At 42.7% G+C, this 69483-nt stretch overlaps 1 protein-coding gene across 3 annotated transcripts; it reads left to right on the top strand.

Annotated features, from left to right (window-relative positions):
- Nucleotides 1-40428: 40428 nt before the first annotated feature.
- SMAD5 (SMAD family member 5) lies at nt 40429-67286 on the top strand. 3 transcript variants are annotated; one of them, XM_032124719.1, is made up of 7 exons: nt 40429-40510; nt 58501-59031; nt 60260-60511; nt 61685-61804; nt 62430-62651; nt 64962-65218; nt 66120-67286. In XM_032124719.1, exons 2-7 carry the CDS (start codon nt 58629-58631, stop codon nt 66261-66263), a joined length of 1398 nt encoding a protein of 465 aa, XP_031980610.1. In that variant the 5' UTR covers nt 40429-40510; nt 58501-58628; the 3' UTR covers nt 66264-67286. The 3 variants fall into 3 exon arrangements, with proteins under 3 accessions (XP_031980610.1, XP_031980607.1, XP_031980608.1); XM_032124716.1 differs by lacking the exon at nt 40429-40510 and adding an exon at nt 48796-48916; XM_032124717.1 differs by lacking the exon at nt 40429-40510 and adding an exon at nt 48796-48916 and having other exon boundaries at nt 58418-59031.
- Nucleotides 67287-69483: the final 2197 nt, after the last annotated feature.

Here is a 69483-nt window from a genome sequence, read left to right as displayed (position 1 = left end):
GAAGCCCTGAAGTTAGGTGGTGGCTGCCTGAGGGGAAGTAACCTGCCTTTGGTTCAGCAGAGGTGAATGCTTCAGAAAGCCGTGGACAGACCCGCTTCAGAAATCAAAGGCTTGTCTTCATCTGGGCTCTTCCTTCTGCTCTTCACTCTGACTTGCTGATCTTTAACTCATATTAATGAAAATCGGGGGGAAACTGAGGTTGGTGTACCCAGGGAGAGGATGACACGCTGGGATGTAAGGAGCTGGCAGGCAGGGAGGGCTGCTTTGCTTGGAGGAGTTTCTGCACTGCATAACCTGGGGATGCCTGAGGGCACAGGGGGTGAAGGAAGCACAATGAGCAATGCTCAGAGTAGGTGGTCCCAGGCCTGCTGACCAAATGTTCCTCTCAAGCTACTATATTTGGATACCACAAGCAAGTGATTTCACTTTCCTGTTTGAAAACAGACCCCCTGAAGCTGGGTTGCTGGCTGCTAACACCCTCCTTGCAGCACACACAGCTCACCCAGCAGCAGCCCCTCTCCTCCCAGGGGTCACCTCGATCCTGCCTGGGAGTGAGGGACTGCACAGCCCCATCACTCACTGCTTAATTGTAACCAGATTTCCCTAGAAATGTCTGCTGAAATATTTATAAATATTATAGCCAGCAGCTGCTGATGCCAAACAGGAAATTTTAAGCTGAACAAACTTTTCCACGTTTCTAAGTGGGGAAAGTAAACTGTAGCTAAGATCAGTATTTAAAAAAAAAAAAAAAAAAAAAAAAGTCTAAATAGCAACAGGCTTCCAGTGTTCCATATCCTGAGGGAAGTTCATGATTTCTTGAAGTCTTGGTTCTTTCAGCCAGGCCATTTTCTATCTGCATATAAGCAGTGTGTCTGCACAGTGATATAGGAGGTGGCTTTAAAGAAGAAAATTAGGTTATATCTCAACACAGACATGGTTAATGTAATTTCAAGGGAAAAAAGTAAGAATACACAACTTAAAAGAAAACCAATGAGCTGGGTAATGAAGCTGGTGGGGGCAGCAGCCGCCTGAGGGAATGCAGCCCTGTTTTATCTTGCACTTCATGTTTTGGGCTTTCCCCTCTTTCCCCCATCCCCCCCCCTCAAGTTCTTTTCTAGGACTTTCTTATTCCTGCTCAATCAGGTTTTGGTGTTGAGACAATATTTTTGAGCACTAAAACATGGAAAAAATGTAACACTAAATCTTTGTGGAATTTTCTGTTTTAAACAACTTCTACCATTCATGAATTCATTAAACACAACTTCAGGCAAAAAGCATTATTAGGCTTTTAAAAACTTATTCATGTCATTTCCTAGTCAATGATACTGAAATAGAGATGGAATAAAGCAAATGTCCTCAGTGTGCATATAAAACCTGAAAATGTATCCTTCAGTTTGAGCATCTTCCAAATGAAGTGCAGATCAAAAACCTTGAGTCTTTTGAAGAATAAATTATCAAAGTAACTCAGTTGCTACCATCCCCATACAGTTGCTACCTCCATATACAGATATTTTTCATCTCTTTTTTTTCAATCAAATTCTGTTCACTGTAGTACCTTAGTGGAAAGAGAAGAGCTTTCTGATGCTGAGAATTTGTTTGGTTTTAACTTCTGGCTGTTGGTAGCAAATCCTTATCCACTTTCTCTTTTTGAGTTAATTTTCTATGAAGCAGGTCAGTGGTGCATGGTGAGCTGCAGAGTGCATAGGCTGGATTGCACTGCACCCTCTGGGTGGGTTTTGATGAGCAGAATCCATCTTAAGAGGCAAAAAGATTGTTCAAGGAAATGAAGTTTTAAGAATTCTTGTACATTTTAGAGACTAATAGTAGCAAGATCTCAGGAAGCTTTTATTGCAGTTTAAAGTGTGGAGTTCAGCAGCAAATTTATTCATAACTTTTCCACTTGAATGGATCTGTTTTAATTTTGGGTGGGAAATAAAGCACCCAGATGGGCAGCCCTGTGAGTACTTGGGTTTGTTATGAAACTGCGATAAAGGAGGGTCTCAGCCTGGTGTGGGATGAAGGGGAGCATTGCTGACTGAGCAGTCAGAGACATTGAAGGTGCTCAGAAGTCCCTGCCAGCTACATTGGGAATGTGGTGCGCTACATTGCCAGCTCACTGTCCAGAAATTCAGGACATGGGAAAACTGTGGGAGTTTCATCTCTAAAATCACACTTTCCTTTCTCCTGATCACCTTTCAGGTTTGTTCTTTCTCACTTGCTACCCAAGCACCCTGGAAGGATGCACATGGGGCCAAAGGAAGGGCTCAGTCTCCATCCTTCCAGGCAGGTGGTACTGGCAGTAATCCTGCCTGTGCTCTCTCCTGCATGACAGAAAACATCCCATTGCCACTACCTTTTCTTTTTCACACTGTCACTGCAGATACTACGTAGAAAACAAAGTAGAATTTTTCATCAGCTGGAGAGGTGGGGTTCTTTGGATAGTATCCCCATAAATGTTCTCAGTCACAAGGTTTTTAACAGGATACCTTGCTAGTTGTTTATCACCACAGAGTCAATCCTCAAGCTCCCTTGAATGCTGCGTCTCTCTCAGTGCACAGGTTTGCAAAGCCATAGTCTGTCATGCTTGAGTGACTTTTCCCTTGGGAATTGTCCAGAAGAGTGTTTGTCCTGTTGTGGAATGTATCCCTCTTAGACCTCAAGTCACCTGCAGCAGGGGCTTGACTTCTGCTCTCAAGTCGTGGCTGAGTACACATATGATGTACAGGTTCCTTAGCAGCTCCCTGTGTCTGCAGCACCCTCCTGCCATACCCTTTAAAGTATCATTGGGTTTTCCTTTCCCTGCTTGACAGGAGGGACCAGGCTCCCCAGGGCCAGGATAGGCATGACGGAGCATGAGTCACGAGTTCTCCATGCTTTGATATTTGGAACAAGTTCCTGAGTCTAATTTAAACCAGACACTTGGTGCAAAAGAAATGTGGCTCTGAGCCTCTGCAGATGTGTAGGCAGTCAGGAGGGGCGTCTCTTAGTGAAGGGAAATGTTTTGTCTCATTCCTAGTTAAAACTTAACTAGGAGTTAAGCAGGAGTTAACTGGGAGTTAAGCAGTAGGAGCCCCCAAAGAAACCAGGAGCCCCAAGTGTCACCAAGTGAGGCTTGAAAAGCAATTAAGGCATTTCCCTGCCCTCAGGTAAGTCATAAGTCTCTGAGCTCTTTGATGCACTCCTAGATACAGATCTAATAGTGTCAGCCTGCGGTACTCAGCTGGCTGCTCTTCTACATGTACCTTCCCTCCAGGTATGGCTTTTCATAATCCTCAGCAATGGCTTTACCCAAGGGCTGGTCAAAGCCTTGATGTGGATCTTGCATGTGAAAACACGAAAACACAGACCTGAGGTTGGCTCTGTGCTGTTGTGCATCAGCGCTGTTGGAACAGCCTCAGCTCTTCCCTGTCTGCTGTCCTGTGACTCCTGTTTAGACTCAGATGTCTCCATGGTCAAAGTCTTCCTCTGACCACAGGGATTCAGCAGCATCCTGAACACGCAGACACAAGACAAAGCAACCGAGCTGTGGTTGGATGCCATGGCTGTGACAAGGAGCTCTATTTACAATTCCAGTTCGGAAAGGTCAGCAATTAAATCCATTTTCTGCATAATTAATGAGAAAATTCTGGCTGCCTACCACTAAGTTCTAAATAAGAATGTGGTTTAGAAAGGACTTTACTCTTCCCGGAACAGGGTGCTCTATGGCTTTGGGCTGTAGTAAGTTCTCAGTCTGTGCCCATTAGCTTGGATGGGCATTACCTGATTCCTACCCATTTTTTGTAATTCTATCCTAACATAACTAGGTACAAAGGTGCTATTTTGACTTTCTTCTCCCAACCTCCATGGGATTCATGGGGAATGGTAGGAACAGAGCAATGCCAAAAGTCTCTTTTGCAGGGTTTCGTGGAGAACACCACATAGGAGTAGAATGCCATGGCCTGGAAGGCAAAGCTGACTCACTGCAGACCAAGGCAAACACTGAATCATGAATGTGTTGGTCTGCACCAGCCACAACTAAACACAGGATTACAGATAGTTCAGAGCAAGAGATCACCATGACAGCTTGAACAGCAAGACAGGGAAAAAAGGAGCAAGTTACAGATCTAACTGCAGCTGCCCTCTGCAAATTGGGTTGTTTAAGGTAAACTGGGAAGTTTCTAAAGAGCAAAAGGAAAACAGCTGGCCGAAGTGCTGTGTGCCAAGTCACTGCTGAGGTGGCATCATTCCTCCTTGCCTTGGGCACTGGAGCTGCAGCACTTGAGGATCTGGTCTGGAATTTTTATTACATTTAGGAGCAAATTAGATCTGGTTTAGGAATTTTCCAATGAAATCCTTCTTTGCTGGGAATTGTTGATTCACTGAATGTAAAACTTTGGCACTATGAAAGCTTTCTTGTTCTGACCTGGGGGGGACTTTTGGTAAGAGGTAGATAGAGACAATCACAGCATAGCTCACATTTGGGCTGGATAAACTGAGGTTGGTATTTTGGACTGGATTTAGGCAAGAGGAAACTCTCCCATCCCTCATGTGCAGCTTGGTGCTTTTCCCCACCTGAGAGATCCAGGAGATCATACAAGGCTCTGGGAGGACTCAGGCAGCGCTGTGAACTAATGCTGGGCAATTCTTGAGCTGGCTGGCTCCTCACAAAACTCAAAAGTAGTTTTTGGAGTTTGGAGGAGAGGATGTACCCTAAGCAGCCACCCAGTGCTCTGTGGGTCAGTCATGAGGCATCCCTTGAGGACATAGAACTTGCTGGGGGGTTAGGAGGAAGTTCACATTTGTTCTTGGCTCTGCAATGTAGAGAATTAACTTGTCAGGTTTAAGCATTTGACTCTTTCAGGCTGCAATAGTGGAACAGTTTGATTAAATCCTCCCATGCATTAAAATTTACCTCTCCTATTTGCACCCTGCTTCTGGTACTTCATCACAAAAGCAATGACTATTACTTCAAAATTTCTATTAGACCCTTAAAACTGGGTCTTTCAGATGGACTGAGGCTCTGCTGTATTGGAAGCTGTGGTTGAACCTACTTAGATCCATGCAACAACACACAGTGTCAGGCTCAGAGACAAGAGCATAGTGACCAGCAGCCTGAGCACCCACCTCTGAGTGATTCTGGGCTTTTTCACCCTATGGATTGGAGCATGTATGTCTTGCTGGGCTGACTTATCCCTTACAGTCCCACCTTTTGGTGACTCGTTTATGCCACACATTGATCCAAAAGGAAAGACTTGTATTAGTGTTCTAAAAGAGCTTCACCCACCAGGGATCTATTCATAGATGTACCCTTGAGTTATCAACTTCAGCCCACACCTTTCTGGAAACCTTCTGTTTCCCATGTTATTTTCAACCATGTCCAGAATTTAAATGTGAGATGGTGCAGCACCAGCTCACAGCCCTTTCTGTGATGGCCCTGGACACCTGTCTGCCTCATGTGGGTGTGAGACAGCTCCTGGTTTAGCCCCTCCCTACCCCCTTTGTTCTGGGAGGATCACAGAAGAGTTTGGTTTGGAAGGGACCTTTGAAGATCACCTAGTGCAAGCCCCATGGTGCTGCAGCTCAGCCCTAAGTGCTTCGGCTACTGCTGTCAGACCAGCAAATCACAGAATGGTTTGGGTTGGAAGGGATCTTAAAGATCACCTAGTTGCAACCCCCCTGGACGTCTTCCACTAGACCAGGTTTCTCACAGCCCTGTCCAACCTGCCGTTGAATTGCCTCCAGGGATGGGGCACCCACAGCTTCCCTGGGCAATCTGCTTTTCCACTCAAACACACTTTAAGTAAAGAGACACATCATCTACGTGCTTCAATAAATCACAGTTACAGCAGTACTGTAATACCACTGCTACCTGCAGCAGCAGCAGCAGCTCCATCCATGCAGTAAGTGCACGTTCACATTAGTGTGGCCTTTCAAAGCATGGCACAAGATCTGTTTGGGAGTGATTACCCATCCTTCTGTAGCCACGTGCTGATGGGATGCAGACATCTAGAAAGACTTGTTCTCCAGTGACTGCAATTGCTGCTAGCTCAATCTGGCAAAGACTCTGGAATTTGTTCTGTGTTTCATCTGTTGGATTTTAATGAGGATTTTTTCTCCATCACTCTACATTTTGCACAGACAGATGCCTTGCATTTTATGAGCCTTATGTAGAAAACCTTCCACCAATGTAAGGTTGTAGTGTAATGATGTTTACTATCAACTCCATCCATATTCTTCTGGTTCTAGTAATTTGTTTCTGGAGAATAGATATCTATGTCTCTGGCAGTCAGATATGTCCTAACTGTGTCACACCATTACTGTAGGAGCGGAATTGCTGTTACTTGCAGCAAGCCTGTGTTTTTATTTGTTCAAGGGTGACTATAATTGGAACCTCCTGCAGCCGCTGAAGCCAGGAGCCTTTTGGCTTTAACACAGTTTGCTGAAAAGGCAAATGCAATTACTTACATGAACTAATCTGTAAAGGATGTTTTTCTGTTGTCTCTGTCTTAATTGTTTCCAGCTCATGGCATGAAAATGATGTTGGCCCTGGGAGGCCAAGGGGAGAAGGGAAAGAAGGAATGTCAGAAGCAAATGGAAGGTTTGGATGAAAATAGGAGCTACTTGGAGTTTTTCCTGCTATTCCTGGATTCATTAAATCATGGGAACAAAGGTAAAGCTATTTAAGTCACACTTGGTAGAATAGGCCTTGGTCTGCCACAGGGCAGATGAGAACTGCTCTGTAGCCGCAAAACTTTCTTAAAACAGGTCATGCTGGTCTCCAGGTGTCTCCTGCTGCTTAGGAGCAGGTCCTCAGCCTCCCTTCTGTTCCTGGTGCAAAGAACTGGCTCTAGTAAAGGTGTCTGGGATTCCTCTCCCTCAAGAGAGCCCACAAACAGACTTGCCCAGGTGGCTGCTCTGGGATTCTGTGGGTTTCCTCAAGCTGATCTGCTGCTCTGCATCTGTGGGTGTTTTTAAGGAGAAAAAACTTGTGGAGAAGATTTGTCCATTTTCAGCACTTGTGCTACTTGAGTAAGAAGGCTCTTTAAGTGGAGCTTGGAGCATTGGAACTCCCTGTTCTTGAAGGGCATGTTGGAAACAGTGTCTGACTCTCCTGTGTCTCTGAAGACCTCAACCATGCATGTCAGTGCTCAGGTCTAAAGGCAGCTGTGCTGAAGAAATGTTCCCAGATCAGAATGACTCATTAGCAGAGGCTGGGCTGAGGCCATATGATTTTGAGTCAAGCTCTGCTTGTCTCATCTCCAACAGCCAGGCAGTTCCAGGGGCTGTAAGGGCTGGACGACCTTTGCTCATTAACTACCACACGAACATCTCTTCCAGCAGTAGCTTCCACATGCTGAATTACTCGCTTGACATCTAAATTTAAATGGAAAATGTCTTTTTAATACTGAAAGCTATTCCCTTCTTGCATTCATGTCCAAACTGTAGCCTTTTGAATAAGCTTCTGGCTGGTTTTTCCAGAGCAACCATCTCTTGCGAAGGGTAAGCAGCTAATGGAAAGAGAATGTTCTTTTGAAGCACTTGGAAAAAGAGGTCAGGAAGGTGCTTCACACAAAAGTGAAAATTTTAGTGACAGGTGAAGAAACTAGAATTCCTCATCGGAAATGCCTATTGCTTTGCACTGGCTGTTCTTTCTAGACATAAAGTTTCTCCTAGAGAAGCAGGGCAGGGGAGGTAGGTGTTACAGAACATTGCCTGTCAGGGTGTTTTGCACATTTTTGTGTTGTTTTCTTGGGATGGTCTCTCACACTACCTGTTCCTCTTTTCTGTTCCATTTTGAAAATGAAAACAACTTGCTGTGTCAATGCCCACAGCCATGAAAAGTGGCAGTTTTGCTAAAGAAAACACAAGCAAGTTATTTGCCTATTTACATAGGGTTCCTCCAAGCGTGTCAAGTATTTCAGTTGTGGAAAGAGCACAGTAGTTTTAATATGTTCAGACTGTACACAGACAGCCTAGGGATTTCAGAGATCATTTCCTTAAATTTATTGCCATTTCAAGCTTTCATTTTGTCTATAATACTGTGTGTCCAGGGTTTTCCTTTGCAGCCAACTCACCATCCACAAAATTGTTTTAGATACGCTACTGTACTGTGATCCACTTGTTCATTACCCAACGTTTCATAGTAAGTAGAAGTGCCTTTGCTTTGCCCTGTAGAATCAGGACTGATTTCACTGAGCCTCAGCCCAAGAGCTGTCAGTCCCCCCCTTTCAGATGTGGCTAATTATTAATTAAAAAGATGAATTGATGGTGCACTACTTGAATAGTAATTCATGGTCAAAACTCAAACTAGTATAGTACCATTAGGTACCAAAACCATTAGGATTCCTGACTGTTGCTCTACCATGTGCCATTTTTTCTCCTTGGTTGTAGTCAACATGTTAAATTCTCAGCGTGACCCTAAGGTCTTGAAGAAAGCATTCAACTCTGATTTTATTCAGAAAATATTTTGTTTCTGTTGCAACCAAAAAGCTCAGGTCTTTGGCTGGGTCCTGTGGTTTTCAAAGACTGTGGCTCTCTCTGTGGATGCATTATTCCACTATGCAATCTGGAATGCTGATGGAGATGGAGAGCCAGGCATGGGCCATGCAACCATCAGTTGGCTCCTGATTTAACATTTCTAGCAATTACTGGTAGTGATGTTAAGGCACACTGGAGCCTTAGTCTCTCTGGGACTGAACCTCTTCTGGAGTCAGCACTGACAGTCTCATCAAGGAATCCTTCAAAAATTGACTACGAATCTCAAGTTTCAATTTCTTTATCATCTGTTAAACATCAGCACAAATATGTGTCTGTTGCCACGTAATTAAGATTATTTCAATTTATTTAACAGTGCCAGGACTTGGTGCACTTTCTGTTACTCCATTGAAAAGTGGAACAACCTGGGTGTGGGCTAGTAAATGGAAAAAGTATTCTCTTAAATCCTTTGAATCCCTCCTCTGCTACCAGTTCAGCAGTACCATGTACACAAACTGTGGGGGAGAAATTGAGCTTTGGTGTGGACAGATGTAGGTCTCTGGGCATCACCCTCTCTGTCTTTTCTTGTGGAAAACAGCCCATAGGTATGAGGCTCCTCAAGTTTTTTGGAGTTTTTTTTGGGCTTCTGCTTCTCCTCTGGACCCTTTCACATTTTAACAATGGGCTTTTAGCTTTAAAGGCTGTTCTTGAACTTGTCTGTCCTGCCATTAGTGATTGCAGATTGAAAGTGCCTCTGTTCTTGTGTGATGGTAAAAGACTTATTTCTGTGTTCTCCTCTGTGTACTCAGTCTCTCCTACAACCTCTTGGGTTTTTTGCCCTGCAGATCCTCCAAATCACAATGCATTTCAGGGTTAAAGAAAGAAGGGCTCTTGACATCTGCTATTCCTTTGCTGTAATCTTCCACACAGACTGAGGAACTGTCTGTTGGCAGGACCTGGCCTTGTTGTCCCTAAACTTTCAAACAAGAGTTTATAGGAGGAGAAACCGAGGAGAGCGAGACAAACAAGTCTTCCTTAGAAATAAAAATAAAATGAATGGGATGCTGAGAGGATTTAAAGATAAATGCCTAATCTCCCAGCACTCTTGGAATTCCTGGGGGCTGCACAAGGTGAATAGAGAATTAAAGATAAATGTTGGCCTCCAGAATGGATTTCTCTCTTGAAGGTCTTCTGGCTTCTTCCTCAGTTCAACAAACCTCCTTGCAGACCTGTTTCATGCAGCAGTTATCTCTCCAGCTAAAAGTGATGCCAAAGCCTTCTCTAAGAGCTGAAAGAGATTCAAAATAACCTTATTTCTGCATACCTGTGCTGGTCCATATTCTGCTGAAATTAGAAGTATTTTACAGTGTTTCAGTGTTTTGTTTCTATGTATTTCTGTAGTTTTGTTCTCTGCCTTGTAGTAGAAATTAGAACTGTTAAAATATCAAGGGACTGGGATCCTCCAGTCCTCTCTTCTAGTAAAATGATCCCACCTTTTATATAACATTTGAATTGTCCAGCCTTTTCCTGTGATGTGAAAAACATGTTGACAATAATGAAATCTGCTTAGTTTCTGCAGGAATTATTGCTTTAGTTTGGTGCCACTGTAAATTTTGGCATGCTTTTACAAGGAAGAAGTCTGGAGTTTCATTTATAGAAGAAAATTAACAATAAGCATGGAAGACTGATAAGAAAAGCTCTGCTTGCTTTTGAGCCAAGCAATTAAAAAAGTGGAAGAATTGTAAACGAAAGGAAATCTCTCTAGCTATCTAGATTCTAATTTTGTTGCCATAAATTAATTTAATTTAATTATACAGAATTTTTCAAAGCTGAAAATTACATTTAAGGTGGATAAATGAAGTGTCATGCAACTGTTCTTTTAGAGGTAATATTACATTAATATTTATATTTTAATATGTTTTCCTTCTACCTGCAGAGAAATTCTGAGCTCTCATCTTTCACCAAGAAATGAGATGTAGAACAAAAGCACTGAGATGCTTTTGTAGATGAAGGGAAGCTGTTCCAGGAAGGTGATAGGAAGCAGCCATTGCACACCCAGTTCCCATAGCTTGAAAAAATTACTTTGACCATCTCTGACATTACTATTGAGCCTCTGGCTGTAGCCTATGAAAAATGTGGGAGTTCAACACCTTCTAGGATTACACTTGGTCAATCATGCCACTAAGTGGAATGGCAGAGTCACCACCCCTAGAAGTGTTCAAGAAACAAATGGACGTGGCACTCAGTGACATGGCTTAGTGAGCAGAGGGGAATTAGGTCAAAGATTGGACTTGATGATCTTGGAGGTCTTTTCCAACCTTAACAATTCTAGGGTTCTAAGCCAAGTAATGCAGGAATGCAATGCAGTCAGTGAAGTTTGGGCAGGTCCAAACAGGCAGGGTACGTGTTCCAGGCATGGCAGCCAGCCAGCCAAGCCCATCTCTCCTGGCTCCTGCAGGAAAAATACCCGCTAAGGAGATGAAGCTTTTTCATTTCTTCTGTTTTCTTAGTGTGATCCTGTTATACTGTCTAGAGGTACCACTGGCCATCCCTTGACAACATCCCATTCTGCATTGGATCTGTGAGTCTTGGAGGTCATGGGCCCTCTTGGAGGGAGGGGTGAGTCTGGTAAAAGCCTTGGCCTTGATGTGATGTGCTTGAGGTACAGGTCAGTGATACAGGTTGGCAAATGAGATGGTGGTATTTTCAGGGCACAAACTGCTTGCCCAGAAGAATCACCCAAAGTGGGGGTTGGCTGTGTCTTTCCAGAAAGCCCAGTTTCTGGCAGAAAACATTGTTTATTATAGAGAGCCAGTTTGGGAATATGGAGTTGCTGCTTGTCCTCAGGCTCGTCCTGTATTTATCTGCCTTTATTTTAATGGGATAATTCTTGGCTCTGGAAATTACTCCTTTGAGTAATTACAGCTTTCTTTTCTTCCTCTGTCTCAAACACATGGTCTGAGGGAGGCTTCATTGCTTCTCAAGGGCTTCTCTCTCTACTACATTACTTCTCCCTGCCAGTGTCTTCAGCAATCCCCTCTCAAAACACATCAGATGCTTCTAAATCCCTTTAAACTGACTTGAGTGGTAGTTTGGGGTAGCAGAAAAAGATTTACTTCCTATGATTGTTTTTCCAGGTGTTCTTGAAGAGCTGTCTTGGTCTCACTTTGCTTAAACCCTTTTAACAGACAAGGCTGCTTATTTCTTTCAAATATTTTGAAGCTCTCCAGCCACAGAATTTACTGGTTAATTTCTGGTGTCTGGCTCTACAAAGCTGGGGGTGTAGCTCCTTCCCCGCTCCCTTGCTGCTCATCAGATTTCAGGTAACAGCTGAGTGCTGTGTTATGGTTTTGAAAGCCATTTCCCAGCATGATTTCCAGACATCTTTTGCCAGACTCCATGCTCTTAGGTTGTTGGTTAGACAAAGTTATCAGTGAGGGAGGATGCAATGGATAGCTGGCAACTCCTGCAACTGGTACAACCACAGCACTGGTGAAGATGCCAGGGAGCACCACTCCTCCTGGGTGTGCTCCCTGGGACGTGAGCCTGGGCAAGCACTTGTTTTGATGCCATCTAACAAAATGCCTTTTCAAACCAGTGTGTTCTTCTGAAATCCTCTTTCTTTTTCATGGCAACGTGCTATTTCAAAGTGGAGGGAACACATTTTTATTGTAGAAGGTGATGTTCATAAGGAAATGATGACATCCGGAGGAACCTTATTGCTCTTTACAATTCCCTGAAAGGAAGTTATAGCCAGGTGGGGGTTGGTCTCTTCTCCCAGGTAACAAGTGACAGGATGAGAGGAAATGGTCTCAAGATGTGCTAGGGGAGGATTAGACTGGATATTAGGAAAAAAATTCTTCACTGAAAGTGTTGTCAAGCATTGGAACAGCCTGTCCAGGGCAGTGGTGGAGTCACCATCCCTGCAGGGATTTAAAGGACTTGTAGCACTTGGGGATGTGGTTTAGTGGTGAAATTGGCAGCGTTGGGTTGGACTTGATTAAGTTAAATGTCTTTTCCAACCAAAATAATTCTATGATTCTATGAAGGAAGAAATTAATTCATGTTCAGGCAGAAAGTTGGGAGGTGATGCTTCATGTTCTGCAGCCTACGGTCACCACCCTGTGTGTGATGCCAAGTGTCTGGTCATTAAAGTGTTGAGGTGACAGAAGGACAGAGCTCCTTACATAAACAGCAATGACAAGACAAAAGACCTAGTGGAGAAAGGAGCTAAATTTGGCTGTACATATAGATGACTCACACAGAAGTCTCATCCATTTGTAGGTTGTCTCCTGGATAGCGACTGGCCCTGGAGTGAATTCACCCTGGAGTCAGCGGAAACACTTACAGGGATTTCAGTGGGAGTTCAGCTTGGCCACAGGGAACATTTTCCCCTTTGTAGCTCTTCGGTTTTTATTGATCTGTTTCTTTCAAGCCTTGTGGAGTGCTAATGGGCAGCAGTGTGATGAGGCAGACACATAATCCTTAGAGCATCGCTGCTTCAGCTACTGATGAAACACAACTTTGTGCTGAAATCACATCTGGGGCACTGAGGAAACAGGGTTTGAAGCAGATGTTGGTGTGGTGCTGCCTGGAGATTGCTGCAGGGAGATGTTGCTCAATCACCCATCAAAACAGCATCTGCACCCGTGTGCCATTGAGTGAAAGCTGTGGGGCTGCAGAGGGACCTGGAGGGTGCTGAGGAGGAAAGGTAAAAGGCTGAACAGACAAGTGATGGACCATAGGATCATAGAATGCTTTGGCTTGGAAGGGACTTTGTAAAAGTCATCTTGTCCAACAACCTTGTAATGACCCAGGACACCTTTTAGACCAAACTGCTCAGAGCCTCATCCAATCTCACCTTGAATGTTTCCAGGGATGGTGCATCCACCACCTGTCTGGAGAGCCTGTGCCAGTGTTTTACCACCCTCATTGTAAAAATCTTCCTTACATCTAACCTAAATCGACCCTTTTTTAGGACAAAGGGTAATGATTTTTAAACTGTCAAAGGGCCAGGAAAGGATGGGGTGTTTCAAGGACACCAGGCACTGTTGGGGAGGAACACCCTTTGCCCAAAAAGAGAAAACTAAGACTAAACAGCACCTGAGATTTTTAGTGGAATGTTCAGGAGTTGGCTTGGGGCTGCAATGTTCACAGAACAGCAGCCCCCCAGTGACCCTCCTGTGTGGGCAGCAAACAAAGGGAGATCTTGGGGGATTTCCTCCTCTGCCACACAGCAGAGCATGGCTGGAGCATCTCACTGCTGAAGTTTTGACACCACACTATGAAACTTGGGGAGCAGAGAGCTGGGAGCAGGCCCCCCACTCCAAAAATACTATCTCCATGGCCAGTACAGTGCAGGCCTGCCCAACTGCAAAGGGATGGCTCCCTTCCAAGTTCAGCAGTTAAAGGAAATTATCATATCAGGAAAGGAAACCCCCTTAACATCAATACAAGAATTAATCTGCACATAATTCAGAGCCCTGGTGATTCTTGCTTGCAGCCATTGTTTCTCACTCATGGAAAGGCTGCTCGTTTGCGACCTTATCATTCAGGCAAGAAAGGACAAGATATTTGCAAAGGCTGGGGGCAATTTTGAGATTGGAGTTTTGCCATCTCACTGTTAAACAGTACAAAGTTTATTATTAAACAGGTGGAGTCATGTATGTGGGTGACTACCACTTTTTTGAGGTACCATTTAGAACAACCATTTCTATCACTACTGAAACTTGTTCCATGGCAAAATTTTATTTAAAAATCTATATCTGATTTGTGGTGCATTCAGAGCATGTTTGAATTGAGGTGCCATCAGATTTGGGCAAAAAACTCCCGACAAGTGGTGGGTGTTTTAACAGCAGAAATAAAATTTGAAACTGCCAAACATCTCTTTGGTGATGATATGAGGTGGAAGGGGCTTTTTAAACCAAATTTTGCAAAATTTGATGATATGGTTGGGAGATGCATCTTGGATGGAGGCACTAGGTGGTGCTGGGAATGCGGGTCTGGAAAGAAACCTCTGTGCTTTGAGCATTTCCAGATTAAAGTGTTCTTCCTGATAGCACCACATATGCTGTGATAGAGCAGCAATCCCAGAGCCTTTCCAAGGAAGCCATCTGGAAACTGCGCTTGATTGCAGACTTCTACTCATAAATGTTTGTGTGTGTTTACTCACCCCTGAACCTCTTCTGCAACTACCGTCAGCAATTAAACCCCATCCCAGCATTACTGCTCTGAGGCTGCCTTTGCCAAGCCAGGCTCAGGGGAAAGGGGAGGCAGTGCTGCTCTGGGTGCTCCTGGGTCACACGTTCCCTGTTACGTGACCTGCTGGGTGCTGTTTGTGAGGCTGGTTGGGGTTTGCTGCAGGTGTGTGCTGGCACAAACTGCAGCTCCATATCCTCTCCTTGTTCCTGTGGCTCTCCTGGGGATTTGGGCAGGCAATCTAACCTCTAATCCAATTGCTGCGGGAGCTTAATTATACTCAGATTCATGCTAGAGAGAAAAAAATCCCCCACCAGAGTGGCTAGGATTCACGGCTGCTTCCATGGGAGGCTCCTGCTGCCCCTGGGCACCCTGCCAGCTGAGCATCCTGTTAGGAGAGGGAGAAGGAAATTGCTCAGCCTTAAACAGACACTCTGATAATGTCCCCTTGGTCCATTCAGCCTCCAGTCTACCCATGGAGGGGTTAATTGTACATGGCTTCTTGGTTTTGGGCATTGATGGGTGTTCCATCTCTCCTCAAAGGTGTGGATGGGAAGATTTTTAATAGGTGATGAGGAATCCATTTACTTAAACCCTTGCATGCAAATGTACTGATTGAATTCCACTCTGCTTGAGAAATCCAAAAATCAGAATGAAATCACTACATAAATGTTATGGTGGGGAATGAAATGTTCTTTCTCTCCTTGGGTTTAAACTGCAAATACAAGATTCTGGTCTAAACAAGGTAGAAAATGAATGTGATTCCCAGTGAAGGTTATTGGATCTTGGTCTGTCTGATGGGCGTGTGCACTTGCTCACCAAGGTTTGAGTCGGAACGGGTGTGGAAGGGTAGAAGTGGCTGACATGTTTAAGTCCCCGTGCTCTGGCAGTGGGTACACGGTGGATCCTCAGCAGCTTTGCCAAGCTGTGAGGCCAAAAGCACCTCGTCACTCCTGCACCTGCTTCCTCACCTGCACTGGCGGCAGCTGATGCTGGAACAGGGAGCATGTGTCTTGTCTTTGAAAATGAGAACAGGGCTTTGCTCTCCTGGGAGCTTGGCAGTTGTATCCAAAGATATTCATCCGAGCCTGGGCTCAGAGTGAGGGCTGCTGCTCCTCGCCATCACTGCAGGGATTTGGCTTCAGCCAACAGTCACATTTCAGGGGAGCTGTGATGGCCTCGTGCTGAGGGGGCTCAGCCAAGGCGGGACTGCCCTTTTTCCCCGACCCCCGTGCTGCGGGAGACGGGATGCTGCCTGCATCAGCCGCCCACCCTCCCCAGAAAATCCTGGGCTCTCCTCTGGAGGAGCTGAACCCAGGCGCTGACCCAGGGAGAAGCAGGACAACACCGAGCTGCCTCTGGCCACCCGGAGCGGGGAGCTGGGCACGGGCCGGATGCCGCCCGGCCGGAGCCCGGCGCTCCCAGCTCTGAGCAAGAGGTCCCTCTGCTGGGGATCCCCGCTCCACAGCCGGCCCGGAGCGGCACCGGCACCGCTGCGTCCCTGGGCTCCCCACGGGCAGGCCCGGACGCCAGCGGGTTTGTCCATCTGACCCCACGGCAAGCGAGGGAAAGCCCTGCTCCGGGAAGGATTCCTGACACCCTTTCCTTCCCGGGTCCCTGAGCCGCTCGCTGGCCTTGGCTGGGTGGCACATCGCGGCTTCGCTTTCACAAACGCGCCGGGGATCTGCCCAAGAGCCCTGCCAGGCTGGCCCGGCATCTCCCAGGGAGGGATCCCGGCTCTGTCCGAGGGCGGTGGGGCTGGCAGCATCCCTCTCCCTTGCAGCACAGGGGCTGCCCCAGGAGCAGGGCATGGGCACTCGGCAGGGTGAAGGCAGCGGGGTACGCCCTGCGCCTCTACAGTTGCAGTTTCCTTAGTGCAAAAACAACCCAGGAGGAAAACCAGGACGCCTGGCTTGTTTGCCAGGAAGAAAGGAAGGGAGAAGTTTGCTTGCGCTGGAAGAAGCAGCTGTTGGTAGCACAGAAACGATCCCATGACAGAGGTCAGCAGGGAAGTTCATCCCTGCGTTTGCCGTGGGAGGGAGAAATCACCTCTCCCTCGCTTTGGACACGCTGCCGGTGGAGCCTTGAGCGCTGTGGCTTTGTTTATGATTTCTGTGATGTCCCCACCCTGCGTCCAAGGGCTGGGCAGCCCTGGGGAGGGCAGGGAGCGCAGGAGCGGGGTGGGAATGCTGAGGGACAATGCAGGCACGGGGTGCCCAAGAGCTCGCGCCGGGCCAAGGTCAGCTATTGTTCCAGGGAGTATAAATAGCTGTGCTGTAACAACGCAAAACCGAGCCTGGAAATGAAAACTTGATTTCTTCTTCAGCTCTGAAGAAGAAAGAGGAAAGTGGAACAAGTCACCAGGAGAGAAAGGAGCGCCTCCAGAAATGCCCTGTCCACAAAGCAGATCAATAAACATTGTTATAAAGTCCCGAATAAGTGCCTAAATTTCCTGTTTGTACCAATAATAAGATTTTTTCCTCCCTGCAAACTACAAGAGGTAAATCTGCTCTGAGCAGAGATGTAAAATAATTAGTGCTTTCCACTGTTATAAATAAATGTGATATTTGTATGCCACAAATACAAATGACACTTCAAAATCAGGTTCAGAAAAAAAGAATCAAGTTTCTCTTTGACAAATTTTCAGATACAAGAATTACATAGTGGTTTTTTTTGTTCAACAGTATGGCTAAACCTCAGCAAAATCCTCACTGTATTCATCCCTTGGGTGAAGTTATTGGTTTTGCTACCTTGGAGAAGGACTGGCTCTGCAGGGCAGCTGTCTTCACCAGTGCAGGTTCAAGGACATTACAAGTGAAAACATTATTGTTCAGTGGCTCCTGGTGCCCACTTGCAGCCTGTTCAATGTGGTCTGTGGTTTCAGTCTTATCCCCACTGACCTTGGCCAACAAGGTTAATCCCTCTCTGGCTCTGGGCTGTCCATGTTGTTGTCCAACATGGGGGGTTGGCTTTGGGACACTAGCAGAGCAGGATATCCCTTTTGATTAGTAGGGTTCTCCTTTCAGAGAAGAGACCTGAAATCTGTTTAATTGAAACAAAAGAACTTGTAAATCTAGTCATCCCCAGCCCTCATTTCTTCATTTGGGAATTTCACTTGAAAATGAGTATCACCCTAAACCCATCCATGCTTTGTAAATCATGTATGCATTGAGGGAAAAAGGAACCACGGATAAATTCAACTAGGTAAAGGGCAGACTGTATGTGGAGATCCTAAACCGGCTGAGAAAAAGGCAGTTTTAGAGAAGCTGTGTAAAATTAATGTCTGTTGTTGTGACAGTGTGAAGTACTTTTATGCTTCTCAGAGCTTTTATCCCCTTTCATTGTGCAGTTTTCTTTCTTCTATTAAAGCGTTTATTTTTTCTAGAAATTGACTGAAAGCCTGGACTTGCATGTCCACTCTTTTTGTGAACCAGAAGTTGTCATGGGTATTTAATTGTTTGTGCCTATCTAACTGGATTGTGGAGTGACGAGAGGAGATGGTCTGTGCCATTTAGCATTGATGCTGCTGGGATCACGCCTGTGACCAAACAGAAAGCTGTGCACTTCGGCTTCAAAACTCTGTTTGCAAGAAAAGTGCTCTGAATTGTGCTCTGGAGTGCTTTGATTGGATTAATGACAGCATTACTGCACCTTATAGCTCCAGTGCATGTGTTAGTGTATATCTCGTCTTCCTCTGTCTTGTGAGTCCAGAACAGATATAATTACAGCACATCTTTCCTTTTTAAGTTTCCTGCAAGGATATTTTCTGCTTGAAATCAATGCCTGCCAGTGTGCCTGTGAAATTTCCTGAGGAAGTAGTTTAAATGGTGCTGTAAAAACCAGGACTGATTTAGTAAACCAGAGCAATCCAACATCGTTTCCAGAAACTCATTGCACAGTGGGAAACAGAGGGCAGAGGGGCTGGGGAGTTCATGCCCATCAGCTGCTGGCTGCACTGCTCTACAAATACCTGCATGGGAAGGAAAATAAGTGGAGAAAAAGGAACATGGATATGGAACAAAGCAGATACAGGACATCAGGAAGGACTGTATTCTTCAGAGCCACACAGGAAGGTCTAATGAAACAAGGGAAACAGCATCATTGCTTCAAACTGCTCCACTTACAGAAGGTATCCTCGTCTCTCATTAGCACAATCTAGAGTTCCGTTGTGGGAAATAGCAGAATAATTCCCTTTTTATCTCCTCCAACTGTCTCCTGTTTCACGTTAGGATGCACCCAGCCCAGTAGCAATTGTTTGCAATCCTGATCTTTGCTGCCACGCACTTGGCACCAGCAGCAAGTGGGAGAGTGAGCACTGGCCAGCTGGGAGAGGTCCCCAGCATTGCTCTCCCTAGGGAGCACAAAGTCAAGAAACAAAGATCTGTCTCTTCCTCTCCTGTCATTCTTCCCTTGCTGTTATGTTCCCAGGAGTAGAGGACGCCCTTTGGCAAAATCTGGGGGTGGCACTGCTCCCTGCACACTCACACACAGCAGCTCTGATGGGGCCAGGCTGCATCTGGGAGCGCTGCCAGGCTTGGGGAGGAGGGGGTACACATCACCTCACTTCAAATTCTCACACAGGTGCCAGGCTGCTGCCCTGGGGATGTTCGACTGGAGCTGGTGATCTGGAGGGTCCCTTCCACAGGTATCTGTGCTTGGTAGTTTCATAACATCCCCCTCCTAAGCACTTGAGCCTCTGTGCTGAGGTGTTTGAATTGCTGGGTGTGAGCATTGGCACCCTGCTGCGAGGCTGCCAAAGGAGCTGGTGTTTGGGGTGGAAGATTAGAGCAAAGGGCATCTCTAGGGTTGTGGCTATGTTTTACATCAATTCACCATCAGATGGAGCAGTTTTGGAAGCAAAGACCAGAACTGTTCCACTCTTCCTGAGGCCAGGATAAGCAGTGCTATAGCGTCCTGCTTTCAGATTGGCGAATCTTCAACTGAGAGCCTTTATCTGTGGGGCAAAACAGTGGATTCACAAGTCACTGTCGGTAGTCACTCTCTTGGGAAGTGCAAGAGGCAGCTTTCAGTTTCTTCTTGCAAAAAAATAGGAATTCAGCCTGGAGCACTGAGTGCTGCGTGAGTGTGGGGCTGGCAGTGACTGCACCTCATGGAGAGCTGGATCTGCAGGAAGGAAAATGGGAGAGGCCGTGCTGGGTCATGGGAACTGGAACAGCACGGGGCGAGTACAGACACTGTGTAGTGATGTTTCAGGTGATGTGTTAAAGCAGTTCCCCAGGTGAGTGAGCAGGGCAGTGAGGGTTTTCAGGGTCACAGCCTGGTCACAAAATGAGAACAGAGTTTGCATTAGATGGGCTCAGGGATGCCTCTGGCATGTTTTGGGATGGAGCCAAGCCTCCTGCTCCGTGCCGCAAACACAGATCTGTCCTGTCTCACCTGTGACTTTGCCCTGATTTTGTTCCTGTGGACATTGGTTCAACTGAGCCAGGCTGTGCCGCTTTCCTCCAAAAGCAATAATCAGCTGTTTAGGGAAGATATTCAAGCTGTGTTCCAGAAAATCACTTAGTATTTACTTCGACACTGCAAGAGTAGCACATAAATAAATGCCTCTATATTTAGGCATTGGTCCATCAAGGGAAGTTTGCTGGAATGGGGTATCTGACCTGTGTGAAGTGCACAGCCAGGTGGGGATAAATGCTGGCTGAAGCAGTGGAGAGGAATAAAAATGCTGGATCTTGAGAGACTGAAAAAATCCCTTTGCCTCTGGAGACCTCTGGGGAGAAGAGAAAAAGAGTATTTTTCTTTCCAACTGTGTTACTCCAGTTCTAGCAAGGCACAGGCTGTTGACTGCATGCTGTCTCCATTAGCATCTCAAGTGCTTCACAGAAATACACCTGCTGACTCCTCTGAATAAGAGGAGTTAAATGAGGTACATTAAAGCCATGTTTCCTTGCCATGAATTTCCAGGAGCTCAATAATGCTGTTTTGGCAAGTTAATCTGGCAGTCCTTGTAGTGATGTCTTTAAAGGGTCATTAAAACCTCTTGTTTTTTTCTAAACAAAAGACTATTTTTGTGAATATTGACCTGAGTTAAAAGACTTGGTAAACCCGCTGCTGCATCATGTGGTACCACATCATCCTCATGATGCTGGAACAAACATCCTGATGATGCCTCAGTGTGGGACAGCACCTAATTGTCTGGAGCTTCCCCAGGCACTCACTGCCTTCAGCAGCTCTCCTGCCCAAGGTGTGCCCCATCACCGCAGGCATTTCAGATTTGGTATCACTTCTTGGTTACAAACAGTTGTAGGGGTTAGGGGTTAAACCCTACCCAGGTCTGGGCACTCATCAGGAGTGAGGACCTTTTTAAAGTGAGTTGGATTCCTCTCCCTCCTCCTTGCAAAGGCTGCTACAGCTGGGATGCAGACAGGGAAACATGAACCAGCCCAGCCAACATAAGGAGACGGCAACCTCCCTCGCATCGCCCAGCCCTGCCCCCCCGTAAATCCACTCCGTTGTTTTTGGCCAGTAAATGAAAGCCAAGCTGAGGCCTTGATCCAAAACTTGGTCCCAGGCTGTGTGGGAGAGTTTGTATACGAACCTACAAAGGACAGACTGTTTTGTTTGCGAGGTTTTTTTGGTGGGTGGTTGATTCCCCTCCTTCCCCCCAATCAATTCATTTTAGGTTTCACAAACAATATTAAGCCAATAATGTCTGTGCCAACAAATTGTGATTCTAATCCTGCTTCCTGATACTTGCAATCCTGATTGTTTGTCTGGGTAAGCAATTTGTGTCAGTTGGCTTCTTCCCTGCCTCCCAAATAACTCTCCCACTGTTGGGAAGCCCTCTGCCAGGCAGGCTGGGAACAGCTCTTCTGCTCCAGCTGCCAGTGACAGTGGTGCTCCAGCTCCTCTGTGGAATTAGCAATCACCCTGCAGGGACACCCATCTCTGCCCTGTCTGCTGGGGAGAGGGGCTAAGGGCATACTGACATGCATACTGGGATGAGAGTTTGGGTTTAGCATGAGGGGAAATAATGGGAAGGCCACTGCACACGACAACTGGTTAATTTTCGAGCAGCCTGTAGCTATTTTTGTTACAGTCTCTTTTAAGGAGATCAACACTGAGGGCAAATTCCTTCCCAGATAAATCATGCTCATTCCACATGCACGAGAAAGTGGGGAATTTTGTTTTTCAAGTGGCTGCTTTGCATGTTTCCCTGGTTGGCAGCTCGTGTGCCAGTGCCGGGTTCACTGCGAGTGAGGGCTGTTGCCCCGGTGCAGAGGCGAGTTTTAGCCTCACGTGATGCTCATGGGATAACACTCCCTAAGATAACACTCTGAAAAAATACAGGATTCTTTCAAAAATCCTTTTAGAGAAGTGTCACCCCTGTGCTCTTAATAATCTTTTGGGCCTTGGAGTAAGTTGGCTTTTTGTATAGAAAGGAAGGGGAAGAACAGCTTTAGGGCACAAGCTGCTTTTCCTTTGCCCTGACAGGCTTGTTCACATCCCAAACCTTGGGCAGCTGCAGCCCCTGCACTCCCTGCATGCCCTTTGGATGCCCCAGCCCTTCGGATGCTCCAGGCAGGGCAGGCAGCCAACAGCAACACCGGTGCTGTGGCCACCTCCCTGCACAGGACCCAGCTGTTTCCCAGGTCACTTCTGGCCTGAGCTTTGCCGTTCACCTGACCCCGCTCATAAGGCACACAAGGCTCTGCAAGGTCCCACAGGAGATCCCTGGAGGCTGGAGTGCTGCAGTGGTGAGGACCGAGGATGCAGATGCCTGCACCTCCTTGCTGGGACTCTGAGTATCACCTCTTTGTGCCTGCTAATGACAGATGAAGAAAAGCTTTAGTCTTCACTGCCTTCTTAGAGCTCCAAGATTTCACTGCAAATACCTTGGTGTGGGAGAAGAATGGAGGCCCTGAAATGTGGTGACCTGACCTTTGCTATTCCTGCAGGCAGCTGTGGCTGAGTGTGGAGGTTTCTTTCTCCCCCATCTGTGTGGGGGAGAAAACAATCTCTGTTTTCAAGCTATGTGCACAGAAAACAATCCATTCCCAACTGCACACACAGAGGAAGCTCCATGCCTTCCACTGGGACCATTCATGGAGATAATTCCTCTGGAGATACTCATGAACACCACGAACATGAACACCACCAATATTTGTCTATTCTATCTAGTGAGATTCATTTGTCATTTTTTTCATGTTTGAGACATGTCTTAGCTCTAACTCAGTTGTAAACATGCCTTAAATTTTCCACGTCTGTTACTCTGAATGCGGAAGAATTAAGATGTTTTTGCAAACTGCCTTTAATGCTAAAAGAATTAAGATGTTTTAGTTGTCAGAAACACTGCTGGTAACTTCCATGTGGTCTGCACAGCTTTGTACTGTACGAGGAGGCCAACATTGCCTTTGGATGCTTCTAAAACTCTTTGCATCTTGTATTTGGTTTATAAAATTTTGGCAGGCACTGTGAAGGTGACTTTAATAAATCACTTAGTCTGTTACACTGGCCCAAAGCTAATCTGATTCTCTAGCCAAAACAATGGATTTGGCACATATTAAAAGCTAGAGATGGTTTTCTTACATTTGCATAAACAGCTCTAGATTTGAGGGTTAAACTGAATTTGTCTTTGGAGGAGTCAAAAACATATGGCTTGGGGGGGATTTCCCCCCTTCCCATGTGTCTCACGGACCCTTGTGCTTTGCGTGAGTTTTTAATTTTACATGAACCAGCACCAGCCGAAATGTTCTGCTCCTTCCTGTGGATAACAGCATCTCTAAGAGGAAATGCTGCAGAATTGTTCCTACGTTTTTCAGTAGCTCCTGACCTTAAGCCAGGCCTTGTTCTGTAGCTGGCTCCTTTCTCCACAAGAAGCTGAACACACAGGCAAACTCAGATCGAGTGAACTTAGGGATCCTGGGCTGAATTCTGCCTCTCGACTCTGTCATTTGGTTCATTGATGCTTGCTGGAAAAGCACTTTTCATGAGCACTTCTGACTCACATGAAAGGGCTCTGATTTCCTGATGTGTGTTGTGCACATTAAACTTCGCGAGCAGGTCCCGCTTTGGGCAGCATCTGCTTTTCCCAGTCACAGCCCTGCTGCAGCCCTGGTATTGTTTTACATGAATCTGAAGACCATGTGTGTTTGTCCCTTCCATGGATAATGTCATTTCTGTTAAGAATCATCATGTGCTTTTTGTTTTGATCCTTTTCCCATGTGCTTGGGATGTACTTGGGGTCATCTTCACTGCAGGCTGCAGATCACGTACAGAGCAGTGAATTTGCTGGATTTACAAGAAAGGTGTTGACTGCAGCTGCAACAAGTAGTTATTAATCTATGTCACTGGATTTGATGATAAACTATTTTCTTTGCTAGCTTTTATTGCTGTGGATTTCCTTTGTCCAGAGCAATAGGATGTTCTGAGATAAACGTAGGGCTCCTGTTTAACTTAGCAAGTCTGAAAATTGTATTTCCACATGTTCATAGACTGGCCTTTTATTTTCTTCTGGGTTGTGGTGTGGCGTTTTTGTTTGTTTGTTTGTTTTTGGTTTGGTTTTTTTTCTCCTTGAATTTCAGTCTGAAGGTTTCCCTTTACTCATGTTTCAAATACCCTCATGCATTTGAGACCTTGCATGGAATTGCCAATAATGCTCTTTTCCCGTAGATATTTGCTCAGAAATAAGGATTTGGTACATATTCTTTTTCACTGTGCATAGATGGGGAGGCACAGACTAAATCGACCGAGAATATTGAAGTGGGCTGGTTATGGGGAGCCCCCTTTAAGGTAATTATGCTTCCCACATCCCACCCACGCACGTGATCTCTGTCAGTAAGGCTGCATGAAAAATACCCCCAGTGACAGGTCACAGATGACCAGAGATGTAACTGGTGTCAACTGAGCTCTCTCAAGAGAAGTCAGAGATGCTGTGGTGTGTCAGAAGTACGGAGATACCCAATGAAAATCTTCTTTATCAGAGTTTCTAATTGGAATTGCTGTGGTGCCCTTCTCTGAACAAATTGCTGCATGGGCCTGTGGGAGGCAAACCCAGGGTGACATTTTCAATACGTGTTTCTGAAAGTCTCCTTGGACCCCATCTGTTGCTATCAGTGCTTTTAAAACCCTTAAAAATCAAATAGTAGAAAACCAGCTCTTACTGTTGTCTGAACTTCTCTGTGCTTCTGAAAACCTTCCTGTGTGTCATGGAGCCAAGTGCTCTGTTGAAGTGCAAGTCTGGTCAGAATTTAGTTCAAAGGGACTGGAAGGAATTCCTGGTATTGCAAAACAGGCAGTGCTGGAGGCCAATCACTGCCCCTCCATTGCTGCACGGGCCTGGCCAGAGCCCAGGGATGGCAAATTGGTGACTCAAAGCGTTGGGTTAGTCACTGCCTAATGGGGAATCCAGTAAGATGTCCTGGAGGATTGCGCCAGATAGGATGTTCTCCAAACATGGCAGGGAAAGAACAGCTAAAACAACTGAGAATTCAATGCATGCCTTAATTTAACCATGCCTTAGCAACCCTAGCTATGTATTTTCATGACAACTCCTTCCATATTTTGAGAACAATCACTCCCAGCCGTTAAACTATCAACTATGTACTCAGTGTAACAAAATAATTCATAAACTGATGGACTAAGTGCCAGGAAAAGATGTGATCAAGCAGTCTCATGATACTCCAGAGAAATACTGTAGTGCTCCAATGTACATTTGAGTTTATTTTTTGTTAAAAATAGATGGAGATGAACATAAACTGAACACAGTGAATGTCTGAGAAAACTTACAATAAAATGCTGGGGGTGTTGGAATTGCAGCACCAAAGGAAAAACATCGTTAAGATTGTACACTTTGATACTGTAGTGGTTTGGTCCAAAATACTCATTACTGTTTATCTGCTGTGAGATAAGAATTAGGAGAAATGCAAAACAGGCACCAAACTTGAAAGAATATAAAGAAGTTTATTAACAGACCTAAAAGAAGAAAAAAAATTATACCGCACCTTCAGAACTCTCCTCCTCCCCCCACCTTCCTCCCTTCTCCCACTGACAATGTGAAAAGACAACCCTTAAGATGTTCAGTCTGTTTACCACTTCCATAATAACCTTGTTCAGTCCATTTAGAAAGAGAAGTCTCTTCTTGCTCATGCTATGAAAACATTATCACAACGAGCCAGCCGCCCACTTCCAAATATTGTTCAGTCCATTTAGGAAGAGGTCTCTCTGCTCGCATGTGAGTCCTTTCCCCCGACTTGCAGCTTTTCCCGCAACTGCTTTCGAGGGTCCACTCTTGAAGTTTTTTGGGGTACAATTTTAAGGTTGAGCCGTTCAGAAACAAAAACAGAGGCCCTTCTCCTTCCCTGGGAGCAAAGGGTCTTCATCATCTTCATCGTTAGGACTATCTCTGGGAGCATCTCTAGGGACTGAGGTTTTCTCCTTTCCCGTTTGGAGCAAAAGTCCTCATCTGGTTCATCTCTACGGACTGAGGTTTTCTCCTTTCCTGTTTGGAGCAAAAGTCCTCATCTGGTTCATCTCTCCCTGTCCAAACTTCTCATGAAATTACAGCTGCGTCAGCATCTGCCTATCTCAGCGCAGGTGCTTTTGCTCACGAGTTGAACACTCCACCCCCCAGATCTTCATGAAATTACAACAGGATACTCTGATATATCATAGCTTCACAACAGAATTTCAGCTTTAAGCATCTCCTCTCTCTCTTCCCTCAGGTTTTCAGCTCTTCACAGCAATAAAAGGGTTACTCTCACCTCGGCCTTACAGCTTTGCAGCTGGAATGTTGAATTTTTCTTATCGCAGTGGAGAGGGGGGAGAGCTGAGCCGCTCCAGCTGCCCACAGCAGGTCTGTGGGGGGGTTCCACGGCTGGAACAGGTCAATCGACTCCAGGACGGCCGTGGCCCGGCCCGGCCTGGCCCAAGCAGGGCCTGGGCCGGGCCCGCTGGCCCCCACACGGGGCCTGCAGCCACCTGTCCCAGCAGCGGAAACGAGAGAGAGCTTGGAGGGGGAGTTTGCCTATTCTTAAATGTGGATCACAGAGGTGATCACAACTTTAAGTGGCTTAGAGAATTGTCCATATTCAAACTGGCCGCTGATAGGTTCTATCAGTTCCCAGAGGAAACTGTAAGCACCCCTTAGCAAGGACGTCCCTTCCGGGACGATGCTTGCTAACCTATGACAGATACTAATATACAACTTGTGGGCTCAGCATTATTCTAGGCTTTACTCTCCATCTTTCAGGGACCTTGGCCAAATGAGAGCTGACCCTAGGGGCTCTCCATCATACTGCTCCCTCAGGAGCACTCTGCAGGGGTCTGATACTCTCAGGTGCAGCACTCTGGCAATGTTTCTTCCTTGCAGGAGTGGAATGAAGCAGCAATGCCTGGGGCTCCTTATGGAAGGACCTACAAGAGGGAGGATGGTTTGTCACTGGCTTCTGGGCCCAGAAAGCTTGGGACCACCCAGTGAGAGCACACAGGTCTCTGTGATCCTGTGTGTTGGGCATTTTCATGGCTAACAAGGATGAATATGACTTGATTTCTGGGGGATTTTCTAAGTATTTCCTTGGGAGTCTTTACCCCAACCTAATCTCCTAAATTTTTCCAGGGCATTGACTTCTCCTTGCTGTTAATTCCCTGGGAGTTTGGCTATGCAGAATGAGCTCACCATGTGCTCTGCATCTCCAAACAAAAGAGGTCTGGTGCAAATGTGGGGCACTCTGGGGCGCCCCAACGTCCCATCGGCCACGAGCGCCTTTGCCACAGTGGCCGGCCCAGCCCCACCTCTGTGGCCAAGCATTCCTGCCTGTAATCCAGGGCAAGACTAACCACCAGATGTCTGACCTCCTCACCCTCCTGGCAACACTAAATGTCCTTTCCTGTAAAGTTCTGCAGGGTTTTATTTTCTTTTCTTTTCCCAGTCTCCAACTGCTGGTTATTATCATTATTAAGCATAAATGGCCTCTTTCACACTCGGCGAGGCGAGTGCTCCTATGAATGAAGCCTAACTAGCGTGAAAGGGTTTGCATGGTGATACTGCACAGGATTCAGAGAGCGCCTTGTAACTAAATTAATAAGAGAAAGGAACATTATGAATGCATCCCCTTTCATAAGCGAGGGGATTTTCCCATAGGCTTGGATCAAGAATGTATCCCATACTTTTGCAAATAAAAAAAGACCAAAGTGAGGCCATTTCCTTAGGATAAGGAAGCTATCTGAAGCACAGCTAGGAACAAGATTTCAAAAATTGAGTAGTGGGAAAGTATTAATATAATACTCCAGCTCCCAGCCCAAATGAACAGTTGTTTTTCAGTGATGAGTGCAATTGCCTAAAAAGAAATCTGGCAAAAGGCATCCATATACAGAACCCAGCAAGGAAAAAGAAAAGTCTCTCTTTGCCATGGAACAGATACATATTGTCCTTGCACTGTACTTTTAATTTATCATCCATCACATCTATGCACTAAGGGCAATCTGAATGCAAATGTTGCTTTTATTTGCATGAAGGGCTGAAAATAGCTGGATGCAGGTTACAGTTACGGGCATGCAGATATCAAACCGGCCCTACCCGCATTCTGTTACAATTAATGGCCTGTGTTCATACCACCTCATGCTGCAAAGCCCTCAAATATCACAAACTAAGCAGAGCCAGGCAGGATCATTACAAGGAAAGAAGAGCTCTGAAGAATCCTCCTGTGTTGGCAGCAAGGGTCACTCTGAGCTGGCGTAGTCCTGATTCCCAGCACAGCCCTGGGACAGGCTGCTGCATAGAAAAACTAGAAAATACACAACCTGAGACTGAAATTCAGCAGTCTTAGATATTATACATATATATTTTTTCTCTGTTCCCTTAATTATGATTTGGTGCACAGCTCCTGCCTCGTGGTATTTCCTTGGTAAGGCCAGAAAAGAGCTGGTTTGCTCCTCTCTAGAGTGAGCTCCTTCTAGGCTTACATAGAACCATCCCTTCCCCCTTCAACAGAGGGGTGAGCTGAGGCCCCTGCAGGTGAAGAGGAAGGAGCATGCATTTTTCCTAGAGGAACTGTGAATATAAGCACTGTTTTGGAAAACGCATCCCATAGAAATATCAGCATTCCATCATCAGGGGAAGGTTCAAAACAACCTCACAGATCTTTAAGACCCACAAAATTCAGCTCCAGAAAGCCCCCAGCCTGAGCTGCTGCACATTGCAGAGTGCATGGATTTCCTCAGGGCTGCCAAAAGTCCCAGTTTCTGAGTGTGCTTCATCCACTGTTTCAAAACCATTTTGCAGAGGTATCAGGACATGTCTAATCCTTGAAAAAAAAGCGGACATCATGGTCATTTAGCGAGATTCCCCCTTTTCCCTTTCCTTTGTTAGAGTAGAATGAGGCTGGATGGACTGTTGTTTACCGTCCCTTACAGTGGGCTCTTTTACTGCCAATGCCACAAATGATGTCATTTGTTTAGCGGGAGACTGACTATTAGAAATGCCAAATGTAATTAGGATCTTTCCTTTCAATTGGGTTTCACAAACACTGATAGTGACAAATGGCTCCTACCTTTTGAACTTTCAGACTAGTGGTCTAGAGGGCTCTTGGCAAAGGTTCCAACCTCGGGTGAGAAAAGATTTCACACGGTACCGGCAATTCTCCTCTGAATTTGGAAAGTTCATAAGCTTTCAGCTGGGAGTGACGTCACTGAAAATAACTCCACTCCTGGGTGAAAAAATCCCCTCATTGACCCCTGGGGATTGTAGAGCCGAGGCTCTGCCTGCTTCAGGTCCTCCAAGTCTGGGAGAAATGGGGCTGAGCCTGGCCAGATGCTGCCAGCTGGTTTGGAGCCAGCGTACTGGGATCCTACTCCACCCATGACACTTAGAGAGAAACAAAGGGTGTAAAGGGTGTGTTAGGGACAGGAAGAGGCGTGATGCTTGTGACTGTACTCCAGCTATTCTCTACTGTCAGAAGCCCCCTGAGGGAGGAGGTGGGAGGAGGCCAGGGGAGGAAGGCCAGGAGCAGATGGCATTAATTTAGCGCAGCCCAAGGCTGCACAATATGCAGAAGCTTGGTCCTTGTTCAGAACCAGCCTAAAAACCTGCAGCCATGTCCTTGCAGGCTGCCCTTTTACCCATCATGAGAGGAGAGGAAACTGGGCATCTGAGCCAGTCCTGAAATTCACCCAGTGAAGCTCCAGCTGACATCAGTCATGATGCTGTGAGCATGCAGTGAAGCTCTAGGGGCTCATCCAGCACTTGCTGACGTCAATGGAAACCTTTCAGTGGACTTCACTAGACTCTGGATCAAGCCCCTGGTTCATAATTGTGGGCGTACATGGTTCCTCTCCTTCCTTCTTCCGACCAGAGATGGTAAAAGTGTGTACAAGACATCTCTTCAATGGCTCTGGCTGTCCAAGCACCTTTTCCCCTAACGAGAGGAGTGTGTGACCAGAGTAACACGATGCAGACACTTCTAGACTTACAGCATCTGCTTCATTGTGATTTAGTTTCAGCACACTCAGCATGAAGAACGCCACTTGCTACAGCAGCTGGCACTGCTGAGCTCTGTGTGTCCAGCCCTGCCCTCTCCTCTCCCCTTCTTCAGCTAGAGTCTGCTTCTCAACCTGATGTTTTTGACTTATTAACTGTAAAATTCACAACCAAGAAAATCTAAAGGGTCCATTTTTTTTTTAGGTCCTATCTGTTCTTCTGGGAAGATAAAAGCAGGTCACCCAGCAGAGAGCCAGCCTGTGACTGGGCAGTTTTGTATTGATGTGAAGAAGTTTAACCCAAAAAGTTCTTGCACCCTGTAATCCTTTGGTACCAGCTCCATGGTCTCCTCATACTGTTTCCTTCATCCTCCAGAGTCCTCCCACCACCTCTTCCAGGGAATTTTGTGCAGGTTATTTGAGGATAGGGGTACTTGAGTGAAAATACGGTGATGAAGCACCTGTGTTTTGACTATACACTACCTTTTGCTGCTGGTTTTAATGTTCTGTACATTCCCGTGTGATTACTTTTCCTGCATTCCCTCTCTTTTATTGAGCTTGCAAATGCAAATCAGTTCTGGGTTGTTATTAATTTTCTTCCAACTGATGTCTGTGAGGCAGGAGGGAGCCCAAAGTCTGGTCTGTGTCCTTTAAATACACACTGCATGCAGCCAGCAATTTTATCCTGTGGTTCACAGTTATATCCATAACAAATGGATCAGAAAAGAAAAGCTGACTTTATTTTGAAAAAATGGAAAAAGGGTTTCTCTCAAAATTCTCAGAAAACTGAAAAAAAGAAAAGGGATTTGTTATCAAATTGTGGAACTGAAAAAATCCCCAAGTTACTCTTACCTTCATACTGCTAAATTTACTGAATAGCTATTGCAAACCCCAGCCACTATGTGGAATTCTTTAAAAGAGCAGCCTAGTTACATGGTGAAGAACTTCCCAAAAATTTCTCCTCTCCTAAAATTTGCCATTATATTTTAGGGACCTTGTTATTGCTTCCTTCTAGTTTTGAGACTAAAGCTTGCTTTCAGCTCTTCCCATTACAGTAAATCAAGGACAATGCAGCTTGATCCAAAATGTTTTACTGCTTTTCTAAAGCTTTCTGGTATTATTTTGGTGCTACCCTTTAGTTTGCACATCTATGCCAGTGAATCCACACAGCCATCTATTTTGATCAGTCCTGAACCTTCTGCTGCGTCAATAGGATAATATTGTGTTACCATTCTTAGGTTGTATTCCTAGCCAAGGGTGAAAAAGAATTTTCCCAGTTCAGGTTGTAAGGGGTATATTGTTAATGAACTTTGTCTTTAGGACTTGTAAATCAGCACAGAACTACAGAGATTTAGGAGGAGGGTTCTCAGTCTCCTGTTACTGTGCAGGATGCCTAAGTCCAGTTCACTGCCATCTTTTCCAAAGAGTAAGGGACTGATTTAAAAACTACTGTGTCCCCCCTGCCCAGTTTTTTACTTCAGGAGCAGAAGATGAGATGGGAAGCTTGTCACTGCATTTAAGTACCTTGGTGTCCACTACCAAGGCCAGACTGCAGTGCATCAGCTGGGAAGCAGAGCTCTGGTTTCAGTGTGGCGGTGGATATGAGACCACCGATTTCTGGAGGTCCGTCACAATGTCCCTGTGACTTTGGGCAAGGTACAGCCAGCACAGCCTGCAGTCTCTGTATGGCCCTGCTTTTCACAGCTGCTGGCTACCGGCATCCTGGGCCTGTGGATGCTGAGTGAAATGAAGAAAGTCGCACAGAGTGCTCAAACCTGGCCAGGTCTGGATTTTCTAAGCACATCCCTGGCCAAGCTCCATGTTCTTGATGCTCCTGATACTACTGCCAGAAGTAGCATCATAGTGAGCAGTCTCAGCAAGGCAGCTCTGTCCCTCCCCTGGATGTCACAGGAACTGATGGGGCTGTGTGTGCAGTGAACTCCTTTCCTTTGCCAGACGTTAGCTCAAGATGCCGCCATGGGGCCACACTTTGTTCCAGGCAGACAGCTGGTGTAGGACCCACTTCCTGGACACAGGGAGGAAGGAAACCCCAAGGAAGGAAGATTAACAGCACTCTGAGTCATGACCTAAGTCTCAGCCTGCCTCTGGGCAGCACGTGTCATGCTCACCATGAGTGGGGTTTAGAGCAAAGTGACAACAGATGTTCCAGACTCAAGTACTGTGAAAAAATTCCTCTTAGGCTTTCAACTTAGCATTCAAGAACTTATATCTAGATTGTTTTTAAAGGTGAACATCTGGAGGAACGTATAATGTTGTGGCTTGATTAAGAAATGTTAACAGCAAGCAAAGGTCAGTGCACAAGGCAAGATAATGAAGGCTGTAGTGCTGTTCATGTGTCGTCCTGGTTTGATGTACCATCAGAGTTGGTGGCTTTGGCCAACCCCTGAGAATTTCCAAAAGCAAACCCGAAAGGGAGCTGGGTAAACCAGAAGGACACTATCAGACAGAGAAGACTTTGCAAACTTTTTGTGACTTGACTTCAACTTGTGCATAGACAAAACCCTTCCATTGTTGACGTACTTGATTTAAAGAGGTGAGGAAGAGTCAGGAATACTCAGTAACTTCAGGCTTGAACTGCACTGTGAAAAGCCTTGAGGGGAGGAAAATGCCCTTTCCTCTTCTCCCAGATGGTCCATTCTTGACTGTGTCACAGTCCCTTCCAGGCAGGGCCACCTGCTAAGGCTAAATGGCCTTCACACACTTCATATTGTAAAAGGAGGTTTGGGTTCATCATCAGAGATGTCCATTAATAAAAGGCTTGGTGCAGTTATTTAGCTGAATGTGGTAATGAGATGAATTCTTGCAACAGAGTAAAAATGGCAAAGCTGACACTTTCTTGTGTTCGAAACAGAATTTTGTGACACAACTTTGAAGGTTATCAGTAAAAAAAATGGGGTTTTGTCATTGGTTTGTCCACTGCGCTCTCCATGTAAATTCTGACACATTCAGCCTTCAAAGAAATTACAAAAGAGAAAAAATTGTCACAGTTTGACAAGAAATCAATACCCACGTGAAAACAATGGAATTTTTTGAAAACAAGGGTAGCAAAACCTTGAGCAAAGGTAAGAATTCTTTCCTAATGTTTGGCTCTCCAGCCTCAGATGCCTGCAAAAAATTTGGTAACTTAACACAGAGATCTCGTTGTTTATTGCTTCTCTCCAATCTTTCATGGTCATTTGAAAGTTAAAACAGATCCTCCTCCTCCTCCAGACAGTCTAGTACAGTGAAAGCAGGCTGTTACAAAACATGGTTAGGAATGTTTAAATAAAAATATGTAGAATAAAAGAAGGAACTATTCATAATGCATCACTCCTCTGACAGGCTGTGAAGTTATTTCACCCTTCAACACAAGTGCTAAAACATAATGGAATCCCTACTGAGTGTTTTCATGCTTACCAGAACACAGAAAAAAAAAGCATAACAAAATGCCCAGTGTGCCCCTAACTATTAGCTTGGATGAGTAAGGAGGCCAAGGGAAAACAGTGGCACTGTGGGAAATATTTGTGGCAAGGGAACGAAACAATAACTGAAAGTGATAAAAATGGATGATTCCCGCACAACCACGCACTGGCCAGGGCAGCGCTCTGTGCCCCGTGCAAGGAGGACAATCTGTAAGCACATCATCAATGTAGATTATGGGGGTTTTCTCTCCCCTACCATAAAGAATTTTAAAAGCCAGATTCAGATTTAGAAAAGGCCTTCAGTTGGGAAAGGAGGCCATTTTTTTGGTTACAAAAAAAAGCCATTCAGCTTATGAGCAAGACTATGTGTGAGATACTTGTAATGCACCATTTCAATCTACTCTTTTTGGCTTTTAACTTAGCTGAGAACATGAAACGGGCACAGATGCAGCATTGCAGTGTGCAAAAGCGGGGCACTAAATAGTGCATTAACATAGATCTAAGTTTTGCTGTTGATAATCAGGCCCTATTCAGAAAGAAACAGCGAAGCTTTTTCCTGCTTAAAAAGCACATATGACTTGCCCTGTAATATACAATAATTCATTTAAATTTATTGAATTCACCGAACTTTATGAACTCAGAGTGGTTGCTCAGGTACATATTAATGGTGAACCGGCTGTAAATGTTTATTTGATCCCAAGAAGTTATTAACTCTTACTGCTTTCTTTTCCTCTGATTCGCAGCCCAGATTGTGAGTGCTTCTGAAGCCTTGCATGTCATTTGATGTTTAAATGCAAAGAACCTATGAAGAATTGTCCTGAATTATTATCATTTACAACAAGGAAGTGAACTTTTATGGAGGTTCCAAAGCCCTTCTGTACTCAGAAGATGGGTTGGTTTAACTTTGTTCTCCCTTTGCATTGATGTAGCTTCAAAACCACCCAAAGGGAAGTGATGGCTACAGTGTTGTAAAACTGGTGGAAATAACAGCATTATTTTTGACTAACCACAGGGTTTTCCATGTTGGGAATTTGAACAGCCTGAAATCATTCTGTCCTCAGACTTGTTTTACCTTTTAGAAGAAAGGACTAAACAATATCTTTAGGGCTTATACGCGGCATTATGCAAAGCCTGTGAAAGTAAGTGGAAAGGGCAAAAGGCAGGCAATGGGGAGCAATCAGCCAGAGGGACCTCTTCAAACCAAACCCAGTATTTTTTCAAGTTAGAAAAAGGTGTTTGTCAGTCAAGGGTAGGACATGGGGAAGCCATCCTACTTAGCATTATGCTGTCTGTAAATTTTTGAGCCACCAGCAGCACCAATATGTTGTAATTTGAGAGAAATCCCTTAAGTGCTCATGCAAACTTCTCAAGGTCTCATTTCACTCTCACTCATATGAACTTCCTGCAGCAATTCTGTCCTGGAGGAGGCAAAGTCCACTCTCCTTCCAGCCCTGAGAGGTGGAAGGAGAGTGGACTTTGCCTCCTCCAGGCCATCTCCCTGGGGTGCATGATGGATACGCTCAAATGTGTGTGGCAGCTCAGGTGCTGGTTGTACCCACATCCACTGCCAGTTCTTGCAGAGGTGAGCTGCTTTAAGCTGGCTGTGAATCACTGAAAACCCTTGGTTTTGAAGGTACCAAGTTTCCTGTCTGACGTTCTCCCAACAGCTGTTCAGTATTGTTGTTCTTCAGCTAGGAATACTTTTTCCTGGATGTGAAAATAATCGCAGTAATGTCCACAATATAGACATGGAAGTGTGCCACATGTGCTCAACATATCTTTTCACACCGAGCCTTTGCTAATATTATTCACAGAAATAACTGTTAGAAATCCAGAAATTCCAATTTTGTTGGGCTTGCTTTTGGTCTGGTTCCATAAATACTAACAGTGTTAGAAAACACTGAAAGTCTTTTATTTCACATTAATTGAAGTAACTATGACAACATAACACAATTTATTTCCTTTAACATTGAATGGTGGTAAAATTGGCATTGTTTTAGGCCAGTTCGCAATTTGCATCAGAAATAACCTTGCCAGTGATGTAAGCTGGTTTATGCTCAAATTTTTCAATTATTCTTTTACTTCTTTTTAAAATGGTTACTTCTCTGGTGAACAGATCAAGTGTTAATGACATTTGAAAGGGCTTATTTTTGAGCCACGTAAGACTTAATAAAACCATAATTTTTCATTTTATTGCTTCAGTGGGGAAAAGCTGTTAATTAGGAGTGCCATGGTAAAGAAAACTGCTTTTTGGCTCTGCCTACCAACTGGTTTATTCTGCTTATAAACAATTGGTCCAACTTAATGACTGGACCATACTGTATTTACTGGCTACCATCAAGCATTCCCAGACCTCATAGTTTTATGTCTGTGAAACACTTGCATATTATGATCTCACCTCATGATACAGAATCTCTCTATTCAAGTTTATACATGACGTGGAAAGTCTCGGAGATGTACTCTGAGGTGTAAAATTAGTGTAATTCCCCTGGAATGAAAGAGACGTGCCAATTTATATCCAGTGGAGCTATGGCCCACAATGTCTCAAAGACATTTGCTTTTGTCTAGAAAACAAGCAAACAAACATTCTTCATTTCAATGGAAAACAACACTTATGTCCCTCCTTGCTCAAGTACAGAAGGAGATCAAAGATGGCACAAAGCCTCCTTGCAAGGCAGTGTTTCACTTCCAGACAATTAATATGATAGTATCAGGGAAACGAAAATCTATTCCATGCCTAGGTGTTTCCCCTCATGGACTGGAAAACTACTTGGTTTATCATTTTCTGTCTTTAGGCAAAAAGGTAACTCTTATTTGCATGTTTGTCAGTTTGTGCTTGAGAGTACAAAATTTACTTAAAAACAAGCTCAGCCAGCTAAATGAAATGCCAATGGTCTTATTATCCTGAGAGAGCAAAGCACTTAAGTCCATTATTAAAATGAAGTTAATTGAATTTAAATGTGTGCTTAAAGTAAAGCACAGCCATAAATACTTCACTGAATAAATGGGAGATTATTCTTACACTTAAATGTAAACACTAATCAGTATTTTCCTAAAACGAAAGTTTATAGCCTTCTATCAGCAGTTCCAACTATCCCACTAATAATACCTGGCACTAAAACCAGGATTTTTCCAAGGAATTTCTTCAACAGAATGAAAATCAAGACATTGCTTGTACAATAAATTAGAAGAGTAGGTTTGAAACAAGAACACAAATATTAAAATCTGGGTGTGATGAGTTAGGTATAAGAAAGGCAGGAAAGAGCTTATTTCAAGTTGAATTGTGTGGCTTTTGCAGAAACAGCTCTTTGGCAATCTAGAATGGAAAAACCTTCTTGCCCTACAAAACCCCAAAATGTCAGTATTTAGGGGTAGTGGGAACTGCAGAGCAACTATAACTGCTCTGTGTTTATACACCCAAGATGCTCTGCATCAGAGTAGTCTTTGGCATCAAAATTGGGGGTTGAATTAAAAGCCTGAGCTCTGAAGTTGTCACTGATATATCTCACTGATTTTGGACATGTGGCATTTTCTAGCTGAACCTTACTTTGTATTTCTAGCAGGAATACAAATGCTTTTCTCTTGAAAAGTGTAATAATCAAATATTCCTCAAGTATTTTGCCATCCTTTTGAGTTGGACTAAAGAATCTCTGGTCTAAATGTGTTCCACTGGCCCATATAAATTTGTTAAAATACCTCATGAAATACATTACATTTTACTGCTAGTTTAGAGAAGGAAGAGAATGGACAAAAGGAGAAGTTCAGCTGCAATCCCATTGCATCATTGTCAAAACTCAAGTTTTGGAAGTTACTTTTCCATTAGATGTTCCTCCCTGGCACTACTGTTTCAAAAGGATTTTTTTTTCTATCAAACAAAACTTTTCAAATGCTAAATGATTGCTCTGCCTGCTGCCATTTTCCCTTCACAGAAAATGCAAAAAAGCCTTTTTTTTTTTTTTTTTTGTGTCTTGTTTGGCATGAGGGGAAGTTTCCCATTATTACACAGCCCTGGTATCACTGGAAGAGACCAGATGCGTGTTTCAAAACATAACATTCATTGTTGTGCATAACGATACAAAAATGTGGAAGAAAAGATGCAACAGGGTTTGTTCACTCGGTGTCTGCACTGGGCTATGAGCTCTCATAGTCGTGCTCTACCATACTGAAGCTTCACTAATTTGAGGTTTCTGTTTAAATTACCTTTAATGTGGAATTCTTAATAATAGTTTCTTAATGTAGATTAGAGTAATTGATGCATTTTTGAGTTGTAAACTCAAAACTCAGAGAGTAAACTCATTACTGACTTTTTGGAATCTTTGCTTCTGAGCCTATTGAGAAAGCCAGCATGGTACATAAATGAAAACAATGTCACAGTTTTTGAATAGAAGGCTTCCTAATAACAGATGTGTTTATATGTGTAATTTATATAGATGTAAAATATTTGTAGAATGGTGGAGAGGTAGAACTGGGGTATCACACAATTTAGAAAAAATGCCGACCAGAATTTGTGATATTATAGACAATATGACTGCAGTGAGAGATGAGTGCCAGGATGAAAAACAGTTCTCCTGACAGCATGTGAAGAACATGAGCATGACCCTTGCAGGTGGGATCAAAAGCCTGTCAAGCTCAGTGCCCTGTCCAACAGCCACAACAGGGATGCCCAGAGGAAGAATGCAAGTGCTGGGAAAACAGTGATGGCATGGAATCGTCACCAGCAATTTGCAACCACAGGACTTCCAGAGCCAGAGACCAGTGTCTTGGATTTAATGACTTTTAAGGGGCTTTTCTTTTGTGAATTTGCTCTGTCACCAGTTTTGATTTTTGAATTCATGTAAACTTTTAGTATCCACAATGTTTGGTGGCAGAAACTTGAACTGGTGATTACACTTTGAGTGAAGAACTACCTTTTTCTTCTTAAAAGCCTGCAGCTAAGCTTTCTTCCTCCAGAACCTGAAGACAGAGGCTTCTTTGACCTTTTCAATTTGGGCTTTGTGCAGGTATCTTTAACATCCCTTTTGAGCTGTTTCTTTTCCAGATGGAAGAGACTATTTAGGCATGCTCTGCATGAGACCCATCTGATCTTCAGATCCTTTTGGCTTTGTCTGTACCTCTACCAGATGTGGCATTTCTTTCTTGAGATGGAGAACTGGCCCTCTGCTTGGAACCTGTGATGCAGGTGCACCAGGAATTCCCAACATGGAATCAATCTTTGCTTTGTTTGCTATTGCTTTTGTAGCAATTCCTAATACTCAGTGCACTCCTTGGTGATCAAAAATTCATTCAATACTGCAGTGAACTATTACAAAATATAGCTAGTGGGTTATTATATGCTAGATCATGTAATCTTGGGTGTTACTTCACCCCATGTGTGCTATTGGATTTCATCTACCTTTTATTTTCCACTCAGTAAGGGAAACTCCTCCTTCAGTTCTTCACACCAAGTCCTCATCTTCACTTTTGTACATGATTTTGTTATCCACAGCTCATCTTAGTGCCTTTTCCCGCTCACCCAGTGACACACTGAGCAGCGCCAACGGGCACACTCTTGTCTGCGAAATTCCACTTCCCTTTGCTGTGAAAAGGAACCAGAAACTGCCACTCTTTGCTGCCTTTCTGTTGAGCAGTTATACTTTTTAGGAGACCATTACCTCCTCTGGCAGATGATCTTCCCTAAGAAAAGTGAGAGACTGTTGCCAAGAGCCTTTTAGAAATCCAGGTGGAATACATCAAGAAGAATATTATCTTCCTCACACTCTGGCTGAATCCTTCCAAGAAAACCAGCAGTGATCTGCAAAGTCTGACTTTCCTTTGACGAGCAAACACCTTACAGGGGGTCTTAACCTTCCTTTCTGCTGCTGGCTCAAATCTTGTCAGAACATTGGTGCTCTGGCAAGGGAACTCAAGCTTGCAGCGTGAGAGACACAAGGTTTCTCCCAAACTGGGTCTGAGAGGGCTGAGCTGGTAATTCGTGCACAGCTCTAGTCATCCTCATGAAGAGCAAGGGCTAATGATTAGCCATAATCATAATAATTTCATTATTTAATTAAGAAATGTTTTGATTCTGCAAACATCTAATTGCATAAACTTTATTTTCAGTTTTAAGTGGTTCTTCTAGGGGGTGCAGCTGTCAAATTGTTCCTGTTAACTGGACTTTGGAACCTCTGTGAGCTCTGTTGTCAACAAGACTAATTAGCTTTTATTGTGTTCAGCTCAGCAGATACACAGAGAACAATCTGTCTTTTACAGACCTATATTCTCACTTACAAATGTTACTATTTCTGCCATCTTGATTATTCACACAGAGTAGTAAAATGAAAACATAGACCTGGTATAAAAATAATTCATACTTTATAATTGTAATTTTTACATGAAAAGCATCATTATCCTAATTAAACCTCCCAATTTTGAGGTGTGTGTGTTAATGTGAGCATAGACACAGCATGTGAATACCTTAAATATGTGTATACATATCTGTTAATAGGTATTACACATGCATACACACATTTATATCCATTACAAACTCAGATTGTGCGTATTCTTTTTGTGCAGAGAGACTTAATGCAAAGACTCAATACCCCGTGATTGTAGTTGTTCCCTCTTTGCAAACTAGATAAATTAATCACCAAAAAGGCTCAGCCTGCTCTGGCAAAGCCAGGATTTACACCACAAAATCCAGGGATTGTAGGAAAGGCACAGCACAAAAGATGGCTGCGTTGCATCGGAGCGAAGAGCGATATTACAGGATGAAAGGAGGAAGCAAAAATAGACCTGACACACGAGTTTTGCAGAAAGTTTCTAAAGGGGGATGTGGATTCTCTGCCGGCAGCTCGGGGGTGTCACCGCCCGTCCCTGCTCCCGGGGCGCTGGGGACCCTCCGCAGGGCTCCTCCCCGGGCGCGGCCGTGGCATGGGAGAGAGGGGGAATGGGGATCACTTGGAAGGGAGCTAGTGACAAAATAAAGGGTGAGAAACTGGAGCGGCAGTAGTTGCTGGAAGGTAATGCTGTGTTCATTCCTTACTGCTTTTTTTGTTGTTGTGGTTGGGTTTTTGTTTGGGGTTTTTTTTTTACGCGAGCCTGCCGGCCACTGCCTTCGTTACGCTTTGAAGTACGTTGTGCAGCACGGAAGGAGGTCCGCGGAGATGGCGTCACTTCATGAAAGTTTCCAGATTTTACCGAGCTTCTTGTTTTTTGTTTGATTGGGATTTTTTTTTTCGTTTTTCCTTTTTTTTTATTTTTTTTCAAGAGAGGGGGTGGTACTATTCGTAATGCAAGTGGGCGATGCGGCCGAGATCTAAATATACCCCTGTGAAAACAGAACCCCTGAGATAGCGACACCGATAGCTGAGGCTATTGTTAACTTCTGGGATTCCAATTAAATCCCGCAATGTTAAATATTTATTTAATTACTGGAGAGAGAGCAGGAATTCTCGTTGACGGCACTAATGGAGTCAGAATAGTGCAGTAGGGGAGAGTTTTTTCTCCTGCCCCCCCCCCCTCCCCCCGTCGCCCCCTCTTCCAAATCTAAATAGCTGTAGACAAGCACAGGCTGGAATAGGAACATTAGGGGGGGGGAAAAAAGTTTCAGCTTTGTTTGAGGAGTTATATTTCAGTCGGGTAAGCAAACGATATTGCATGTATTTTTCCATATCTTCAGCTCACTCCAAACATAACATTCCAAAGGATAAAATCTGTTACAAAATAAAACTTTGTGACAGCTGAACTTCGACGCAGAGTCTAAAAATTATCTAAAAGTGCCTCGAGAATCCTAAATGTCATTCCCAAGATGTGGCGAATTGTAATTACGGTTGTGGACTATTTTAGTGCAGTGCCTTACACGGGGCCCAGCTAAGCAGCTGGAGCATTTATGAATTTATTTTTTGCCCTTTACTGTGTTACATATGAAGGTATTTAGACAGTAACAATAATCCTAATTTGTTTCAGATTATAAAAAATGTAACCAAATTGAATATGTGTTAAGTTTGCCTTTTAATTTTCCTTCCTGTACTTCCTTTTAAAACATATGTCATAGGGCAGTGCTTAAAGAATGCAAGAAAACTCATCAACAATAAGATAGTGAATGAGAAATAGCATTATCATTACTATATTACTATTTTGTGATTTTCTCATCTGATGGCTTTTCCAAAAATTTCTGTTTTAGAAACTGATCCAGTTTCCTCTTCTCCTAAAAAAAAAAAGAAAAACTCCAACCAACCAACCAACCAACCGAAAAAAAAAAAAAAGGAAAAGGAAAAAAAATTCTGTGGAAATTTTGGTAAGAGAAAGCAAATAGCTTACAACACACTGTCCAAAACCTGTACTACACTATGCCCAAAAGCACTTTAATTTACAATAGACATTATTATGCTTGTATATGCAGATCTTGATATGGTAGAGGAAATTATTAAACCCAACCATTTGGTCATGGGGCTGGAAAAAAAAATTGTGTCCCTGAGTGTGCCACAAAATTTAAATGCAAGTTATAAAGGCCCAGCACCCTGTAACTTGGTGACTCCGTTGGAATTACACCCAGAAGGAGAAAGTCAGGTCCTGTCAGTTCGTACATGAGAAAGCCTGAGTGCTCTGCACTGCCATCACTAATTGTTTTGTGTTGGGAAATCCTGAGGTGATAAAACAGCTGTTAGAAAGTTGGCTTGTGAGTAATTAAGTGTAGGTCTAGCTATTAAAACCTGATTTGTTACTCATAGGCTACACTCATCTGCGTCACCTTCTCTCAAGATACAGATAAACTCAGTGTTCTTTTCACTGGTCTAAGCCAAAAGTGGCTGTGTAATGAATGGAGAGATGTCAGCTCTGGGTATGGTTCACACATATACAGTGGGTAGAATTACCTTTATCATAACAGATACAGTTACAGTAATAGAGAGCTTCTATTTCAAATTGTTCCTTTCTCCTTTCATTTATTTCCAGAGGAAATGCTGGAGGATGCGTGCCCTTCTTCATTCAAAGTTTAAAATACTTATTTTACTCATAAGCAAAAACTTCACTTAAAAAAAAAAAAAAAAATTCTGTTTCAGAGTGTCTCTGTTTACTATACTCAAGCTTCTCCATAGAGTGGGTGTAACCAGGAGAAGAATTTGGCCCATGATGTGAGCTAAAATTTCAGTGCTTCCACTATTTAGAGCTCCATTGTGCTAAAAATAGTTTTCCTGTGGTTTTGGCCATGGAGCCACAAATGCAAGTTTTCAGTGCACAGTTATTGTGGATGTTGGTCCCTTCTATTGCTGCAAGAAATGGATTTCCAGCTCATGACTGTGTCAGCAGATGATTATGTTGAGTGTGAGGCTGCATGTCAGATCTCCTCACTATCCTGAAGTAAGCATGCGTCCCACCCAAATGCCAGGGACCACCAAAAGGGACCATGCTCAGATGGCAGTGCTTGGGCTGGGCACTGAAAAACTCTAGGAAAAACTGGGACCATGCAGGAGATAATGTTGAAGGATTCACCCAGAATCTCCATGTTTGGCTAATGGTATGGGATGTAAACAGGTGGGGGGAAGGGAGTAAACCTTTAGGGAAGTAAGACACAATTTTGATCATTTCTAATTTGAGCTGAGTTTTCATCAAAGAAGAAAGCTCATAGTGAACACAGGCTTATGGTATGTGCAAGGAGTTCACTGTGATGTTGGATTCATTCTCTTTCTGTTCTACATATTCTATCCCAATTCCATGGTCCAGCTTCTCTGTTGTCTGTAGGAAATTGGTCTGGTAGTTGCAGACAGCTTTTAGGAGGCAGGGGCCAACTTTTTTCTGAGCTTAGGAGCAGGTGTCAGACTCCAGAAAGTGTTCTTGTAATGCGAGGTCGTATTCTGGAAATAGTTGAAAATCACTGATTTAGAAGAGTGAGGGCGCTGCATGTTTCTGTACTGCTGATGCGATGGTGAGGGCAAGCTGGGGATGGTCCACAAAAATAACAACAGCAGAGGAATATTCAAAGGAATTGAGCTGGTTAAAAATATCTTCTTTATCATTTCCTCTCTGAGAGCACTATAATACTTCATGTTAATCAGCTGGGACATTTTTTCCATTTCTCTGGGAAGGTTTTCACCCTATTCCAAGAAGATGATCTGATATTGGAGGACTCTGCCCTGTCCGGACTCTATCCACAGGTGTCAATGGATGGTGGTTCCGACTCTGAGGTGGACTTTGTGACAGTTCTCAAGCAAATGCTTCTGTTACTCATTACTTCATACACATCTTACTCTTCCTGCAGTGTCCTTTTTCCTTTCTTAGGATGTTGCCTTTTTTATATGTTTTTCAGACTTTTTTTTTCTTGAATTATATGTGCAGTTTTGCATCCTTAGTGACTCTCAGATCTGTTGAACTGGATATACCATCCCTAGTATATTCACAATTTTATTCTGTGGAATGGAGCAGAACTTACAAAACTTTTACATAATTATGTCTTTGTTTCTAACATCCCCATAGATGTAGCATTATTCAGCTACATGTCTCATCCCATTTCTTCTTCCAGTCTAGGAAGAAAAGTTTGCAGCTTTAAACTTGCTGGGGAGAATACCTTTGGCTTGCCTTCCCTCTCTCCCCTGGTCTACAATTTCATGTTAATGTCTTCTACCTGTAGCTTCAGGAAACAAGACTAATTCTTCTCTCCCTTTCTCTGTGTGAGTTGTCATGCAAGGTACCCAGAAGTGTGGCTGTAACAATAACAGGGTACTTAATTTCAGAATTAGCTCTGGGAATTCAAAGGCTGTGAGCCAGTGAGTGTGACTTTGCAGGAGCCTACACCTCTGAGGGCCTTGGAGATAAACACTTTTAATATCTTTCCTCCAGACACTAAATGTTATTTCCATTTTCTTACATATGTGATGCAAGGTACACAACATTTGTATTGTCTTCTTGTGAGGCAGCCTCTTGCCACCTCCTGTGCTTGTTCTCAGCCTGCTGTAAATTGTGGGCTTATTTAAGAGAACCAAATGGCCAGAGCGAATGTCGCCTCCCTCTTCACTTGCTGAACTCTGCTTAAACACAACACTGTTTTCCTGCCTCAAAAATATACATAAAGGTATGTATAGTATGTTAGCCCCTCCTTAGCCCTTCCCACCCTGAAACTTTTCAAACAGGGATGGCATGTTCCTCTCTTCACTGCCAAAAAACCCCATAAATTCCTTTCTCAGCATTTCCCCCTTCCCCCATTTCTTCTCAGCTGACAGCTGTGAGAGTGGAACTTTCTTGAGCTATCCTATCCACTTCCCCCAATTCTGTTGTTAAGCTAGATTTGGTTTAAATATCCAAGCCATCTTTCACACTACAGGATTTTTTTAACATAAAGTGGCTTTGCAAATGCTTAATGTGGGTAGAGACATGGCAACTGTTTATGTATATTTATTTTTCTTTTTTAAACAACATTCCCCCTTCTTCCCCCAGCAATTTAGAAAGTTGATAGAGAATTAAATTGAACAATACAGCCATTTTAGAAGTTACAGGAAGGCCAAAGTTTCATAAAAAAGCAACTTTTTTTCAAGACTATTTCTTTATAATTCAATCTATTTGATTTTCATACTAATTCACTTCTAACCAAATAAAAATTTCATTAAGAAATATAGGAATTGTATTCAAAATCTGGGGAGTAAAATAAAACTAATGGAATTTAAGATAGTTCTTGAACTTCACACTTCTCAACTAAGTCTGATAGCTTTAGGTAGTTCTTCTGTTGGTTGTTTTGCACTTTGATCAGACTTTGAGGTTATTTTTCACTCTGACATAAACACCTACAGTAACTCAGCTTTCTGGGAAGGTGTTTTTCTGCCCTCATTGCCATTAGCTCGTGCACAAAGGAATATCAAACAAGTAGTTGTACTTCAACTGACTTTACAAGGCAGGCCCCAAAGTCTAAACATGTGCAGTTGTCTCTGCAGAATCTAACATAATTCAATAATTAAAACATTCAGGTAAGGGGAAGGTTAGCTAGTCCTTTTTCCTTAGATTAACACAGCGGCATGTCCGCTGGAAAATCTGGGTTTGACAATGATAAAATAAGATTGATGGTTCCATGAGTTGTAAAATTCAGGAATTTGTGAAATCACATGATTTCTGGAAAATGTGTTCAGGGTGCTTTGAGTCTCTTTGTTGTTCTTTTATTGAACTTGATATGTTACTAGAGTGGATCCACTGGACTGTGTCACTAGAGATCCAAATGATGGAGACCATGTATGAATAGGCAGTGCTGAAAGTGGTGTTAATTTTCCTGTGACCTTAAGGGCACACAGACCTGAATCATCAGATAGTCAATGTCAATTATTTTGTATTTTATCGGTTTCATTGACTACAAAGAGATAATTTGACTTCAGACATTTGGGGTTTGCCCATTCAACATTAGTCTATGACAAAATGGCATGGAAAAAAAAAGGAAACCTACTTTTCAGCCGAATTATCACATTCCTTGCTACCACACTCCAAAACAGTCTCAGCATTGTGCTTAAGAATGACTGTTTTCTGAGGAGGGTGTGCTGCAAGCAGACATGTCTCAATTGCCTGTAGTTTTAATTCGAGAATGTTTAGGAAAACTTAGGTTTGAAAATCTTACAGTTTTCCTTGTCTTCCCATGCTCTTGCATGCACACCTTCAGCTTTCGTCATCATTGGAACTCTGAAAGCTCCGCAGCAGGAAGTGCATTGGAGCTCTGTGATACAGTGTTCCTCAGTACAGATTCACCCAGCAGTATACAACTGTTTTGTAACTCCTCAGCAGAGGAGAACATTTTGTTTTCTAGAGACAGGATGGTTGGCACATGAACACCTAAAATGCCTGCTGCCAATTTGTTGTTTGTTACTTGGTTTATTAATTAAGTTACACAAAAGACTTGGAAAAAGGCCAACAGTTATTGTGAGGTTTTTTTGTCCCATATTTTGGACTGCTGGGACAAAGCAGAACAATTGCTGGTGCAGAGATATGGAGGAGTCCCCAAAGGTTAGCTCAGTTCTGGGACTAAATTACACCAAAGCCTTGCTCCTTCACTGCAGCCATGAACTTTAGTAGAGATATCCTGCTGGGCTATTAATTGACTTCTTAAGAACTTCTGTTTACATTCAAAATAATCAAGAGCCATGCAGTTTTGAACCAGAAGAAAATTTCTTTAAAGCTCAAATATACTTGAAATTGAAATTTCGGCTTGGCTCATTTGATATTTTTCCCTATATCTATCAATTTTATATTGCCTTTTCTTGATTTTTTTTTTCTTTTTGGTAGATGTTTTACCTTTAAGTTACACAAACAAAAGATAGGGTTTCAAATGTGGCTTCTTTTTAGCTTAATGTATATAACATATTATATATATATATGTAAATATATATATAGAAAATCACTTTTCATTACATTTGCATGCTTCTATTTTTTTTCCAAAAGGAATCCAATAGCAAGATTCAGTTGGCGTGCCAGATACAATTGGCATGCCAGATTTCTAGCTGTGGCAAGTTAGAAAATCTGGTGTAGTTACATATTCTACAACAGAGATACAAATTTATGTACAAATGATGGGTTTGCCCCACATATCTGTTCCTACACAATTTTTTTTGGCCAGAGGGAGAAACTTTCCTGTAGGAATTTCTGTAGTTACAAGAGTAGGATTTAGCTTAGTTCAGTAGTGTGTCTGAAGCCAGCCATGATCAGCCTCCTCTGAGGAAAGCAGCCTTTGAGTTACGAAGTAATTGTCCTGTAGGAAAAGTTTCCTCTTAAAATCACTTTGTGAGCTGAAGTGTGAAATACTTTCCTCTAATTGTGGATGTTCCTGTTGCCCATATAGAGTTAAATTTTTCAAAGGCATCAGAGTTCAGACCTCAACAATAGTTTGTGGTGAGTGGTTCCACCTGGTCCTGAAGAGCAGAGCTGAGCATGGGTCAGCCTTGCATGTGTTGCTCTATGGCACCTCATCTCTTGTAAGGCAAACAAGGCCTGGCCAGTCCTTCCCTACCATGAGAGGATTTTGCATGGACAACTAATTTTTATAACTGATTTCAGTGGAAGAAAGCACATTCTTTAGCTTTAGTGGAAATTGAGGTGTTTGGAGTTCCAAACGTCATTTGTGTATTAAGAGCAATTTAAAAAATGAAAACCTTCTTACATCAAGTCATGGTGTGGAATCCAATTCTTCTTTAATATACCCTCATATCTAATAATTCACTCAGTTAAAAATGACAAGAAACACTTGTGCCTGCAGTATGCTTAACCAAGGGCAGGCACTGCTGTGGCATGTTGGGTGTGGTTTTGGCCCGGTGCCTCTCTGAAACTTTCTTCTGTGCAATTCAAAAGTAGCTTTGAGGAAACAGTGACTTCCATGTTACATGATGAGGACAGTAAGAGTTCTGTCCCATAGTGTTCCATTATACACAGTAGGAAAATCCTCATCTGTGCAATCCTTTCTAGAGCCATCCATAACACTCCTGACACATTTTCTTGAAGCTTTACTGTGTATTTTAGCAACTTACTCAGAGATGCAGCCCCTTGAAGGACCTCAACAGCCCCAACACATTGTGGATAACACCCATCCCATAAGAGATGAGGAAGCTCAGGGGGGACCATCCCGCTCTCTACAACTCCCTGAAAGTAGGTTGTAGCCAGGTGGGAGTCAGGCTCTGCTCCCGGGCAGTAAGTGACAAGACAAGAGGACACAGTCTTAAGCTGCACCGGGGCAGGTTCAGGTTGGGCATCAGGAGGAATTTCTTCACAGAAACGGTGCTCAGACATTGGAAGGGGCTGCCCAGGGAGGTGGCGGAGCCACTGCCCCGGAGGTGTTCAAGGCAAGACTGAACGTGTCACTCAGTGCCATGGTCTGGTTGACACCGTGGTGTTCGGTCATAGGTTGGGCTCGGTGACCTCCCAGGTCTATCCAACTTAACTGATTCCGTGATTCTGTGAAAACAGCCCCCATGCGCAGGGCCGGTGTCAGCCGCTAGGTACGGCAGCAGCACACGGTACTGGGGGAGAGCACCGGCCCTCGGCCCCAGCAGCGCCCGCCAACGCAGCGGGACCTTCGGGGCCTTTTCCATTCCTCCGTTATGTGGTACGTTGCTTTCTGGACACCGAACCCTGCACACTTATTTGTTGATTTATTATTTGCATTTATTTCGCTCCTTTTCACAGCGCGGGGCCCATTCCTCATAGGGCCCCTTCCCACACAGCACCCGGAGCCCGGCCCGGCCCGGCCCTTTTCCCGCTTCCTCCCGCCGCCGCCGCGGCGCGCGCGCGGCCCCGCCCCTCGCGCACATCCGGGTCCCGGCGCTGGCCCCGCCGGCCCCGCCGCCGCCGCTCCCGTCCCGCCGCTCCCCCCGGCAAAGTTTCGCTGCAGCAGCAGCAGCAGCAGCGGCGGCCGCGGCCCAGCCGGCGCCTCACGGACACCCGCCCTGGGGAGGCCGCCTGCTCCGCGCCGGGTGGGTCGGGGCGGTGGGATGGGGCGGGGGAGGTTGCAGGCCGCGGGGTCGCGGCGCTGCGAGTCGGGTTCCGGGCGGCGGTGGGTGTGAGGGGGCAGACGGGACGGGCCCTTTGGGAAGCGAGGCCAAGGCCTCGAGCGGGCCCGCAGTGACACGGTGGTCCTGGCGGGGCGGGAGGGGACGGGGAGCGGCCTGTGGGGGAAGGAGCAGCCCCGGGAGGGAGAGGGGAGCGCGGGGCCGCCCGCGGGGCTGCTCGGACACGCGTGGTGCCGGTACAGGAGCGAACATCCCAGTGCTCAGCAGAGGCTCGAGGGAGTGTCTCTTATTTTTTGTTGTTTGGGGTTTTTTGTTTTGGTGGGGTTTTTTTGGTGTGGGTTTTTTTGAGTATTTTTTTTGTTTGTTTGGTTTTTTTATTTTTGTTTTTTTTAAAGACGAGGACTCTCTTAGCTGTAGTCAGGCCTGGCCGAGCGAGGGGAGAGCAACAAACCCGCACGTTTGCAGCCGCTGGTAAAGAGGCGGGAGGCGATGTGAGGGCTCACACACACACAGCTCTCACAAACACACACTTGTCCACCCTGGCCTTTCTCGCGTGCGCCCAGCCCTGACAGCTGCCTGACAACAGATGCACAGCTTCGGTGATTTAGAACGGCAAATTTTTGTCTTCTGCGGGTTGTAAATTTAATAGAGGAAATACGCTCTTGCGGTTAAAAGCACGAGACTGGAAATCAAGTGATCTGTGCTCTGTTCCAGTTGTGGGGTTTCTGATGTGACCTTAAGGTAATTGAATGGTGTTTCACAGGAAAATGAGATAGGGAAGAACTGATTCAGTAGTAGTGTTGACTATATTATTGAATAGGTTCAGTAATAGTTGTTGAATCTTTTGGTAGAATAGGTAAGGATTTAGAAATTCCGTGCAGTGAATCACTTGGACTCGCTGCTTTAACAAAACCTCCAAGGATTAACTGTCAAAATTTGGATCAGCAAAGTTTCGTCTGTCATGGGAAATTAGATTGTCAGTATATGATGGTTTTAGATGAAATCTCTTGCTGGTTTTCATTCTTTTATTACTCTCAGATAATTAACCTTCCATGGGTGGCTTTAAAATACTGAAAACTGAAATGAGCGTTGTTCATTTCATGTGTCAGTTACAGAAGTTCTGCACAGAATATCCTCCTGGTATTCTGAGGAATCACAGTTTGATTGGAGTAAAGAAAAAGGTGCAAACACTTGCAGTCATGTGCCTGTGCTCATCAAAACCTGTAATGCTTTATGAAGTTGGCAGCTAGTGGTAGTGGAAGTTAATAGAAGCAGCAAATAACTTAATTGAAGATGTTTCACAATTAGTGTGTTGTAACTTTTGAGAGTGCCTTGTCTGTGTTGGATTTAATGTCTTAATCCCTACCGTTTGATAGTGGTTTACTCTTACCTCTGATATTGAAATTTTGTTCACTTGGCCTTGAAATTGCTGTTAAGTGCTTAATGCCACTTCTTTCTGCAAAACAAAACCCCAACAAACCATGTGTTCACTGGGATACCTGTTTTTTTCTTTTCCTTTCAAACGTGGAGGACATACATTTGAGATAGGAATTTTCTCTTTTTCTGAAGAGGAGTTTCCTAGTGGAAGCCCAGATGGACAATCATGATGGGACTGAGAAATGGAAAAGAAGGAAGAGAGGCTTCCTCAGCATTTCTTTCTCCTCTTGATGACAAAAGATCACAACAGGGTGTGCTGCTGTGTACAGCTGTGGTGGGTGGGGTTGTTTTTTGGTTTTTTTTTTTGAGCTTTGGAGTTTTAACCTCTGATGGAACTTGAAGGAACTGTAATTGTTGACCCTATACTATTTCATACTTGTTAGGAAGTCAGATTTTTATTCTTGCACCTGGAGTGGGTGAACTGTGCAGAGTTTTTATCATCACAGAATATTATTTGAGCTGGAAAAAATTGTTTCCCAAGATGGAATGCTCATGCTCAATTAAGGAACCTTTTGGATTTATTTGAATGTTTTTTGCAAATTATGTTGTGATCTTTAATACTTTGGAGGACACTTTAAATTGCAGAAAACTGCCGTATTTTCTTTATAGATGTCTTAAGAAAATGCTAGGAACTCTTATTGCTCTTGGCTGAATTACATACCTGCAGAAATACTTCTGTGGCAATTCTGTGCAAGTCCCTGTGTCTTCCTTTCCCTCTAGTTAAGGCCTTGTTGATTATTTTAATGTTTGTTTTTTTTAAATTAAAGTATAAGTTTCCTCAAATGTCTGTGTTAGATCTGGTGGAATGACTTTTAATCTGTTAATGTTTCTTTAAAGGTCTTTACACGACTTTTTTTTTAGAAAACAGGTAAGGAGCTCGTGCTCAAAATGAGAAGATTTGTTCTTGTGTGAGCTGAGTGCACTTGAGATATCTTCATGGCTAACAATAAACAGCTCATTAAAAGCAAGTTGAACAGTAATTTAATGCTTTGGCCGTTATCATTAGTCACAGTGCAAGTTCCTGCACTGCTTTCTGGAAGCCTTTTTCGCCATGTTCCTGTGACCACGTAGAAAAGTTTGGCTGGCACTTGAGCGCGCTTGACCAGCGTGGGTTGGCAAGGTGCAGGACGCTGCTTGCCAAGTCTGTATCCCTACTGACCTACCACCAAGGTTGAGCCTGCCAGCACTGTCATCCTTGACAGAGGATCTTTGTCAGAGTCCCTGCTACTGATACACCAACTATGAAGTAGTGTCTCTGAATTCTGGGTCAGTGGATGTCACAAACTGACAAATTTAGAATACTTTGCCATTCATTCACTCTGTGCAAGGGGAAAAAAAAGCTTGCTGAATTAGTATTGTCAGTGTTCCCTCCAATCCTGTAGCTTTTGTAAACTTGTCACAGGCTTAATGCAATTCAGTTGGAGTGGAAGTGTATACACACACACATCTTTATTTTTCTTCTTCCTTTAAAGCTTTTTGAGTGTCCTGTTTTCCAGGTTATACTTTTTGTTGCCAACTCATAGTATTTAGAATCTTTAATGAAGGTCTTGCACATGAACATCTAAATTTCTGGAAGGCTTTGTCCAGCTTGTTAATTTTTTAGCATACTTTGGGGTTTGTGAAAAGTACAAGATGCCCTTTATTTTCCCATTTTTGTCTCCCAAGTGTAGTACTGAGGTCATTCCTAATCACCCACTTGCTTGTCCACATCCACCAACCTACCAGTGGAGGCATAGGCCTTTGTTTTCATGTTTAGTGAAATGCAGCAGTGCTTTTCTCTGGAATTTTAATTAGGAATGGATTCTACATTGTAGTTATCTGCTTTGGTTGGGGTAGATCTTAAATAACCTTAAAAACAGGAGGCAGTTTCAGGGCTGCCTACTGTTGATGGTGGCATTTTCCAGCATAACGCTTCTGTTGGAAAGTGCCAGTTAGCTGAAATAGAAGTGTGAGAAAATGGACACTTCTGAGAAAACACTTAAGGGAGACAGGTTTTGGTTCTAAGATGGAATTTATAATTTTGAGAATTTCTACAAAAGCTGATTGCTCAGTAATTAGAGCAGCTGCAGAGACCAAGGCCATGGGAGCATTGGATGTTTTTTTGTTGTAAATGTGGATGCTTTAAGAAATAGTTAGGACTTTTTTAGGCATGGCAAGTTTTTGTGTTTTCTCCCTCCCTCTCCCTTCCCCTGTATCACACTTAAGTTTTACCATGATGCAAAACAAATTCAGAACTGTTCTTTGATTATAATTTTTCTGGGCTTTTGTTGGCATCAGATGGAAGTGAGGGTGCTTTGGAAGTGCAGTGGAGCTCTCTTAGTGATCTTAGGTATCTCTTTGTCTGGACCTCTTTTGTGATATAAATCATTATCACTGGTATTATTTTTTGACAGTAGTTTTTGAAAAAACTTTAAGAAGAAACAAAAGCGTCACTTTGCTATCTGAGCTGTATCTTCCATGTACATTGTATTACTTGCTGCTTGTGCTTGGCCTCAGAGTTTGTTAGGTTTCTTGTAAGAGAGTGCTGGTTAAATACTTCTCAGCTGACAGAGCTAAATGCTTCGGCATTTTTTTAAGCTGTGTTAGATGGTGTACAGATGGGAAATTAAAAGCAAAAGTATTGTGTGAGAAAGCCCTGTCTGCAATTGTCAGTAGGTTTTTCTGTTCAGAGGACAGTCATGGTTAGTAAAAGTTTTAAAGATACCAGACAGTTCTTTTCTGTTCTTGTTTACATATATTATCAGTTAGATTATATTGCCTTGCAAGGCATGTTTGAAGCAAGAAGTCTAGTGCTAGTCTGAAAGCACTTGCCATAGATTTTGGTCAACTGGATGTATATTTGTAATGCAAGCCCAGTTCTGATGAAAATACCACAAGTTCCTTTTTGATATCCTTTATAAAATCTCTTTCATCCTTTACTTAAGGGAAAAAGGGCAAAAGAAGTTTTTTCATTGGTGGTATTCTTTGTGTGAGATGTTGCACAGGGTGGTTGAAGAAAAATCCTTTCCGTGGAGAGGCTGTGGCGGTGGTCTGCAGCATGCAGGCCCTTCCAAGTTTATTAAACAAGTTTTTTAACCACTGTGTCATCTTAGGATTTTGTTTATGCTTGATGTGTATGAAGAAATTGTGGAGCTAACATTTCTCCTGTATTCTCAAGAAAAGACTAAAGTGTGCCATTGCATAGGACTGAATGCTGGGCTGCAATGTAAGCTGTAGACTTGGGAAAATGATAATAAAACCCAAGCACAATCCTGCACAGTTCCTGTCAGGAAATTTATAAGGAAAGAAGGATTTCAATAAAACCAGGTGAAATTGATGCATGAGGTTGTAGTTTTAAAGAAAGTATTGATCTGTGTAAATAGCATAATACACTGTAATATACTGCAGTAGAGTTTCTGAGCTTTCTGTATGAGTATGTATGTTAATGTGTGTATGGAGTCAAAAAACCTGAGCATTTCTGAGTCTGAAGGGCAATAAAGTTAAGCACAAGAGCTGACTGCAGAACAGCTTTAACTGCAGATCTGCAGCAGCTCTAATGAACTCCCAGTTGTGCTGCTGGTTATAAGTGGTGCTTTGTTTATTGTATGAAGTTGAGTCTCAAAACAGCTTCTAATCATCAGCAGTGAAGTTTCTTGTTTCAGATTGGGTATGATGCTACAGGAGGCTTCCTGAATTTGTGAAGAAGTAAATTAGTGGGAAGAGAGTAGTCCTTGTACATTTGAACCCAGGCTTAATACTGGCAATAGGAAAGGATGAGGGACATTGCTTTTCCCATTTTAAAATGATTTTACCCATTTTATTCTTGCGCTTGTGAAAGCATCATTCATTGCCCTGCTGCTTGGGATGATGGTTTGCTGAGTTAATGGTACTTCAAACCTAGATTTTGCAGGTGGAAAATTAGTTTGGAATCAGTGAGAGAACACGTTACATGCAAAATGCATCTCATGAAAATGGATACACCATATGTAATGTTACATTTTCTGTTCTGCAGTGACTCTTGCTCAGGGCCTTTTAGCCAGGAGATTCCTTGGTATGGCATGAAATGAACCTACTGAACTTGCCAGTTTAAGGCAGTAGGCTAAGAAAATTTCACAAGAACTGCTAAAAGGAAGTTAAGTTGCTCAGTATTTGTGATGGCAGATGGAAGGTGGTAGATTTCTTCCATCTTCTTAAATGAAATGTAAGTTCTGCTGTTGGCCAACTGTGTTTATATCTGTCTGGCTGGATGAAGTATTACGGAGGGGATTCAAACAATGGACCTGTTCACCCAGCTAGTTTCCTTCCATTTGCTGTAGTCATTAACAAGAACTTTAAAAATATAAATAATGCATGCCCCAAAGTCTAATTTTGATACAGTGACTACTTCCTTTTATACTTGCCCATTAAAAGCCCCCTCATGCTACTCCATGTAATTCATTACACTCACTCCTTAAAGAGTGTTTGTAACTGTTTTTTTTTAATGTAATAGCATGCTTTTCAGTTGATTTTCTCTTGTAGCTCACCTGAAAAGTTATTTAATAAAAGAAGGTAATGCATAATAGACCCTCTGCCTCTTAAGGAAATTTAAGTAAGCTTTTTTTCCCCATGAAAGTTGTTACCAGCTGTGTCTAGAGGTGCAGCAATACGAGTAATTTGTGCACCACTGAATGAAAATGTGACTCTTTAAAGCATTTGTTTTTGTATTCAAAGCTCAGTGATGCTCTGTGGTACTGCAATCACAGCTCATAACTTGTGCTTTTAAGCCTCAGAAGAAATTGATTGTAAGTACAGATGATCTGGGGAAGCTGTTCCTGGCAGATGTCATGATTACTTAGAAACCTTTTGCAAATTAGATGTTGAAATTACAGCAAATGCAAGTAAATGTTCTAAATGCGGTTTATGCCACACATTCAGAAATCTAAAAACCCTACATGAATTACAGTTTCTACATGGAAATGTTTGGTTTCTACATAAATACCTGAACCTACTCCTTTGTGGTCTTAAATAGCTCACGAAGCGAGCTCATGATTCATGAAGCTTTTTAATTCTACCTTGTTTTCTTAGGAAAAGGCAAAAGCTGTAAACCTTCAGTGTTTTGCCTTCCAAAATGAACTTCTGGAAGGTATGTAATGAGATACATTCAATGTCATTTGTACTTCTCAAAGCCTATTAGTATTTTGTTGTAGTTTCTTTCTTGCCCTTGGTTTTTTTGAACAGGTTAAAATACACTTCTACTGAAGAGTCTTGAAAGCCTCATGGGTGGCCAGAATGGAGTTACAGTAAATGGTATTAAGGTTTTAAACTTCAACAGTCTCATTTTTCAGTGGTTTTAGTTACAAGCATGTATGTGGAAACTTTTTTTGAAGACGTTGAAGCAGTTTTGATCAGATGTGTTCTGATGCTTCTAAAATACCTGTTTTACCAGGCTTTGCTTTTGCTCATGGGCCCTCAGACAAATATGAAGTTTTTAGTGTTGCATTACTCCAAGCAGATTAGTTCTAAAATGAGAGTTTATAGGACAGTAATTTATCATAATTCCCTTGACGCTTTCCCTACAAATACTAGTTACTGCAAAATATCTTCTTAGTAGAACTGTTCCAACTTCCTTTTCTTTTAGTGAGCTTGTTTATTCCATGAGCATACTTGCAGGTAAATGATGTTGAAGTTATATAAAACCAATAAAATATCTTCCCTAGTATGGGTGCATTATGTTCAAAATACTAAAAAACAAAATAAAATTTTACATGATCATAGCATAGAATTGTAGATCTTTAAATTTTGTTTCTTAATATGGATGGGGCTCCTGTAATGGGATAGATCAGGGGACATTTCTGAAGATCTCCTTTGAGCTCAGCTTAACTAGAGGAATTTCCAGGGCATCTTCTGCCTTGATGATGCTTAAGGTTCTTTGAAAGCACAGCTGAGAAACAAAAATAGAACGTTTTAATTGTCTTCTGGTCTGAGATTCTAGGTGGGTTCATTTCCTTTTCTAGGGGTGTGAGCAGTTGCTGATCTTGCAGCTATTGAATGTATGCAAGGCTTGAAAGTAAGTTAGCTGCAACTATAAACAGCTTTTACTTTTTAAAACAGTAAACTTTTATCCTCAGTAAAAGAAAAAATTCAGTCTGAGTTCCTGGCCAAGTTTATCTCCCTTTATGTATTTCCTGTTACTTTGAAGGGTGCAAAGGTTCTCATGTGTAATAGTCCTAGGGAACTAAATTAGTCTTAAAGTGCAGACATGGTGATATTTCTGAAAAAAAAAAGGTGATATGTAATTATTTGAGTTTTTTTCTTTAGTTTTTTCTCAGTACCTTCTAGGGAGTGGCTGAAGCAGTGGAAGACTTCTATTCTCTTAATTTCTTTTTTTCCATATTTTTTATGAGAGCTCTAGAAAGAAAGACCTTCAAACAGTTTTTCTGTTTGTTTTACTTTTCCGATTTTTTTTTTTATATTACTGAAACAAAGCTGAATAATCAAAGAGGTACCAATGGGATTAAGCTACTGTGTGAAATGAATGGATTTTTTCCTGTAAAGGAACACCAAGTGTCCTTGGGTTTGTTCCCTGCTTTCCTCACCCTCTAACGCCACAGTAGAAAATGTAGGATGGTTCCATGCAGGACATAAATGCCTTGCCTAGGGATGTTTGCTGTAGCTTTGGTTGATGATACTTAGTACCCGATTCTGTTACATAAAAGTATCTGTCCAAGTGCCTGAGTGAGCCTGTAAATGTGCCCAGACACTTAAAAAGCCTTATCAGATGACTTTTAGTTTATCAAAGATGGGAGAAAAAAAGATCTTGATTAAAGGTAGCAATCTAAGAGAACCAGCACAGAGATATTTAACATCTTGGTTCCTCCCCCCCACCCCCCCCCTTTTTTTTCTCTTATGTGCAGATTTGGTGTCTTGGGCTAGGGTAGGTGTTCTAATTCACCGTGGTTTATCAAAAGTGGAGAGACAATGTTGTTTGGCAGTCTCTGTAGCAAGAGAGGAAGCATCTTTTGTTATTGACATCCTTTCTCTTAGCTCTGCTCTTGCTTTTTGCCAGCTGCTCATTGTCTATACTTGCTTATTTAGTATTCACAAGGGATTTTACAAGTTCTTATCAGTTCGTTGCCACAGCACATCATTTCCTCTTGTCATCGGTACTCCTTAAATTGCTGGGGGGAGGATTTGCATTAGGGCTGGTGAGTGGTAAAACACCATTCATGAGGGAGTTGTTCTGCTCCTCTCCTTTCTGAGACAGTTTGTAGTAAAGGTCACATTTCTAGTGCTTACTCCACCATGTCTTTTCCCCCCTTCTTTTTTCTGGGGAGAAGAAAACAGGTTTTTTTTTTTTGCCAAGGCTAAAAATATCCAGTACTTCAGATATTCTTAAAAGATACAAGGAAGTGCAGCATAAAATTAGCTACAACTAAAAAAAGGTTGACCATCTTTCTGAGTGGTTGGAGAAGGTTTAGTTTGTGCTTTGTATTGGGTTTTTCTTTTAACTGTGCTTTGTTTTCTTTATCTACAGTTTCTTCCTAATTTTTTTTTAATACTCTCGAAAACATGGGGTAACTAATTAGAGCTCTAGAAAAAGCAGATGCTTTAGGAATTTTTCATTTTTGGAAATAAGGATCCATTTGAGAAGCTGAGTATTTCCGTGCAGTACTGGCTTTGGAACTGGTGTTTCCACTCTGCCTCTTCCCTGTTTCTTCATGGCAAGTTTAGTCTGCTAATGCAGCACCATGACAGGGATATATTATTAGTTTTAAAGCATATTCCTCAAGCCTGTCTTCTGAGCGAAAGTCGTCAGTTTAAGGAATATTAACGGGAACTGTGCTGTCCCTATCATCCCTTAATGGTCCCTTTTCCCACTAATCAGTAGTGCAAGCTTTGAGGACTAATCACTTTTTTGGGGCGAGGTCATAGTACTTCTGGGATTTTGTTTTGAAACAAAATCAGATGCAATGCTAGGGTTGAAACAGTAAGTCTTTTAATATCTGCCTTTTTGTTTTACCACAGCCTTTGCTTGTTTGCTAATTCCTTGTTAAATTACCTTTTTACTAGAACTAAATTGGAGGCATCGATCATCATTTTTGATGTGAAGACTTCATCACTGACCATCTCTATGTTCCTTTGTCATCCTCCAGGAAATAATACAGCTCATCAGTTGCAATAACTGCTTTGGGTATACACTGACACTTACTTGGAAAAAACCAAATAAACAAAAAAAACCCTACAGACAAAACCCAACAAACTTTTTGAAGACTTGTGTCAAATGACGTCAATGGCCAGTTTGTTCTCCTTTACTAGCCCAGCTGTAAAGCGTCTGTTGGGCTGGAAACAAGGAGATGAAGAGGAAAAATGGGCAGAAAAAGCTGTTGATGCCTTGGTAAAAAAGCTGAAAAAGAAAAAAGGTGCTATGGAAGAACTGGAGAAAGCCTTGAGCAGTCCAGGACAGCCCAGCAAGTGCGTTACTATTCCTCGCTCTTTAGATGGACGGCTCCAGGTTTCTCACAGAAAAGGCCTTCCCCATGTGATTTACTGTCGCGTGTGGCGCTGGCCGGATCTACAAAGCCATCATGAGCTGAAGCCATTGGATATTTGTGAATTTCCTTTTGGATCCAAACAAAAGGAAGTCTGCATTAATCCATACCACTACAAGAGGGTGGAGAGCCCAGGTATGTTTGAAAGTTACTGTCCTAAAAACTGAACAGAATCTTTAGCAACCACTTACTATTCACTCCATTCTCCTCCTCCTCTGGTACTCTACAACCAATTAAAAGTGGTGTATGAGCAGTTTGGGAGAGGAATGTTCAAAGTGTACATTACTGGTGGGGTTTGGGGGAGGTGTGTTGTCCATTTGGTACCAGCTGTTTTCTTTGGGATTAATCACCTTTTTCCCACAGACCTCTTAAGTCTGCTGCCCTTAAAGTTAGTAGCAAAGTTCTAATTTTTCGTAAAATAGAAAGCAGTGATGTGTTCTTTCAGTTTCTTTGAGAAACTTGTTTCAAAATCTCAGTCCTTGCAAGGAGGTTGGTGGCCGCCTTTCAGGGGCTTGCTACTTAATCAATGTGTGACATGAATTGAGGAGATAGAGAAAAAATAAAATGAATAAAATTCTAGGATGATAGAGTTCCCCACATGACTTCCAGTTAGGAGACAGCAGAGATTAATGGAACCAAGAGACATGATCAGTTAGAGCAAGGTATGTGTCAGATGTGTGTCAGGTAATGAGCCTGCTGGTAAAGTGTGCTGCCGTGGGAAAAATTGAGGGGGATTGGGTGGAAGAGATGAAGAGCGTTGCTCCGGACAGTGGTGAGAAGTTGCTTCCCTTGCTCGCCAAAGTGGTTGTAACTCTGCGGCAACCAGCTGTAGTGCTCAAGTGCACTGCTGCAGCACTGGAATTCCAGACTCCACCAGTCCTGAAGTTAAAACTCCAGCTTAGTTATAGCTTTATATGGCAATATAGATTTTGTTTGTCTTCAGTGGAAAGGATAATCTGTAACTGTATAGTTTGACTGTAGTAATGGGGACTGTATTTCTGTTTTCTCTGATTTGCGAATGTATGCAGGCAGTGAGTTTTACACTTCTGCGTCAGTATTTCAGTATGTGCCAGACTGGTTTGGTTTATTATTTTTTAAAAAAGGTGATCTTTGAGTTGCCTGAAATATGTGTGTTTTTGTGATTTTTGCAAGGGTAAAGTTTGAGTCTTCCATCATGCATGATGTAAAAAAATAAAGGAGAGAGGATGGAGTAAAGGCATGCCAGATTCATCCCCTGCTCCTCTTCCCACCCCAGCTACTGTTGAAATTATCATGATGAGCAGAATAGCGCATTATTTGTATCTCTTACCTTGTATCTCAGTTTTTAACCTAAATGTATCTGGCTTTTGTTTGTTTTTTGCAGTTCTACCTCCAGTGTTAGTGCCTAGACATAGTGAATTCAACCCCCAGCACAGTCTGCTAGTTCAGTTCAGGAACCTCAGCCACAACGAGCCCCACATGCCACACAACGCGACATTTCCCGACTCCTTCCAGCAGCCCAACAGCACTCCCTTCTCCATCTCTCCAAACAGCCCCTACCCCCCTTCTCCAGCCAGCAGCACTTACCCAAGCTCCCCAGCCAGCTCTGGGCCATCAAGTCCCTTTCAGCTACCAGGTGAGCACAGCCTGAACGTCAGTTTAACAAAAATAATTGAGATGTCACATGTTGTTGTGACCTATGACCTCAGGAATTCATTATATTTGCAATAAATGGCTTTTTCATTTGTATTTTATGGGATTTTCTTCCTAGTTTTGTCACTGGTCAGAGTTAATTGTTACAGTTTTATTTTTCCAAATGTTTTTTGTCATGGATGTAATACTGGTGAGTTATTTTGCATGGCTTCACTATAGAATAACTAATCCATATTTAGAAGAATATTTAGCAATGAAAAGAAAGCTAAGGCAGGCTGCTGAACAGGAAGTTTATTGATGTCTTTCACTGAATAAAAACAATTAAAATACAGTTTTTAACTGGAAAAAAGTAACATTTTTGTTGGGAACAGATCAGATTAAACTGATTCTGTTTAACTGAGTTGGAAAAGACAGAAAAAACAATTGATACAGACAAAGGAAAGAAGTCTTATTGATTCTGTCTGATTATTGGAGTCGTTTATAAAGCCAAGAATTTAACAGATTAAAGATTTTATTTTTCCACTAGCTCAGTGGCCTAATCTTTGTTCTTTCTGGTTGCTCAGTTCCCCAGGAAGTGTCCCAGTCAGTGGGTATCCCTGTTGGCCAAGTGCTGGGATCTCTGGAGTATATGCATTTATGGGGCATAGTGGGGTGTTGACACACTGAGTGCTGTGCTGATGGAAGAAAACAGATCCACACTTTGTAATTAACTCAGCCTGCAGAAGCAGAAAAAAAAATAACTGTTCTAAGCCTTCGTTATACTAAGCAAATAGTTATTTCTTCTACTGCTTTATTTTTGAACATGGAGAAGAGGGTAGGCAAGAAAGCTTATGTTCGTGTGACAAAAAGAGGGAAGCAGAGTCATCTTGCCCAAATGCAGGAGTGCAGGTATTAAAGAAAAAAAGGCAGAAAGAAAAGAAGTGCATCTCATATTTTTTTCAAGTTTCCAATCTTGTTATTGGTCCCATAGGTAAAAGTTCAGCTGTTGAAGGAGTTTGCTGTGAAGACAGCTGGCTGTGTTCAGATTTCTTTGAAAATGAGTCCGATTTTTTTAGCATGTCTGGTTGGGGAATATTTTTGTGGGTTTACAACTGTAGAATGTATAAATACGTACTCTAAATTGTTGAGGTTTATTCTTACTTTTTCATGTTTGTAGCTGATACTCCACCTCCTGCATATATGCCCCCTGATGAGCAAATGGGGCAGGATAATTCACAGTCTATGGACACAAGCAATACAATGATCCCTCAAATCATGCCAAATATATCTACCAGAGGTAAGTTGTATGGTCTGGTGTAGAATGACATAGTTTGGCTTCTTGCAACTCATGACCAAACTGAATGAATAACTTCAAATGGGCCAGTAAATCTTGCTGATAGGTGGAAGCAGTTCAAACTGGGGCTGTAAGAGACAAAATGGAGAAATAAAACTTGCCTTGCTTATTTTAATTTTCATCTTTTGCTTTTAAAGCCTCAGGTGCATAGTGTGGCTTACAGTGAGTTGGACTTTTTAATTTCTTTTCTGCTACCTTTGTCTGTTGCTGGAATAATATTTGCACAAAGGCTCTGAAAATTGAGTCCCAAAGTACCAGTTATAACAGATCTTTTAAAAGTGGACAGAAGAGGTGCATTTTACTGGCTATCACAATAGTCTTATGTGTGTGTGTAAGGTCGTTTTTGTTTAATATCAGGCTTAAAATTGGAAAATAATCATAAAATGAACAGGTAAGCTAAAATCCATGAAGGTCAAAATAATTAAGATTATAATCAGGACACTTCTTGCCCATCGTAACTGTTTACTAAGATTTTACTTAGCTGATGGTGTTTTGGAAGGTCTGCTTGACAGTTTTAGATTTAATATTTTAACACTTATGTAAACTATTACTTCCATTTGCTTTTCAGATGTTCAGCCCGTTGCCTATGAAGAACCCAAACACTGGTGTTCCATTGTGTATTATGAATTAAATAATCGTGTTGGAGAGGCTTTCCATGCATCTTCCACAAGTGTCTTAGTAGATGGGTTTACAGATCCCTCCAATAACAAAAACAGGTTCTGCTTAGGTTTGCTCTCCAACGTTAATCGCAACTCAACGATCGAGAACACTCGACGGCACATTGGCAAAGGTAAAACTGAGTTGTCTTACTCATGAGTGAGAAACCAAGTCCTTGGTTTTATTTCAGCTTCTCTGTACTGCAGCAGTGATTATTCTCAGATGAGAATGCTAGAGGTAATCTGAGATGTGATACATTATCCACCTCTCCAGTATCAGAAAACAACTTACTTAGGCATAGTTTGATTCTAAGTAGTCAGGAATTGCATACATTTTTCTTTGTCACTAATTAAAAAGACTGCGTATTACCCCTTCCTTACCAAACTAGATTGTCGCTGGGGCTTGCCTGTTAGGGTGAATAATGTGTAGAATTCTGTGTTTCAGCACCAAGAAACATTGCAGGATATGCCATGATACTCTACATTATATCTATTTCTTAAATCAAATTCTTCATGCATCTTTACAGTATATCAAAGATTTTTTTTGTTTTTTTTGTTGTTGTAAGGTATTACCTGCTGTCTACAGTATGTTCAAATATCTTGGTGAGTTGGCAGCAGGACTTTGAAGTGCTAATGCAAAATTGCAAGGGCTCATTTGTCAGAGTGAATCCATGGGGCGTGGATGTGTGTGGGAGGGATTCCTGGAGACAGCAGGTTTTGCAAGATCTTCTAGTTTTCCTTTACTGTTTTGGCTGATAGCACATAGAGATGCACAGTTTTCCTCTTTGATGGAATGTGCCTGGATTATCCTAAGATGTAGAACGCTTTCTCTGAATATCTTTTTTTTTTGTGATTAACTCAGTCCTGAGAAGAGAACCCTGTTTCTCTTGCACATATTTAGAGGCCTTTTTACTACCTAAGAGCATTTGGTGAAGTTGGTCTTTTGATTGATGAAAATCCACCCTGTCACATAACATTATTTTAATTAGAAACTACTATAAATATGACAAAATTTTGCAGATAATCTGGAGACTAGAAGTTCTATTTGTATCTGTTGGAAACATTAGCTCTGCAATGCAGTTGTCCAAAAAAATTTATTAATAAAATAATGTTATAAAGGGGAACAAGTAATTTGTGGGGTGTGGGTGGTTTGTCAGGTTCTTTTGTTTTGGCTCACTCCTTTTGATGGTACTGGCAGAGAAATCTGCCTAAGGTCAGAAGTGTAACCAGAAACATCATCACGTTGTAGAATAGTAATGAACTTTAAAATGTTTGCATCTCTAATAGTAATTATTGAACTTAAGCTTTGCTTTATGGTAACTGTATGGTAACTGTTCTGACAACAAGTAAGATTGCTTAGGGATAAAGTACTGTTTATTTATGGCTTATGTTCGAAAGGTCTTGAGGTTTTGCCTCCTTAGAACTACGCAATCCTATTTGCTAAGGTTTTTTACTGTAGCTGGCAAGTGGTGGTCACTGTCTTTTTAAATAAATAGGGCTGTGTTGTGAAAATGCATTCTTGCCCACCCCAGATTCTCTGACAGCTGCTTGTAGTTGTTGAAGCCAATGGTTCCTCTGTAGCCTCCATCCTACCTTGGTCCCAAGTGGGTCTAGCAATGTTCACAACAGTTGCTGCTGTCTGAAAGATTAACTTGCATTTGTTGACTTGCTGCAGCCTCCTCTGGCACACCATGGGATAGTCCATAGTGGATTCTCAGGGTGTTGCCGGGAAGACTTAAACTGAGCTATATCCCAACTATGTAAAATTGGGATGGGGGAAGGAAGGCAGATGTTTTGATGAAGGAGCAGTGAGAACCTGTGTTTGGGTGCTAAAGGGGATGGGCAGCTTCTATATGTTAATTTTTAGTTAGTAATAATGTTGTATGGACTTTAAAATGTGTGCATAGCTGTACACACACAGATGTGCTAAATCTAGGGACTTTGTTGATGTTATGGTTTGTAAAGCCTGATGGTAATTAAGTTGAGCAACTAATTGGGCTTAGTTGTCCTTCGGCTTGATAAAATGTACTGAAAATCAGAGCAGACTATGGATATACTTTCTCATTTGTGTCCATCACTGACCCTTCTCCCAGGACACATCTATTTCTGTTGTACTTGGCATAGGCAGAAGCTGCCAGGTGTATAAAATTGGAGTTTTAAAATCCACATAAATTCTATAGGAAAAAGCTTGAAATAGCAGTTGAAATGTGGCAGTAATTTTTTCTTTCTATTCTTTAATTGATCAGAGAAGGACATCTAGTGGCTGGTGTATTATGAGCCTGCTGTGTTGAAAGTGTGTTATAGTGCGAGCAAAAGCTTTTCTGAAAACCTCCTCATGCAGAAATTTACTCTTTTTTTTTTTCCATAAAAATAGAATTTACGACAACTGCCTCGAAATCAGAGACAACAAAATAATTTGAAATGTTTTTATCTTTGTTTTCAAGGAGTTCATCTCTACTATGTTGGTGGAGAAGTCTATGCTGAGTGTTTAAGTGATAGCAGCATATTTGTACAGAGCAGGAACTGCAACTACCACCATGGCTTTCATCCAACAACTGTATGCAAGATTCCCAGTGGATGCAGTCTGAAAATTTTTAACAATCAGGAGTTTGCTCAGCTTTTAGCTCAGTCTGTCAACCATGGATTTGAAGCAGTGTATGAGCTCACCAAAATGTGCACCATTCGAATGAGTTTTGTAAAGGTAAATTATTCTGAGGATATTAAAGTTTATTGTGGGTTTGGGTATTTAGCAGTAATTCCATTAGCACTGTTCTGGCCTCATGTGATTCTTTTCAGTGATAAGTATATTTAAAGTGATTAACTGGGGGAGAGGAAAATCAGTGCAAGAAAGGAAAAGCACAGATTGCTGTATTGAATGTTGGCTGTGTATTCAGTTACTTCAGTATTCAGGACAGGAATTTATTCATTGTGGTTGCTGTAATTTTGTTAAAGGAGATTTGAGTTCATGCTCTAAATTTGAAGTAGCAAAGTGAATAACAAATCCACTAAAGGAATGTGATTAGAAAACAGCATAATTATTGAAGAAATTTTTTAACTTCTTCAAATTGATTATTAGTTTAAAAAAAACCCTGGTTATGGAAAAAAGACATGATTTGAGTTTATGAAGTCAAGCTGTGCTGTTATTCTCACAGGAGTGTTTTCTGAGCATTGTTTAATCAAGATGTTGTCTGTCTCAGTTTTAGTGTGGAGTCTAAACTTGGGCTTTCCAGGTGTTTTTGCATCTTGTCCAAAAGATGTTGGTTTTGTCAGTTATGACAAATACTGCTCAGTTTGAGAGTGCAGAGGAGAGGGAGCAGGAGGTTGAAACAGAAGAGATGTGGCCGTGGCCAGGAGTCATCCTTGAGTCAGCAGTGAACTCCACAGGAGGCTGTAGCACGGGAGACTTAATTCAGGCTTCCAGGTGCAGCTTCCCTCCTGCTCCTTCCCAGCCTCGGGTTCCTTCCTTTAGATCAGTGTTACTAGACTATGAATTACCTTCAGATAAGTATCTTGAGATCATGATTTCCAGCTTCTTGTTAGCAGCTATTTTAAAAGACAAGCATCTCCTCGAATTGACTGATACCATTTTGTTCATTTTCTAGGGCTGGGGAGCTGAATATCACCGACAGGATGTCACAAGCACCCCGTGCTGGATAGAAATTCATCTTCATGGGCCCCTCCAGTGGCTGGATAAAGTACTTACACAAATGGGTTCTCCTCTTAATCCCATCTCATCTGTTTCATAGTGCTGAAATTCCATCTTCAGCCTTATTTTTAGCGAACTTATTCTAATTCTAGAGAAACTTCCAGTGGATACTGTGAGCTATATGGAGAATGGATCTTATGATTTAACTTTTTTTTTTTTAGATCCCTTTGTGACCAATTCAATTGTGTATAGCTAATCAGTTTTACATTTCAAATTGTTCTTGTGATGCTTAAGTGACAGTTGAGCCCTAAGGAAAAAAAATAGTCTATTGAAAAATTCAGAACACTTTCCCTTCTTCCCCTAGAACTTAAACAGACAAATGTCTTAACTGGAAAACCTTTTTGTCCTGTAGGGACAAGAATTAATGAAGACTGACTTCAGGCAATAAATACATATCATAATTTGGGATATTTTTTTTTTAATGTTTATGAAATTGTTTGAACATGTGCAGTTACAGCTTGCAAGCTGTATTTTTAGCATAGTGTTTTAACATCTTAAGGTTGACATCTGTCATAAGCAAAATTAGACTTTTTTGTGGCTCATTTGCCTCAGATTGAACAATGTGATTTTTTTTTTAAGTGTACACATGAAAAATACTTTTTACAAATATTGGAGTGGTGTAAAAACACTTGTATTTTCTATTGGAAAATGCTATCATAAACACATTGTATATTAATGCAGAATAGCAGTTCTTAGCCTTTTCCCACTTTGGTTTTGTAATATCTCTTTTAACCACCATTTAAAATAGTAAATGATCCAGGGTAAACATCCTGCACGTTTCTGGAGTAGTGGTTCTTGTTTTGCTTTGATTTACACTCATGCCATTTGGATTTGGTTGCCAAGGCTATTTCTTTTTAGGTACCTTTCTCTATTTTAACATAAACACTACTATTTGTAAATGGCAGTGCTTACTACTTTTTGGAAGGAATAAGTTTTTTGTTTTCTTTTTGGTGTTCTAGCTTTTTATTTTACCTGTCTGGAATTGATCTGTCTTAGGCCTTTTTAGTCTCTCAGTAGACGCTATGCAGTATTAGTGATTACACTGTATTTAATTCACTTTCAAGTATGAGTTTGAGTTTCTTTGAAGACTGTGAGTGGCTTAGCAAATGAGTAACTGAATGCAGAAGCTTTTACTTCCAGATCATGTAATTTAATACAGACCTGTTGGTAATGACCAAAAGTAATCACTTCTTTGTAGCCTGCATGAAACAGTGCTCTTGATCCTGTCCCTGATGGCAGGGTTCAGTCAGAAGACTTGTAACTGTGGTCGGCATCTTTATGGGATTGAAGGACTATGTTAATATGATGATGGAATTTCTATCTCACATGTAAAGAATCACAGAATGTTAAGGGTTGGAAGGGACCTTAAAGACCTCCCAGTCTCAACCCCCCTTCCATGGGCAGGGACACCTTCCACCAGACCAGGTTACTCAAGGCCTTCTCCAGCCTGGCTTTGAACACTAGCAGGGTTGGGGCATCTACAGCCTCTCTGGGCAACCTGTGCCAGTGCCTTACCAGCCTCACAGTAAAGAATTTCTTCTGTATAGCTCAGCTAAATTTGCCCTCTTTCAATTTGGACCTGTTAGTCCATGTCCTGTCACTAGAGTTCCAGACAAAGAGTCCCTCTCCAGCTTCCCTGTAGCCCCTTCAGATACTGGAAGGTTCTTATGAGGTCCCCACTCAACCTTCTTTCTCCAGGATGAACAGCCCCAACTTTCTTAGCCTCTCTTCGCAGGGAAGGTGCTCCAGTCCTCTTACCAGCATTGTGACCTCTGGACTTGCTCCAGCACTTCCATTTCCTACATTGAGGGCCCCAGAACTGTGCTCAGCACTGCAGGTGGGGTCTCACCAGAGCAGAGCAGAGGGGGACAATCTCTTCTCTCGCCCTGCTGCCCTTTGGATGCAGCCCAGGATTCCGTCAGCTTTCTGGGCTGTGAGTGCTCAGTGCCAGCTCATGGTGAGCTTTCTGTCAGCCATCTACCCCCAAGTCTTTCTCTGCAGGGCTGCTCTCAGTCAATTCTCTGCCCAACCTGGGTTGTGTAGGTTGTGTAGGGGGTGTCTGGGATTGCTGTGACCCAGGTGTAGGACCTTGCACTTGGCTTTGTTGAACTTCATACCATTTGCATTTGGCAAACTTTGGTAGAGAATTTAAACACTGTACTAAACACTAAAATCAATTACATGACATACATGTATTTCCCCCCTTTATATAATAAAAAAGAGGCTGAAAGAAACATTTTAAGATAGTTAGAAATTAATTATATACAAAATTTTGCATGCAGACAGACCCTATTATATTTTTTAACTTCTCACCTTGATTTTTCTCTTTCCTGAACACCTCTTCAGAAAAGGGTTCAGTGTTTGGGGAAGAGGCTGAAAACTCTAATATGCAAATACTTATTAAAAGATCTGTTGCAGTTAATTACTGCAGTCCTGAAACAATGGTTTTTTTAAACAAGTTCTTGTGTCTTCTGTTGAATGACAGTTTCTCCTCAAATGTGGAAATTGTGCATCATATGGTACCTAAGTAACAAATGATCTTAAAGGATTAAAATTGTTTACGTGTCATTAAAATGTTTTTTATGAATTGCCTTAAAGGAATAAACTGTAACACTTCTGCAGAACCTTAATGTACAGGACTTTCTGTATTACTGTTCTGGTTTTTTGTGTTTTGTTTTTTTTTTTTTTTTTTTTTTTTAAACAGTGTCTCAAGTATGTTTGAAAACAGATGATTGCATCTTCCGGAGAAGGGGAGTAACATTATTTGCCACTTAGCTTTGGGTTCTTCCCTTTCATTCTTTGGAGCTGCAACCCACAGACAGTTCTTTTGATTGAATAAGATGCCAAGTCAGTTGGCCACAGGATCCAGCTTCTATTTTCTTCTTGGGGCCTGACTTTTGTCAAGTTGCTGAATATGTATATTTGACACTACAGAATGTTATATTTCTTGACTTGCTTATGTAATAAATGACATGGCACATTGAATTAAGGAAAGATTGCAGTTGTAGGTACAAGATTTTACTTTATCCAAAATGTTTTTCACCTGGCTTCATCTCTGTTCACTTGTATGCTTATATGTGGCCAACTGAATGACTCAAGAATGGGTGCTGAAGTGGCTGTTGTGAGCCAGAGCTGGTGCTTAGTGCTGGTATTGTGGTTAGATTGGCTACCCGTGCACTGAACCATAATTTCTGCAATAATATCCAGTTAACCCACTTCTGATGCTGTCATTAAGTACTGAAGTGCTCTGGCATTTTTCT

The sequence above is a fragment of the Corvus moneduloides genome, chromosome 15 (genome assembly GCF_009650955.1).
Source record: "Corvus moneduloides isolate bCorMon1 chromosome 15, bCorMon1.pri, whole genome shotgun sequence".
NCBI classification, from domain to species: Eukaryota; Metazoa; Chordata; class Aves; order Passeriformes; family Corvidae; genus Corvus; species Corvus moneduloides.
The sequence above is the reverse complement of the archived record's forward strand: the minus strand, read 5'-3'. Positions and strand labels throughout refer to the sequence as shown.

Excerpts from the sequence above, each read along its gene's own strand:
- SMAD5 (XM_032124719.1), top strand. The coding sequence starts at position 58,629 with ATGACGTCAATGGCCAGTTTGTTCTCCTTTACTAGCCCAGCTGTAAAG. Across the intron at positions 61,805-62,429 it reads GCCAAATATATCTACCAGAG|ATGTTCAGCCCGTTGCCTAT; the intron begins GTAAGTTGTATG and ends TTTGCTTTTCAG. Across the intron at positions 65,219-66,119 it reads TTCGAATGAGTTTTGTAAAG|GGCTGGGGAGCTGAATATCA; the intron begins GTAAATTATTCT and ends TTCATTTTCTAG.